The sequence below is a fragment of the Ambystoma mexicanum genome, chromosome 3q (assembly GCF_040938575.1).
Source record: "Ambystoma mexicanum isolate Mex_15411 chromosome 3q, UKY_AmexF1_1, whole genome shotgun sequence".
Lineage (NCBI taxonomy): Eukaryota > Metazoa > Chordata > Amphibia > Caudata > Ambystomatidae > Ambystoma > Ambystoma mexicanum.
Genome location: NC_090926.1, coordinates 1,148,842,413 through 1,148,914,501, shown reverse-complemented (window position 1 = coordinate 1,148,914,501; position 72,089 = coordinate 1,148,842,413).

The window sequence follows — 72,089 nt, the reverse complement described above, 5'->3', positions numbered from 1 at the left end:
GGGGCCCCCTGCAGGGTGAGGTCACGGGGGCATCCTATGTGGAGGGGGCTGCCTGCAGAGTGGGGTCACAGGGGCATCTCTTGTGGAGGAGGCTGCCTGCAGGGTGGGGTCACGGGCATATCCCAATTGGAGGGGGCTGCCTGCAGGGTGGGGTCACCGGTGATGTGGGTTTGGTTATCCCATTTGGAGGGGGCTGCATGCCGTGGATTGCAAGGTGTTGGGGCGCCATTTGGCTGATGGTGGGCCAGGCCTTGCGTGGGAGGGCACGCGTTTTCTATGGGGGGTGCACAGGGTTCGCAGGTTTTTTTTGCACGCTTACGCTGGGGTGCGAACAGGGGATGAGAACTGTTTTCGTGCTATTACGCTGGGGTGCGGATGTGGATCGCGTGGTGTTTTCACACGATTACGCTGGGGTGCAGACGAGGATCGCAAGGTGTTTTCGTGTGATTACGCTGGGGTGAGGCCGGGGATTGGAAGGTTTTTTCATCTGATTACGCTGGGGTGTGGATGGGGATCGCAGGGAGATTCCGTGCGATTACGCTGGGGTGCGGACGGGGATTGGAAGGTGTTTTCATGCGATTTTGCTGGGAGGGCTGTATGCAGGCCCAGGGATATTGCGAAGGCCTGCGCCGTGTTAGGCATTATACTTGCTATTTTACTGTGCGTGCGGCGTGATGGGGGCGTTACTCGTGCAGCTTGCTGTTACCTGCGCCACGGCTACTGATGCCTCTGAGAATCAATTAATACGCCTGCCGCGCAAACTTTTCTCTGTGCCGCAGCTGCCATATGCTCCTTCTCGGCGTGCAGGCCTTGCGCCTTTTATGCACCCTATTCTGTGAATTGGGCCCTGAATGTCATTAGAGTAGATGGATGATGCAAGGTTCACAAAAACTTGTGAAATCCTAATAAAATTTAAAGAATTACAGTGAGTCTAACTACATATTGGAGGAGCGGATGATGGTACAAAGAAGTGGAAAGATGTTCTTATAGTTAGAAAAAGTGCTAATCAGGCTGAAATTCCTACTTTTCATAGAAAGATTTAAGTTGGAAACTGGAGAAAATATGTTCCAACTAATTTTAGGTATTTTCTAATACACATCTTTGGGGATTGGCTTATTTTGGAGATCAGGGGTTCCCTTGCAATTATATAGAACTCTAGAAAAAGCTTCAAAACATGATATGGCTAATATGATGTTGAAAGTAATTAATATAGAAAGGGATCAACCAACAGCACACAGTGAGCAGGGCCTTAGTCAACCTGAAGGACGGCGTTTGGACAGTAGCCTAAGGTACCTTGATATATAGAAGAAATCCTGGAGCCAGAGGCAGCTGGCTACAGGCCTTGAGTGAGATGGGCATTGCTGCCTGGGATAATTTCAACAGGAACCCACAGTGTGGGTAGCTAGGATCTTGGCAGTGGCACCTTCAAGTATCAGAGTATAATAAATCACTCTGATGCGGTGGCCTTGGTCTCTCCTCTGGTTGCATACATTTTAGAGTTTGAACTCCTCAGCAGGCACGGGTCACAGGCGGCATCCGATTATAGTTTACAGTCTTAAATGCCAATTAGCCATAGTCTGCTGAACTGCATTAAAAAGCTCCAGGAGCTACTGCTGGCCACAAAGAGTGGGGTGTCCTGAGATTAGCTTTGCGTATTGGCCTGGTTACTTCCTGCAGACCTAACTCCTTGGTGCTCTATGAAGTGACTGCTATCCCAGACAGTGCCTTACTTACAAATCAACTATAGATATCAAATGTTGTTGCTGCCTTATCACCTTACCTGTGCACTGCTCTAAGGAAAATAAGGTGTTGTCGAGGACGGTATCAACTAGCATTCCTCCGGAAGAGAAAACTCGTCCTCATACCGGAGGAGTTCAGGGCCAACGTATATTCCCTGGTAACCTCACACTTCGATTGAGGGAACACTCGCCTCACCGGTACGCCAGTCACATGACTTGTCCACATACAGCCATTCAACAGGATCTAAGATATCTAATGACATCTCCCTCATCCTAAAACAATTGCACTGGCTAACCATCCAAGTGGCGATATGCTTCAAAACAGCCTACATCACAGGTAAGGCACCTACTGCCCAAAACTCAGCCTACTGTGCCACAAGACGTTGAGGATCAGGTACGACACCATTCTCTATGAGCCATGAGAATACATTGGCATGCAAAGAGAAAACCAGGAAACTAGCCTTTTCTTGCTACACAGCAGCAAATAAAACAGCATCCCAGAGACAATCAAGATTGTTCCAACACTCCTGCTGTTCAGAAATGTCGGTGACATCTAACTCTGGGGAATTTTTCACTCACCCCAAACCAGGCACAAATAATGTTTATTTATTCCCTACAGCCTCCATCCCCTTTGAGTAGAAGAAGCACACAGGGTTTCACAGAAGGTCTATTTATTAATAAAATAGAAATACATGAATCAATGCAAATATCAACAAACTATGCATGTATGAAATGCCAACTCCAATGGCAAATAATACCTTAGTCATCCCAATTTTCCATGCTACATTTACAGGAATAGAGACTTGTGTAACACACAAATCACAATGTGCACATTTGGTTTATCATGAGCGTGTATCCACTGTGTGTTGAACAGTGTATGAGGGCTTGGGATAAAATAGTATTTTTATAGGAAACCAAATTAAATCAGAACATCCCTGCCTATCTAATCCTCTCTACCTCACATTCATTGCAAGTAAACATTCCCCCTCCGCTCAATGGACATGTCAGAATTTCAAACACTGTTTTAGAAAACTATATCGTAAGACATGCTACTTAACATTCCCTTATGTGAATCACTCGCAAAATTAAAATATATGTAGGATGGATTTCCTTCAGTCATGTTTCTATTGCATTACCATGTAGCAGTGTATATTTGTCATTTTCAATGGACAACTTAAAAGTTGAGAAATGGGTAACAGTTAATAAATCTAGGTCTTGAATTTATCAGCACCCGTAACAGAAATCTGCTTGGTGATATAACCAGGAAATGATGCAAATTATCTTACTTTTCTAGGTATGCACACAGTGAGGTATCCTTTTGGCTTCCAGAATACTGCTTCTGTGTCAGATCATTGCACAGAAAGGAGGCAGGGGTTCTCCAAGTTTGCACACCATAGGACCTATTCTATCAAGTATATAATTCCAGAAGCACATACTCTTCTGGATTATTTCCGAACTTCTCAGGATGTAAAGTCAATTTATATTTCCCAACCCACCAGTACTTACAAATGGCAGGGGCCAGGGTTTAATCTATTTCCCCCTCAGAATTCTATTTCCCCTTGTGATTATACTTACATAGGAATTTATTTTGGTTGTCTCGCAGACAAGTGGGTTACCTTTTAAGGATTGGTTCAATTCTCCCCTACTAGGAACAGGTGGGAATCGATTAGCAAGATGGTGTAAGCTTACATCCACAGTTTGGTTTCCTTTGTTCTGTAGGTGGGGCTATCTGGTGCCTTAGCCACTGGAGAAGGTCTTGGACTTTAACTCCAGCTAGGCCCTACTTTATGTGTACTGTTGTAATCCAAATTGGGTCCAAAGGAAATACATCTATTCCATTCTCCTTTCTGTTGTTACCAATTCACCTTTCTCCCACTCTTCCCCTCTCTAAGCCAGCCAGTCAGGGAGTGAACAAGTTAGTGTCTTCTTTTGAATCAAAGTGTTTGGACTTTTAAGGATAAAATACCACTCTATTCAGAGGTGTGTATACTATTTCTAATCTAATTGGTCAATGTATGTGAGTGGGTAGTGTTCCACAAGTGACATCAAACTAAACCAACCCTTTCGTGCTCTTTGGGCATATTAATGAAGATTGCAGTCTGATGGCAGTAACCTCCAAACCCAGTTTCCCTCCCATTTGATGTGATGTCATCTTACAGATTTTGACATTAAACAAGTGTAACTTTCTAAATAATCATATTCCTCACATGCGATCATGTTACTAATCGGTTCAAGTTAAAGTTACTCTCGCTTAGACAAATAAAATAATACAATTTTCACATTGACACGACATGGGATGTGTGTGCTACTGGTTTTTGTCTTTTTTGCTCTGATACTTTTAAATAAAAATTTGCTTCCCAGGTCAGAATAACATGGCCACTGGCATGAACGCTAGGATTCGTTACTCATTTGCGAGCCAGTTGTGCGCTAACATATCCACATTTGCCTGATTTACATAATGAAATGAGCACAAAAATTATCATTTTACATTTAGCCGATAGTCTTTCACCTTGACAATATTGTGATATTCCAAACGTAAAATTCAAACAACATTTATTTCTACTTAATACACTTGACAGAACATCATGGTGTCACATACTGTTAGTTCCTTTGAGCTCAGCGCTGGGACATTTGTTACTCCTGATAATGGTAGTTGCCAGAGAGCAATGTCCTTTGAAGTACAGAACCCCACCTCTATCAATGGTTTCAGCATCTTCCTATCCCTTGTGTCAGACATCCAGTCTCCAAAGGTGGGACGTTTCCTTCTCCTGGCTGAAGGGGGATTTGAGAGGGGACCACTACAAACCTGTCCCAGAACAAATGCATTGTATTTTTAAGGAGTTCAGAGACAGATGGAAGTTGTAAATGGTGAGCATTTGTTTTTATTGCTTGGCCTGTCTGAGAACCAACTCCGGGCAACATCATCAGCTTTTATAGTTGGCTTTAATTGAGTTTCAAAGGGCAATTTTCACACTTTTCTCCTGGAAACACATCCCACATATCCTGTAGCTGTTGGGGGGTGTTTGCAATTTACCTCCTAGACTCGAAGTTGCGCTTAATTCAGAAATGCCGGCTATAAAAGTCCTTTCATTTTCCATGTTGCAATTGCCACTACAAACAGCATAACATAACATTTCTTTGCAAGGATCCTATCAAAGACCTATCTTTAACATCTCTATATGTTTCTATATTCAAATGTTGTCTTTTCATCTCAGATGAGACAGTTCTCCACTTCCCGAAATATTGCTGGATTCGTCCAAGTGATTGAAAGATTGTTTTTTTGTTCCTTGTCAGTTAATGTTGAACAGATTTTGTAGATGGGCTGCTAGCATCGCACGTTTCCTCACTCGTAGTATTTTTCAAATGCTGTGAGCAGGCTGCAGATCATGTTTCTTTTCAAATGTAAAGTTTTGCTTTCCATTTTTCTTTCGCTAGATTTCCTTATAGGAAGCAACTGAAGATCATGTTCTTCAGGGAATACAAAGGAGTGTCTTAGAACTTTGGATCTGCCAATGCTATGTATATACAACCTTAGTATATGATATCCAGCTAATATAACCTGCAGCCTCCCCTTGCACTGGCCTCTGTTAACCCCAAATAAGCCCCCATCTACCTGAATAAAGCCATAAATAAAAAGGAGCCCATTAGATCACTGAGATACAACAACAACCTGCTCCTTTTGATCCCCCGCTACTAAAATACTAGAGCGGGAGGTAGCAGTTTCCAAGTCTTGGCCCCTACACATTGGAACTCCCTCCCTTTTAACATTACAAATGAGGGCCCCTTCCACGGCTTCAAAAAACTACTAAAAACTTGGTTATTTAAACAATTTTAGTTTTCTAACTCTATGGCCAACATCAGTCTCTTTCTTCAGGGCCAGAAAGCCGCCTTCCCATTAGAGACCTGCTCCAGAAAAATGTAAATAAATATGTTAACTCATGTAAGAAAATATCTCTGTATTTTCTTCGTGTAATATTGTCTATCCACATGTAAGTAATCGAATTTTAATGCCAAAGCTGTCTGTAACCACGCCGTGATACGCCAGGATGTGGGCGTTTAACAAATGTAATAAATAAATAAATAAATAAAATGTTAAAAAGGTAATTGCTGCAAGATACTGCAGTTGTTACAAAGATGTAATAATGCAGCAGAACATAGGGTCAGAAAAGGCTGGGGCATCCAAGAGGCATCTTTTAAAATGTGTGGGGACAGGGCCCCCTTAATCTGTCCACTGGTTCTGCCGATGCTTCCTCTCCAACTCTCCAATCCAAGAGTGGAAAGGTTAGGCATCACATCTGCCCTTATCCAATAACCCTTCCTTCCTGGAGGAGTGTCCGGGCTTGTGGCCTCCTCCCCATCCAAACACTCTTCCTTTTAATACAGTAAAACTCTCTTCTCATAAGCCGGTACAAGCAACTCAAGCAGATTGTTCGACCTGTGCAAACCCAGTGCTGCACTAAAAGTTCATGTTAGTGTGCGCAAATGACCAGACAGCGGATCACAAAACACAGGGAATTGCAATATCTGTTTCTACAGAATATGCCACAGGTTTCAACATTAAATGACTCGACCATGGAAGAGTCAGTGTCAGTGTACAAGCAGTGTTCGTATGACTGAAGCCTGGTGAGTTCACGTGTGACACATGCAATGTACATGAAATCATATTTGGTGATTGTATTGCAGGACATACAAAGTTCATGTGGCAGTTCATCTATGCCAGCAGTCCGTGCGTCATGACACACGCAATATAAAGCATTTTTTTAAAAACAGAATTGCCATTCAGGTCACATGAAAATTGTAGTTTCATTTACATTTTGGATCATGAGTGGCCAAGAGCCTATCATTTCTTCATAAACGTCATCATTTTGTCAGGTCTCCAGTAACACAAAAATACAATATGTTCTGTGCCTTACTCTTTGGGAGTTTTCAGTCAACACTGTCTCCTATTTGTCCCCTTGGGACCTGCTTTCCCCAAGATTTCCCAGCCTGTCCCTGGCCTTTCCACGTCCTGACCCACAGGGGACCCAGACACAGTGCTCCATAGGGTGAGAGTGAGAAAGGGAACCAGGTGATGCCCGGGCCTCCTCACTTCTAAAGAAATCAAATCAACAAACAATGGGAGAATGTTCCCCCAGACATGGCACAAATCAAGAAGTATCACCCCTAACAATAATGGTTGTTTGTAACAGGTAGTACCCTACCTAACCATCCTGGGGGCTGTACCTATGCTTTTAAAAACTCATAATGGGTTAAGAACGGAAGTGATGTTGTACTTTAACAATTTTTCCGTTTCCTTTTTGGATGTTATTTAATTTTGGGTTATGGATTCTCTCCTGATGATCTGCAATAAAACTGTGGAGAAACATGTGTAGATAGAAGGAAATGTGAGAGATGAGAAGAATGGAAATATGGAAATAAGATATGAAAATGAAATAAATCACAGATGGAATGTTAAACTATCTAAATTATTGAACCCACTCTATTGTTTCATTGAAGACACATTTGAGGCTTGTCGCATAAAGGTATATACCAAAATAAGGAAAAATTATCACCTTATCTTGCCCTGCAGCAGGATACACAAGCATCTTGTCTGTTCATCCAGGCTCCTTCTCCATTTGAGTAGTCTTAATCTAGTCATCTTGGCATGGAAACGACTGTCTTGGCCTCAATCGCAAGGTTGCCAAACCTCCTTGGAATAGTCCCTGAGTAGTACATGCTGCAAGATGGCTGCGGCATTTTGCATCGGATGCGGACACCTCCTTTGAAATGAAAGTCTTCACTGTATTCATGTCATAGGGGATGAGGGAGCAGACATTGCAATTTTCATCAGATGCTCTTTCCCCAATTTTATTTTCATGTGTTGATACCACATATTATTCCCCAGATGAGCTGAAAGGTATTTATCCCCTGAACATCTTCCTCAAAATCTCTTTTATGTCATCTAACATACCTATAGAGATCAAAGAAATTATCATCATTCGTACTCATAGTAGGAAAAATCATGGGCCATTAGGAAAATAGAGACTGTGAAATGTAAGATACAAAAAACATAAAGAGAATAATCATGCAAATGTATATTACACATAGAAGTCTGGAGAACCATTTGTTGTGCCATCCCAACACTTGCTGAACTTGTGCTCTTTCTATAATCATATTATCTGCCTCAATAATAATTTTTAATACATATATTTCGTTCTTTTACATTTGTATCTGCACAATCTGTTCAGTTATAGCAATGAGGAGTCTTCTTATCACTGGATGGTTTTTGGGATCCTGTAAAAATGTAAGAATATTGACATCTCTTCTGACAAGGGTTAGATAGAAGTGTCAAAACGCACCACCACACTGTTCCCATCCACCAACTCCTCCTCACCTGAGTCTTCAGTGGAGTCTGTTGGAGGTTCTGCCTCCTGCTTCCTTCGAGATCTTCTTGTTTCCTTCCCTTTCTTATCCTTTTTTTGATGTAAATAAGGACGTGACTCCCCGGAGGCTGCCATGACAGGATGAGAACCAGGTCCAGGGTGCCTCCCAGGAGCCATCCCCCAATTCCAGGGAAAAAGCCATTAGGCAGAAAAAAACCCTGTATAGATGATGATGGTCTTTGGAGACAATGACTTGGTATAGGTGAAGTAGAAGTATTCAATTCTCCGTAGTTTGGAAGAAAACTACTGGTTCCAGCAAGATGCCGAACTGTTGCTGCAGTACTGCTGGCAGAATCCAAGTATGAAAGAGTGGCTGGAGGCAATGGAAGGCTGCAGTACTGTTCTCACAACTTGCTGGTAGATTACTTAGAAAAAGTGACCGGGGTCACACAGAAGGATGCTCTGCCGCCAGAGATGAGCAGATTAACTGGAAACAAGAGCGCTAAGGAAAAACTAGTAGCGCTGAAAACTAGCTGGAACTAGGAAGTTGTTCTCACTCAGATAAACACAGAATATCCGTCCTAAGCAGAAGTGCAAAGGAAGAACACAGAAGGAGCGGAAATAAAAGGTAAAGAAATTAATAAGACGTAGAAAAGAAATAGCATAAGACGAAAACAACAAAAGTAAAGACACAACAAAAAAAAATAGGGAAAGCGGATAGCGACTGAGAAGTGGAGTTCTGACCTCGCTGTGAATCTAACACATAAACGATCCGCAAAAAATAGCAACCCAAGAATCGATAACACAGTGAGTGTCAGTAATAAGAATAAGCGATAAGAGAAAAAGTAGGAAGGCTAACCAATCTTAGAACGTAGAGGTAACGAGCACTAGGAACTAGCCTTGGGGGAATACGATAGTATAACGATACAACGCATCAGAGTTCCGGTGCGTATGATGTAAATATGTTCTGGAAGCCATCTTGGAACAAGGCATAGACCGTTAAAATGGGCTACTGGCTTCCATGTTAGGTGTGTTTCCATCGATACCAAACCTTCCATGGCTGGTGCATTACAAGAAGCATAAACACAAAGATAGCAACCACAAGTCGATGTGTGTCACTGTTGACAGGTGTCATGTGTTTTATCAATTTTAAAAAGATATTCTCTGCGAAATTAATCTCAATATTGATCTCTCTTACAAATTCTGATAAAGAACTGATGTTTAGGCATAGTACTGATGCATTATTAATTTCTCCAATATATTTCTAAACGTTCATTTCTGCCTCTGGAATTCTTCCGCAAGTCTCTGCACTTCCTGCTCAAATATATAGGGAGTGTCCATTGAATTCCAGTCCAAAAGAAATATTTGATAATCACTTACTGCTTTATCATCCTTATTCTTGGTCATCGATCGAGTCTGCACATGCAGAAATTCTTCTTCTTGTCTTGCTGATAGGTCAGTAACCGTTGGAGGGAGGGCCTTGCCTAAATGAATCTTCACGTTGCCTAAATGTAGCCAAGCTAATGTTCTTGATAAATTAACTGTAGAAGGGGGGCTTCCTCAATGATAAAGGGGCCATTGAACCTATTTTCGTGCCACCTTCTGGTGAAATTCTTTATTAAGATTAGGACCCCAACATATCATTTTGATGGTGGCAATAGCTCACTTGGATTGTCCACTGGATTGTTCTCTTCTGTGTTCCTAGACCTCTCCCCCGATGCTTGACTTGATCTGAAATGAAAGAAATACTGGTAGTAATACATGTCAAATAATCGTGCATTTCATCAGCTAGAGTCTTCGCTACACTCTGGGCATAACTCCTGATCCTAAACACAGGTGTAAGGGACGTTCTCATACAACGCCCTGCTACTAAATTGTGCAGGGTGAGGTGGTGGTCAGAACCTGGCTGATTCCGAAGGGCATATAAGGCTAGGGACAGGCAATATAGCCATCCCTTTTTTAAAGTCAATGTAATCTTGGCAATCTTCTCTTTGAGGCGGCTGTTGAGTCTCTCACATATCCTGTTAGCTTGTGGGTGATACGCAGAAGAAAACCTGTACTTTAAATAGAAGCCCTATTTGTTTGAATAGTTCATTGACAAAATGTGGCCTATTATCAGATCTTAGTACTTCGCACACACCCCACCTTGAGAATACTTTGCACACTAATAACATTGATTTTCAAATGGCATCAGGGTGTGCACATGGATCAGCTTCAATCAACCGGGAGAAGGTACACACTACCAATAATAGATACCTGTAGCTATTACATGTCTGCAGCATATCAACATAGTTGATATGTAAATGCTGAATCGGACCATTCAGTCGAGGTATTACTCCTCTGATTGTTCTTAGTGTATTCCCAGCAGTAAACCTTTGACACACGATGCAATTCACTATGAACTGTGCAACGTGTTCCAATATTTGGGAACTAACCAATCTTCTGCATGGTGGCAGCAAGACTTTCTCTGGTTATATGCACAGGGTAATGCACCAGCTCAAGTGCGACCTTCAATAATGCTGCTGACATTACTGGCTTTCCATGCTTTCCTGTCACCATAAGGTTTTGGTGGAGGATAAAGAACACCCCCTTCGCTTCTGCAGCTCTTACTCCTCCTGTGGTGCTCTTCTCTGAATCTCTATTAATTAGGTAATCAACAGCATATTTAACCCTTCTCGTACTAACATGATTCTGCCTTCAACACGGTCAACCATACCATCCTGCTCAACCGTCTCTGTGACATCCTGGGTATCACAGATCAGGGCTGGCCTGGCTGACCTCTTTCCTCTCTGATCGACCCTCGCAGGTGCAAATTGGGTCCTTCTTATCATTTATCTCCCTTTCTACTTGTGGTGATCCCCAGGGGTCTAACCTCTCACCCTGGCTTTTCAACCAATACCTGGCAACTCTCGCCCACTGCATTGCCTTTTTCTACTCCAATTTCCAGTGTTATGCTGATAACAGTCAACTCATTTTACGCTTCCCTCTGCCATCACCTCTCCTTCTCTCATCTCTGACTGCATAACTGCCATTCAGGATTTGTGTGCTGCCAACGATCTGTGCCTGAATGCCAGCCAGACGCAGATCCTCCTCATTGTAAAACCTTCACCCTCCTTTCCCCTCACTCTCTGGCTAGCCTCCCTTGGCCCTCCTCCTAAACCCACCTAAGAGGCCAACAACCTCGGGTCATCTTTGATTCCACACTTTTTTTCTCTGCCCACATCTCTGATGTCTCTAAAAAGTCAAACTGTCTACTGCACCTCCTCAGAGGTACTCTGCCTTTCCTCTCCTTCCCCCAGATGCTCACTGTCTCCCAAACCCTTGTTCTCTGTAGGTTGGACTATTGTAACAGCCTCTTTCTAAATCTACCTGCCTCTACTCTCCGCCCTTTGCAAATAATCCAGAACAGGACTGTGAGACTTGTCCTTGGCCTCAAGCCCTGGGATTGTATCTCTCCAGCCCTGAAATCTCTCCACTGGCTTCCAGTCGGTGCAGGGATTAAATTCAAAACCCTCTTCCGTGTCCACAAGGAATTCTGGGGCCTGGGACCAAAATACCTTCAGCTATCCCTCTGTAAATACCACCCCTCTTGAACTCTTCATTCCTCTGCCTCTAACTCCCTCAGGGTCAGTCGTTTTTTAAAAAAACAATCTGGGGCTAGATCTCTGTCTTCAGCTGGTGCCGTCCTCTGGAACAGCCTCCCTGCCACTCTGAAACTTGAGAACCATCTCCGGTTCCCGGAAGCACCTCAAGACCTCCCTCTTTGCTTCTGCCTTCTCCCTTCCTTTCCCCTGCTGATCTGTTCTTTCCCGGCACCATGCACCTGGCCTACCCTCTGTCTTCCAGGTCCAGTTACCTGCTCACCCTGCCACCCACTCTGCCTCCAGGCCACCCCTTGCACTGTGGTCTCTATGTGTAACCATACAGTCCCCCCTTCGTTTTTCCTGCACTTATCAGACATACCCTGTCCGCTGCCTTATACTCAGTACTTGCCACTTGCTGGATGCATTACCATTGTTTGTTGCCTTTTACTGTTTTTCCTTTGACCCGCACTTTCCATTTCTCCCCCCTCCATGCACCAAAACCCTTGCCCTCTCCCATGCACTTACACTATCTGAGTGTTACTGGGTCTAGTAAGATTGTTGTTTTCTTCTCCCTTGTTCTCCTCCCTTGCCTTGATGCACTCTGAAACACTTGTGTACGAGCGCAATATAAATAAAATATCAATATCAATATCAATTCTAGTCAAATTTTCCTTAATATCCTCAGTGTCAAAACTTGAACTATCTGAAGAATATGCAACCCTTTTGGCTTCTACATCTGCAGCTTTGTTTCTGTGAGAAATAAAGTCTGTTTGTTTAGTATGAACTCCGCATTTTATGACCGCTATGGCCACTGGGAGTTGTAGTGCCTTGATGAGCCTGTCCAATAAGGACACATGTTGTACTGGAGAGATGTCTTCATGAAGATAGCCCCTCCTCTTCCAACATGACAGCACTGCGTGTACAGTTGATGGCACATAGGCTGAGTCACTGTACACTATCACTCCTTGTCCTTCATGTTTCTCGAGTGCGACAATAAGTACCACTAATTCTGCTGCTTGCACTGAAAAGTGAGACAGTAATCTTGTACTTGCCACTACCTCAAATTCACCATTTAGTCTGTGGGCCTCATTATAACATAGGCGCTCCCATAATGAAGGGTGCCGGTACGGGACCAGCACACTTCATTACGGGATGCCCTATTACGAGGTACCCTTGCGGGACCCGGTAAGGACGCCTGGTCAGACCAGACGTCCTTTGCGGGTCCCGGGAGGGGACCAGGGAGCTAATAACAGGCCCGTTATTAGCTCTTCCCATTCCCATTGAGCCCTATGGGGGCTCGAATGGGAATGGGGATGGATTCCTTCAAGGAGGAATTACCGGGTCCTCCAAAGTCGGAATGACCCAGTTATACCTCATTGAAGGAACCCGGTACTGGGACCCAGTATGGAGGCAGCCATGCCCTTGTTAAGAGCATGACTACATCAATACTCGTAATGAGGCCCGGTGTCTCAACACTGTGCAGCCTGAATGCCTTTCCCCACTAGTCTGGTCAATTTGCAAAGAGCCGTCAATAAAAAGAAACTCCCCCCCTGCCAAAGCATTCTCTTTCACACGGGGGTACGTCATCATAAAATTCAACATAATTTGCACAGTCAAGCACATGATCACCATCTTCTACGGGTTCAGCTAGAAACGTGACTGGGTTCACTATTTTACATTTTACAATTTTAATCGTTGGATTAGAAATCATTACTTCGTAAATTGAAGCTCTTTGGGACGCTAATGTGCCCTTGGGTTTTTCCAAAATGGCAAATAAAGCATATTCTACGTAAAGAGTCAAAGAACAGCCCATCACAATACTTGTAAACTTCTCGATTACAAATGGGGCAGCAGCCAAAGATTGTTCGCAAAGGGAAGTTCCCTCTCATAACTGGGTCTAAGATCCCACTGTAAAATGGTTTGTACCCCAATGTTGTCCTTTGCATAAGCACTGCTGTCATAATTGTCCTATTTGTGTGTGAAAATAAATAAAATTCCTCACCATAGTTGTGAATCCCTAAAACTAGAGGTGTACAAATTACTCTTTTCAACTCCTCAAATCTTTCCTCCATTTCTTCGGTCCATTCTATATTTTCCTTAACAACTTGTCCTTTCTTTAACGCTTGAAGAAGTGGCTTGGTATATTTAATCAAACACACAGACTCTGCAGTAATTGCACAAGCCCAAGAACTGTTGCATTTGTCTCACTGTGTTCGGTTTGGTGTTTTCATAATTTCCTCAGCCCTTTCAGGTGTTACTTTCCTCCCTTCATGTGAGATCAACTGACCTATGTACAACACCTCTTCTTGCCAATACTGTCATTTCTCGTGTCCATTTTATATCCCTTGTCTGCTAAAATAGACATTAGTTGGACGGAGTCTTGCCTGCACTCACCCTCTGTTGTACTAAAATTCAGCATGTCAACGACATACTGTATAACTGAACTCTTAAGATCGATATTGTCTAGATCCATCTGGAAGACCCTGTTGAAGATCGATGGAGATTCACAATACCCTTGAGGCAAATGAGTGTGTTTTAGTCTTTTTTGTCTAAACGTAAAGCAAGTCAAGTCTTATGAGTCCTTACCTCATAAATCCAGCAGGACACATCCCAACTGAGCGCAAGGTTATGTAACTAAGGTGCTAAATATGCGCCAGACAGGAGGGGTGGGGGCGCACCTACCAATTGAGCGGGATAGGCTGGGCCACATAGGATGGAAAGGATGGAGTAGATGGAAAAAGTGGATGGAATGGAAGGAAAGGATAGAGTGAGTGGAGTGGATAGCTCTCTATATACTTCTTTATATCCTATTTATGCTATGTACCTGTATCCCCATGTTATCTGTATCACATGTTTACCCTATCCACCCTGTCGCTTTATATACGTAAGCCGCTATGAACACCCACTGTCCTACTCTCGTGCTTGGTCGCAGGCGCTTTACTGATAACCACCATATCGCACTACTACGCTTACTCTCTCCTATACACCAGCATTCAACTAGAACACAGCTATACTATGACACATTCGGCCTAGCTGTTCTCATACTAACATGACCCCACAAACACCTCATCATCATAATAAAACACAGCTAGCGGAGCACATACCGGCTAGCTTAAGCGTCTCCTCAGGCCTAACGCAGCCAGAACTCAGTATGGGTGTCCACCCTCCAGACTGAACACATCCAACTGATTTCCTCAGCACCACACCTACCGCTAAGAAGCAGCTATCATACAACAACCACACCAGCTGCACAAATATCCGGTGCGCCCACGCACTAAACGACACTCTCTCTCTCTACTGACCTGAACTGCGGTTCCCGAGGGCGTTCAACCTGCCAGCGCTTTGAGGTCATACTAATGACACATAAGGTGCTATATAATTGCCAAGTAACATAACATAACATAACATGTAGCGGGACCGAGAAAAACACATTTTTCAAATCGATCACTGTGAAGTACTGAGCATCTACTGGTATAATGCACAATTTTGTCATGGGATTAGGAACTAAAGGAAACTCTGCCTTTACAATCTGTTTGAAAAATCCGTAATACATCTCCATGACCCCCTCCTTTAGATTTTTTTATCGGATACACCACGGTATTGCACAATAACTCTGATGACACCAGGATACCCTTATTAATCAGTGCTGAAATAATTTAAAATATACCTTCATCAGCTTCTTGGGACATGGGGTACTGTTTCACTAGGGGTAAAATTGCTCTGGGCTTAAGATTTATTTTAACCTCCCGTATTCCTTTTAACAAACCTACGTCGTAGGGGCCTGTGGTCCATAGGACACTTGGCACCTTTTTGAGGTCTTCCTGGGAAATGCTGGTCATTGCCGCATTATCGCCATTTGCCGTGGGACTTCTCTCTTCTCAATTCTCATCCAATATGTAATGCTCATGAATAACACTACTTTGTCATCGATACGTTCTTCACTGAACATATCATCATCTATTATGTCAGTCAATCTGTACTCCTCCTCAAGAGCTATCACTGTTCTCCATGATCTACTTTCATCATCTACCCCTTCAAGCATGGCTATCTCGGTTCGTATAATAGTTGCTTCCAACTCTATAGGAATAATCTGTCCATCTTCCTCATCCATAGGTATTCGTGGTCTAAATAAAAATTCATCAGGTATCATCACCATCTTCCCTACCAGACTGGTTTGCCATGTCAACAAAATGCTTACTCCATATAGAAAGACTTCCGGATCTACTGGGATGCCTCGCAGAGCCACTTGCCCTGTGAACGCCAGTACGAACTGTCCCATGTTTAAAAAGTGTATTCCTGGAGTGGTGCACACTATTCCTTGATCAGTAAATTATACTGTCATGTTAATTTTTGTCATCAAATCTCTCCCGAAAACGTTAACTGGTGTATGTTGTGAATATAACAAAGGAACAGACATGTCACACTCCCTATGGAGACTGGTAATTTATCAGTAAAAGGAACTAAATTCGTAGCTCCAGAGAACACTTGAGCATTCATGGCAATACCTGCCATTGGGTATTTTCCCTCCCGTATACACAAACGAGTTGCCCCAGTGTCATATCATCATATCGACCATTGGTTCCTCTTGGGGGGTCTGGTATCACAGATAGTATTGAACACATCAAGTGCCCCAGTGAGCTGTCCTACTGAGGGTACAAGCTCATCCATGTCCCTGTGACTGTATTTCCTCCTACCACCACAACACTTCCTGTTCTAGGCATCTGTACTTGTCCTGTGTTGGCATATTGCTGTGTCTGTCATAAGTGCTTGTTGCAACTGCCCTTGTGATGGATGCATTTGTAATTGTCCCTGCTGCTGTTCCTGCTGTACTGGCAATGCCTGTGGCTGATAGGATTTGTGATCTTGGGCAAAGCCCTCTCTTGATTGTGTGCTGTATGGCAGTGGATAAGCTGTCCCCCTCTTGAAAACTGACCATTTTGTACACTCCCTCAGCTCCTGCACATGTTTGCAATATGCACTGTTATTCCACAATTCCAACACACTGGGGTTGGCCCTCTGGCAAACCCTCCATGGTTATATCCTCCCTGAACATTCTGGTTCTCATTCTGATTGTTTTGAAATCCACCTTGGCTGCTCTGAAATCCACCTCCTCTTCCCCTAAAACCCATACCTCTGTCTCGTGGCACAAACCCATACCCACCTTCATCCATCAGGTGCAAATTATATGCATGTGATGTACCTATTGCTTCCTGGATTCCTATTGCTTCTCCGCTTGTCAATACTGCCCCTTCTATGGCAAATGTTGACAAGTGTTTCGGAACTAATTTGGCTTCCTCAATTTTTCTATTTTCATCCTTGTTTTTGTTCTTCTCTTGTAACAATCGGCAGTGATGTACTATGTTCAACTGTATCTCATCCCATGGCTTTGCTTCCATCCCCACTTGTTTTTTCATCTGTCTTTGTACTGGTTCTGGTAACCCCTCACGTAAGATATGATAAAATAATGCTACTGTATTTTCCCACGGCTCACGAGTTTCAAGCTGCCATTTCTCCTGAATATCCAGAATATTAGCAATAGGATCTTCAGCTTCCCTCCTTTTTTGTGTCATAATTGCACCTATATCTGATGTGCCAGGATACTGTACCCTGAGAGCCCTCCAAATATCTGCCCTACAATTATTAAATGTCACTCCTTAGTGCACTGTATTTTGTGCAATCACACTTGAGTACCCCGCTCTCCTCCATATGTCATCAGCCCCCTCACCAAGAATGGCTGCCAGGAGACCTGTTATGTCTCCTATGGCCAGCGTATTTCCGCCTGTCATTTTCTCTAATTTGTATATCCATTTCCCAGCCCCCGAAGTTAAACTAGGGAGCTTGCATTTTAAATTGATCTTGTCCATCTGTGGCCATGGAATATATTGCAGTATTGCTCTTCCCTTCTCTTGCAAGGGGAACTGTGTGAATACCATCCCATAATCAGATTCTATTATTAGTGTATCTATATCAGGGGAAATCATCTCTATCCATCTCCTTGCTGGTAATAACCTTAACCTGCTTACATATGGTGGAGACTCTCCCGTATCATTTTACAATCGTCTTCAGGGGAGCTCAGGATATGCTCTGGGATCTGGCGTTCTTTCTTTAGGATGTTCCAGGTCTGACCATCTTACTTTTGTATCCATCTGATGGCTTCGGAGGGGGGCGCATGCACCCTCTCCTTCTACCTCAAGACCTGACCCTCTTTCCTTGTCTGCCATGTCTAGACCACAATTAGTGTGACTATCATCCCCTTTGCCTCTATCTAGATTTAGTCTGCTCAATGACAATGCTCGGCATTCATCACTAAACATGTGTTCCTCCTTAATTCGTGGTTGATATACTGGGGATCGATTACCGCTCCCTTGAGTTCCATACTCACTATCCCATCTTAATTGTTGATATACCTTATTGATCCTTTCTCCAATGCCTTCCGCATCATATCTTTCTTCTTCCAGGGCTACTCTAGATGTTTCTGGTGTTATTTCCTTTATCGGGAAAATCTCTTCTACTCGATCTGTCAAAAGGGAAATTATATCATGCCTCCTATTGTGATGAATATATGTATATTGGCCTACGCCAAGCTGCTTATAAGCCACTTGCGAAGAAATCTGTGCTGCAAGGTCCTGACCTTAGAATCAATGTAAGCTGCCATTTTAGGTCAATCCACCATTTTAGGTTCTCTCTGCAAAGTCACTCTTCGAGCTAAAATGGTGGACAGTGTCATTCCGAAAATGTAACATGGCCGTCTTGACCTCTATGTATAAACTAATGTGTACCCTGCCTGCAGGCCACTTCTTAGGGTCATGAACTGAGACCTTGTCCTTCGTTGACCTGTGTGTAAAGGATTACTTGTGCCAATGAAGCTAATCCGCAAGCATATGTTAAGAACAATGTATCCAAATACTGAACTGAGAACACTTGTTTAAACTACATTGTATAGATGTTTGAGAAGGTCTCTATACGAAATCCTAAAGTACACTGTTACTATTGAGGCTTGTTGGTGAATACATTAAAAGTAAACCCTAAGTGCACAGATGTGTGAACTCTGCACAAACCCTAGATCCGTAATGTATTAACCAGTATTAACCCACAGTAGGGTTGGACATCATGTTTTCAAAGGTATATAAGGTGTGACTATTCTAATGTGCAGTCCCACTCACTGAGCACACGGAACCATGCTGGAGTTCGCTGTGTTGTACTGAGGGCCGATAGCTATCTGTTGCTTTCTCCTTTGAAACTGGTCAGTATAAATTAAAGATCTTTGTATGTTCCTTTGTAACCCGTGTTCGGTGTATTTCCTTTTGGGGTACTCAGCCTCGATATTTTCACTTTGTTTTCACAGTTGGCACCCGAAAAGGGACCCTCAAGATTGATGCCGGATTGTCGAAGGTTGACACACGCTATCCGCCGGGATCGAACGGTGTGACAAAATAAAGGGGCCCCTTCTGAAAGAGACACGACACCTCAGCAGCGCTGCACGACCCGATCCCTGGACGATTAGCTTGTCGTCCGAGACAGCATCTTGACGAGGGTCCACTTATCGAGGCGGGCATATTTGCCAAAATCACCAAACACGAGGTAAGATTAGTTAGGTAAGATTCTTTGTAATCCGATCGGACCTCCTTAGGATTGATCAGGTGAGTCGTGACCCGATTCTTAAGTATCCTGATAAATTTTTTGGTCGCATTGTATCTGCAAATACAATTATTGACCAGGTAACACCAATATTTTGATATGCCTGGGAAATTGTCTACCTGCTTCAGGGCGTTATTCCACAGTGATAGGCAATCTTTGGAATTTGGCTGTCTGGCACCACAGGAGGGGTAGCTGGCTTGTACTATGTACTGTAAGCATGGCATTGGAAGTTTAGTGTTTAATGATATTTGACACAGACAAACCAGACATGCCTCCGAACTTCAGTGGCCAATCAATGGTAGTTTTGAAATCCCTCATATTGAGTATATAGCGTCAATTTTGTTAAAGAAAAAGGCTACACCTGCAGCGTTTGATGTTTTGCAGAATTGGAAAAAAGAAGCGTTACAGCAGCTCAAGAGTAGAGAAAAACATGCGCGACGTCATAAGACGAACACTGAAAAAGCGTTGTTATATGACCAAGATACGCATTCTGAGTCGGCTAGGAATATGTATAGGGCTTTCTCACTTGGCATTCAGAAAATCTATCCTTCTAAAGACCTTCATGTTTCTGATGAGTTTATTGATACATTGTTAAATGAACGAAGGCCTGGTGCCTCTGCGCCACCTCCGTATGTTCCTCTTCCTGCCGCTTTGCTTTTTCCTGCTGTTATTCCCGCTCTTCCTGCTGTTGTTCCTGTTGTTCCTGCTCCTCCTAATGTTCCTCTTCCTCCAGTCATTGTTTCTCCACCTGTTCCTCTGCCTCTTCCTATTGCACCAGTGACAGTACCTCTATTGAATTTGCCTTCCCCCCTCTTCCAAGTGGTCTTGTACCACTTGTAGTCGATCAGGGTTCGGGGTCAAGGGTTGTTACTCGCAATACTGTACCTCCAGAGAAGAAACGAGATTTGATTGCATGGCCTAAGCATTGTATGGAGAGAGATGATCGAGCTAATGTTTTTGCCACACTTTCTAATATGGATAATTTTCCTGAGAAAAATGTTTTTATTGAGGGATTAGCGATACCCTTATGTGCAATGTGGGGCAAATTAAATAATGCAGATCTCCCACAAGGGTTGAGGGATCTAAACACTTTAGCGTTTTCAAGAGACACTGTGGAGAAAGTACATGAGCATGTCGAGAGGATATTTTAGTATAGGAAGGAGTTGGAAAGGTTACAGAATGACGATGATGATGAGGATAGTATCTATATACAGGAACAGTTCCTTTCTTGTCGTAAATCGATATCTGAGGAAGTACGAATTTGTATGAAAGATGCGATTGAATGTATTTCAGACATATCGATAACTCCAGTTGAAGTATATGACACATATAATCAGTATACGCCAGAAATGCAGAGGAAAGTGATACAGGTAATGATAGAGTACCTGCAGGATGAATGTGTAAAGAGAAAGATTAGTTGTCCCACAGAGTTATTGAGTATTTATAAAAGAGCTTTTTCATTTGACACTTCTTCGACTGCTTTAGCGCTCGACTTGGCTCTGTTGGTTAGTAAGCGTTCGGAGTTGCCTACTTCTCAGTTGCCTATGAGAGAGGTTCCTCCGACATTTGTCCCGAAGGTTGAGATTGCGGCTAATCCTGCAACTAATGCAGTTGCTGTGAACATTCCTGCACATTATGTTTGTTTGTTTGTTTGTTTATTTTATTTATATCGCGCACCTGACCCGGAGTTAATTGTTCACGTCCCGTTCTCAAGACAGGAAGTGAATACCATTAGACAATCTATTCCTGACATTAGGAAAAATCTGACAGGATTCTATAAAGAAATGGAGTCTGTCTTGCAGTCCTCAGTATTCACCTTGGGTGATATTGATCTGTTATTTCCTGTACTCCTGCCCGTAGATTTGGGGAAACAGGTTAGGACTATAGATGACGTACCAGGGTTGGGAGATACATGGGCTAACATAATTAGACTCGATGGAGAAAGGCCAGCTGGCGAGAGACCGCCCCAGGTAATACTAACCTTGCCTGATAGAATCATTGCAAAATTGAAAACCTTAATTCCTTAAAAGAGGATTATTTGGGACAAGCTTACAGCCTGTGTCCAAGGGAAGTCTGAAGGTGCTACCGAGTTCTTCAATCAATTCGAACAGGTATTCTCGGATTTCAGTGGACAAGACTTAGGTACAGAGTCTGGGAAAAGATTATTTCTGGACAAATTTGTGCGTGGATTGCTGCCTGACATCCAGTCACAAATTATGTCTTCTGAGAGCGCTTGGCAGGCGAAGTCCCAATCAGAAGTACTTCACGTGGCTCAGTACTACGAGAATCGTGTCAATAATGAAAAGGAAAGAGTAGAGAAGAGAAAAGGTGATTTGAAGACTAAAGTATAATTACAACAAATTGTTAGAGGCCCTAGAGGGGGTACTTCGCAGATTAGAGGTCAGTATGTTCCACAAGGGAATATGCCCTTGGGTCCTGTTAACATTAACAGTGTGCCTATTGTCGACAAGAGGGTCATTGGCGTGCACAATGCCCCGTCCTTCGACAAAGGTCGAATCACATAATATGGGTAGACGATCCAGAGGTCGCCTGGGTGCAGGGGGCCCTGGTAGAGGTCAGTTTGCACAGGATCCTCAGCAACCTTTTTCGCAGGATAATCAGGAACCAAGTGTGGATACTAGAAACATTTTTGATCATCCTTCTGCTGCTTACCTCTCTGAAGAACTTCCTTTTGACGATATTCTGTTTCGTTAGGATTGCCCGAAGCAGGGTTTGGAACCTACGCCTATTCCCTTAAATCAGAAAGGTCCCTACATTGAGATGATAGTGGTAAATAGGAAACATCTATTCTTGGTAGATACAGGGACACAGAAGTGTTCCATTGATCATTCTCGGGTTCCAAACATTCCACTGTCAGGGCAAACCAATTTTTGTGTAGGGTTTTCTGGCACACCGGTTGTTTGTCCAGTTTCTTCGCCGGTACCTATTTCTTTGGGTCCCTTCATGGACCACTGTCCATTCTTTTTGACTTCGAATTGTGGAGAGAATTTGCTGGAGTTGAATCTGTTGAAAAAATTAAATGCAGTAATTCATTGTTCTTCTGATGGATGGACCGATTTCACCACAGCAACTTTCTGTCTCTCAATTCTTAACCAGACCTTTGCCGCCAGAATTCTGTGATGTACCAGCGAGTTTATGGGCAATTGATGACAATGTCGGTTTTTTATAGAACAAGCCTGTTAAAATAGTCTTGAAACATGGAATAAAGCTGCTACACATTCCACAATATAAGATTTCAGTTGAGGGCGAGCATGCTTTGAAATGCATCATTTCCGATTTTGTGCACCGCGGGGTGATTGAGGAAATTGCAGGTAGTTTGTGCAATAGTCCAATTTTACCCGTGTACAAGAAAGGCGATAATGCAATTCCATTCCGTTTCATAATTGATTTGCGTGCTATTAATAAGGTTGTCGCTCAGCAATTTCCAATTGTGCCTGATGTGATGACAATATTAACTATGATTCCGGCTTCAGCTACTTACTTTAGTGTTGTGGATCAGAAGAATGCTTTCTTTAGTATTCCTATACACAAGGACAGTAGATACTTGTTCGCGTTCACCTTAGGGGGATGCTCGTTCACCTTTACCCATGCACCTCAAGGTTACACGGAAAGTCCTAGCATTTATAGTAGGGCTTTGAAAGAACAGCTTGAACCCTTGTATTGTCCTCTACTTGTATATTGCTTCAGTATGTTGATGACTTGCTTTTAGCTGCAGACTCTGAGAGTGCTTGAAAAGAGGGAACAGTGTTATTGCTTATTCATCTGGCTAAACATGGTCACAAAGCTTTGCTTAAAAAGTTGTCAGGAGGTCACCTATTTAGGCTATCTCCTGTCAAAGGAGGGAAGAATATTGACACCTGAACGTATAAAACACATTTCTGCATGTCTGTCCCAAATACACAGAAAAAAGTTAGAGCCTTGATAGGTATGGCTTCTTACTGTAGGTTGTGGATCCCAAACTTCTCACTATTGATTAAACCGATGTTGGCTCTGACGAAGAAGGGCATTTCCCCGCCTGGAACGCGGAACACCAGCAATCATTTGATCTGCTCAAGACTGCATTATGCTTGGCACCAGTTTTGGGCACACCAAACTATGAAAAGACCTTTGTGTTTTTTGTGCATGAATGTGATGGATGTGCTTTGGCTGTTTTAACGCAGGAACATGGAGGGTAGAATAGGCCATGCGGTTACTTTTCTTCTGCCCTTGATCCTGCAGCATGCGCTTTGCCAAGATGTTTGCGAGCTGTCGCTGCTGCTGCTGCGTCTGTAAAACAGAGTGAGGGAATGGTCCTAGGCCATGATCTAACCCTGATGGTGCCTCACTCTGTAGATGTTCTACTGAACAGAACCCAAACGCAACACCTCACTTCCTCACAGTTGACGAGATATGAATTGATCTTGTTTGCTCCTCTATATGACATGATATGATATGGCATTTGTAACGTGCCTATACACAAGTGTTTCAAGGCGCGAAGAGGCAGGGAGGGGGGAACAAAGGGAAGACAGACAACGATCCTACTAGGCCAGGTGTCATTCAGATCGCGCAAGGGTAGAGGGGAAGGGAAAAGTGCAAGGGGAAAGGGAGAGGGGAAAGTGCAGTACAGGGGTAGAAGAAAAACAAGATAAATAATACGGGCCAGCTGGTGGCAAGTGCAAGGTAAGTGCAGACAAGTGCTGGGAAGGGGGCTGTAGGGATACAGAGACAGTCCTGCAGTGCAGGGTTGCCAGGGAGGCAGTGCAAGAGGAGAGTGGCTGGGCCAGGGACAGAGATCGGTGAGAGTGGCCCAGTTGCAGAATCAGTGCAGTTTCAGTAAGGAATTTAGCAGGGGAGAAGGGGAGAGAAAGCAGAAGCAAAGAGGAAGGTTTTGAGGTGCTTCCGGAACCGGAGGAGGTTCTCCTCAAGTTTCAGGGAGGCAGGAAGGTTGTTCCAGAGGGAGGCCCATGCAGTGGAAAGAGATCTACCCCCAACTCGTTGTTTGGAGAAGCGGCTGACCCTGAGGGAGTTGGAGGCGGATGAGCGAAGAGCTCGAGAAGGAAGATATTTAGGAAGAGAGAGTTGAAGGTATTTTGGCCCTAGGCCCCAGAAGGCCTTGTGGACAATGCAGAGGGTTTTGAACTTAATCCTCGCAGCCACTCGGAGCCAGTGTAGAGATTTCTGCCCTGGAGAGATACGGTCCCTGGGCTTGAGGCCAAGGACAAGTCTCGCAGTCCTGTTCTGGATGAGTTGCAGAGGGCGGAGAGTAGAGGCAGGCAGATTTAGATAGAGGCTGTTACAGTAGTCCAGCTTGGAGAGAACCAGGGCTCTGGAGACATTGAGCTTCTGGGGGAAGGAGAGGAAAGGAAGAATACCTCTGAGGAGGTGCAGCTGGTAGTGTGACCTCTTAGAGACGTCAGATATGTGAGGAGAGAAGGAGAGTGTGGAGTCGAAGATGACCCCGAGGTTTTTTGCCTTGCAGGTAGGAGCAGGAAGAGGGCCAGGAGAGGCCGGCCAGAGAGCTGCAGGGAAGGAGGGAGTGGGTGTGCCGATGAGTAGAATCTCAGTCTTACTGGCATTAAGGCAGAGGTCATTGGCGGCACACCATTCCTAGATAGCAGACCGACAGTCCAAGATAAGGGAAGGAGAGGAGGAGGCCGAGGTTAGCCTGAAAATGAGCTGGGTATCATCCGCATAGCACTGAAAGTTGGGGCATAGAGTGGCGATGCGATGGGCAAGGAGTACCAGATACTTGTTGAACAGCCAGGGAGGTGTTGTGTTCTTAATCCGGCTGAACTCTTACCTTTCCCGCAAGGTACTGCTTGCAGTGACGAAGAGTCACATGACTGTCTGTATACTACCAAACAAGAGACAAAGGGTAGAATTGATCTGAAAGACACTCCTTTGAACAGCTGTTTTGTGACGGCTCCTGCTTCAAACTCCCGGATGGTACATCCACAGCTGCTTATGCAATAACCACATTGAGCACGGTGGTGGAAACCAAAAGAATCACACATAACTCCGTGCAGGCCGCAGAGATTTTAGCATTGACCCGAGCTTGTGAACTTTCCGAAGGGCTTACAGTAAACATATATACTGATAGTCAGTATGCCTTTGGGGTGGTTCACAACTTTGGGAGACTTTGGTCAGAAAGAGGGTTCTTAACTTCACACGAATTCATGATGATGATGGGCGTCATGGCCCATAGCCCTACACATATATGCGCCCAGAAGGTTACGAAAATGCTAGAAAATTTGGGCGAATGACAACATTTCAAAAATAGCTCAGCACTATGTTCAGGGTTGCATGATCTGCTTACAGCACAATGTGGGAAAGGGAACATCAACTCCAAGGGGAAGTTTCAGGCCACCTCCTGTCCCCTTTGAGGTCATCCACTTTGATTTTATTGAAATGGAACGTTGTAATAATTTGAAATATGTGTTAGTTGTCATCTGTGCTTTCAGTAAATGGGTCGAGGCTTTCCCTGTTAAGGACGCTACAGCCATGACTACTGCAAAAACTATGTTAAAGATATATTTTCATAGGTTCGGGCTACCAAGAGTCATCTGGTCGGACAATGGTCCACATTTTGTCGCTGCTGTAATCCTGCAGATATGCGCGGCATTACAGATCAACAAACAGTTCCATTCGTCCAGACACGCTCAGAGCGCCGGATTAGTAGAAAGACACAATGGTATCATTAAGAACAAGCTCGCTAAGATGTGTGCCGGCACCAAACTAAAAAGGCCGGACGCCTTACCGATCGTGTTACTAGCCATGCGTACAACCCCTCAAACTAAGACTGGGCTCTCTCCATTTGAGGTGGTAATGGGGAGACCTGCCAATATCGGGAACCTTCCAAAATGTCGATCTTTAAAGAATGTCGAAAATGTACTTCTTTCAGATTACTGTAGCCAGTTGACTAAATACCTGTATTTGATTTATCACCAGGTGCGAGAGGCTTTACCTGTGTGATACGAGGGCCCGGGCCACAGTATTCGGCACGGAGATCGGGTGCTCACCAAGGCATTTGAGCGTTGTTCTTGCCTTGCACCTCGTTGACGGGGCCCATTCCAGGTTCTGCTGGTCACACAGACGCCGGTGCGTGTCGCAGGCAGAAAAAACTGGATCCACGCGACGCATCTCAAGAAACTTCCTCACCCAGTGCCACACGATACAGAAGAAACGGAACCCCTTGCTAACGCTGCAACCAATGATCCCGAAGCAGTAAATAGCATCGAGAGTGTATCAGAGAATCTCTCTGAGCCTGTGAGGCTTGGGGAACCTGCCATTTTGTCTCCACACTCTCCAAAAGTTTTGTTTCCGGAAACTGTCGTTTCGGATTCTGCATCTTCACTTGCTCTTGATACGCTGCTTCCAACAGGAAGTGACGACGCATTGTTCTCGGATCAATCAGTACCGGGAACAACAAGGTACAATTTACATCCAAGGAAATAGACTTACGGCATGGTTCGGCTGTGCATTCCAAGAAGAAAGGAAATTGATCAAGGGCTTGCTGTTTGCCCAAATAATTGTTTGAAAAAGGCGATTCTGTTTGCTAGGGATGTGGAAGGACTAAGAAGTCGCGCGGCCGGGAGGTCGTCAGCTAATAACATTGGGGTTTTTTGTTTGAAGACTGCAATGCCTGCAACCGCTACCGCACGTACTGGACTGATAAATGATCATGTGACCGGCCGGGAAAATGGACAAATCACAGGCGATAGGTACAATAGGACATAAGGTACATGCCCCAGATAAAAACTCCAAGGAATATGAGTTAAAAGAAATTTTAGCAACTGATCTAATGGCAATAGACATTTCTGACAGTGATTCAGGGTGCATGGACGATGATACATGGAGTTGTTTGCATGAGGATCCGAAGTAGTTTAGCACTTGGCATAGGCCAAAAGTAGGGTTTGTCAAACAGGAAATTATATCGTGTCTCCTATTGTGATGAATATATGAATATTGGCCTACGCCAAGCTGCTTATAAGCCACTTGCGAAGAAATCCGTGTTGCAAGGTCCCGACCTTAGAATCAATGTAAACTGCCATTTTAGGTCAATCCGCCATTTTAGGTTCTCTCTGCAAAGTCACCCTGCAAGCTAAAATGGTGGACAGTGTAATTCCGAAAATGTAACATGGCCGTCTTGACCTCTATGTATAAACTAATGTGTAACTTGCCTGCAAGCCACTTGTTAGGGTCATGAACTGAGACCTTGTCCTTTGTTGACCTGTGTGTAAAGGATTACTTGTGCCAATAAAGCTAATCCGTGAGCCTATGTTAAGAACAATGTATCCAAATACTGAACTGAGAACACTTGTTTAAACTACATTGTATAGATGTTTGAGAAGGTCTCTATAAGAAATCCTTAAGTACACTGTTACTATTGAGGCTTGTTGGTGAATACATTAAAAGTATATATATATTCAGGATACTACGGAGGTGATTAATTGTCTTGAGGATATGCATTTTGACCCTAACACTCAACTACTAGCTAGTCTTGATATCATAGCTTTGTACACATGCATTCCACAGAATGAGACCCTTGAAGTCCTCGAAGATATTCTGTTAACCAAAAGAACTACAGGCACGACACTGAATAGTTTTATATTATGGTGTGCGGAGATGGCACTTACTGAAAACTATTTTTATTTCAACGGGAAAATGTACCATCAAGTCCATGGGACTGCCATGGGTTCTCCGGTGGCCCCAACAGCAGCTAATCTTTATGTGGAACACTTCGAGCTGGAACATTTATATCCCCTCTCTAATCCTTTTTTCTCCAAGATTGCCCTATGGAGGAGGTTTGTAGATGACATCCTCATAGTGTGGGAAGGCACTGAAGAATCATTTGTAGAATTCTTCCAATGGATTAATCAGAGGAACCAGTGTTTGAAGTTCACCTACACATGCAGCAAAAAGAAGATAGACTTTTTGGACATTGCCATTGAAGTGGATGAAATCAGCACCACTTTAAAAGTCAGTCCATTTCATAAACCGACTGACTGCAATGTCCTGTTGAAATTTGACAGCTGCCACCCCAGGCACACATGGGAGAATTTGCCTTTTGGTCAGTTTCTACGCCTCAAACGCAACAGCACCCTCAATCACACGTTCTTATCAGAAGCAGTACAATTGAAATCCAAATTGGAGGCCAGGAGCTACCCTCCCAGAATAGTCAAAAGAGCTTTCAAAAGAGCTAAAAATAACAATAGGGAAGCTCTCCTGGATTACCATTTGAAAGACCCAGGTACAAATAAAATTGTTTTTGTCAGTACTTTTTGTCCAGGATCCAATCAAGTTATTAAAATAATATGGAAGAACTGGCTTATTCTCTTCGGAGGAGAATGTCTGTTGGATCTTCCAATGTTTGCACATAAAAGGACTTTGAATTTGAAAGAGCTGCTTACAAAGAATGACATCACACAAACAAGGCCATGTGACGAGTGTTGCTGAATCCTGGGGTCTACCAGCCCTGACGGGACATTCTCCCTGTGGCCAGTGCGCTAATTGTAAATATACGAAACGCACAAAGGAAGTTGATATAGGCCTGAAGCGGCCATGGACACAAAATCAATTTACTAACTGCAATTCCTCTGACGTAATATATGCTATATGGTGTCCGTGTCACAGGCTCTATGTGGGCATGACAGAAAGGAAAATTAAAAGCAGGATTAGTGAACATAGGAGTTGTATCAAAAGGAAGAATGTAGCAGCTCCGTAGGTGAATCACTTTATCACCATGGAACATAGTCCTGAGGACATACAGTGGACTATCTTATGGCAACTTGATAGAACAAAAGCAAGTGACAACATAACTAACAAACTTCTGCTTAAAGAGAAATGGTTAATATTTTTAACCAGATCAGCAACAATTGGTCTCAATGAACAGTAAGTCCAAAATCATGAATCATTTCACGCCCCCCCCCCCTTTTTTTAATGCGAGCCGTATACAACTGGAGGCCCCGTTGTGTTCAGGGATATAATGTTTTTTTCAGAGGTATAATGCAATTTGCATTCAGGAAGACTAGTAATATGGGCATCAGCAATAGTTGGCGGTGACCACATGCACGTGACAGAACATACTTGGCCTACTTTTTGGGAAGGCACTGCATGCCACAATTAGTTGTCGACGATATAACTCACTGTGCCGACGCGGTTGCAGCTCCCTCTTTTTCAGTCAATGGAGCTGCCGCTCGGTGCAGTAGTCCGCTACGTTCTAGGCGTCACGTGGCCTGTGTTGGGTCACGTGATGCGTCACAGGTGTAAGCAGCCACACCCCCCTGTCCCTATTTGTACTTCCGGGTGTTCCGTGGAGATCACACGGTATTCATCGTAGCAACGAGTGCAAGGGAAGTAGACGTTTGTGCTCGTCGGCACACAGCTGAACGCGGGTAAGCAATGGTGACACTCGTTTTGAGTGGTTTCTATGTGGTGATTGTTTTAACATAAAGCCACGCGGATACCAGGCGATACTAGCAACCTGTTATTCTGTTTTCCATTGTTTCGATATAGGATATAGTAATTGGGGTGTGACAGCTAGGCGCGTTAAGACTCTTCAACAGAAGCGCGGGCAGCATTGGCGCTGTTCATTTCATATCACGCAAGTTCCTGTTCCTTGAGGGTAGGTGGCTCTGAGTTCGCCATCCACTTTTCCTTTTTTGTTATATTATCACAAAAGGGAGGCGGCTGGTCGCCTAAGCCGGTTCACTTTACCAGGGTGTTTTGAATATGGAAGCTGATCTATGGTTACTGTATGTTTTGTAGTGCATGTGGAACTGCACAGATCTTTACATAGTACAGATTAAGTCATCAACAATTGCATGGTGTTAATTGAACAGGCACTGGTTTGGTTTTTGAGTCACCAGGTGTGGCGGTTAACGTAAGGGTGCAACACGGATAGTGGTGAAGTACCCCCGTGTTGTGCTAGACAAATAGTGAAAGATTGTGTTGTGCTCACATCAGTCCTTGAGATTTTCTTCTCTTGATCCACAGAATGTGTTTAAACGTCTAACACGATGTTCCCCTTCTCACCGCAATTGAACAGTATTTGTGTTGGCAAAACTGATATTGGTGAGTTTCACATTGGTTAATCACAGCCTTGTGAACAAATTTGAGGTATACCATTAACCTTGACCACTTTTCTCTTTCTCTCCTTTTTCGTTTCTCTGGTTCTTTACCTTCTTCCCCTCCCTGATTTAGGGGTTTGCATATACTGAATGTTTTCATCTCTGAAGCAACCCGGATTTCGAGACACACTTCAACTTCCGTGAAAGTTTTTTTTTCAACGTGTCTTTGATAATTTTGTACTATTGTGTATAGTGGGAGTAGTTTTGGATCCCCTGAAGAAGTTCTTATAATTGGTCATATGTTTTTTGAACGGGCATATAAGCACCCGAAAGTATAAGGGTGCGTGGTATATTTGTCAATTCAGTTGCCTACTGTCACCCTAGTAGCAGGTTTTAAGTACAGGGTAGACAATCAATAGGTATGTGATTCATTACACACCTCCAAGAAACAAAGATTAGTGGTTGTTTGGAGTAGCTACTTACCAAAACGTTACTATACACTAGGGATATATTTTGTTGGGGTCTGTTTAGATTTGTATAGGCAGGAGTTTTTTTGAGTGTATAAGTGACACTTAGGCAGGTTGTTGTTGGCTTTTATCAGTTTTTTATTTCAAAACTGGTTTGAGTATGTATTATGTTTTTGTACTTGGTGGTTTAGTAAAAGTGCACTATGTTTTACACTTTTTTACAATGTTTTTTTTATTCCATTTTATTGCATATTGTATTTGAATAACATAGTATTTTTTACATTCATTCTTCAAAAAAACCTCGGACTCGGTCCTTATTTGGTCCATGGACCGGGAGAGGGCGGATAGGTTGAGCAGTATAAGGAGAGATGACGACTGGTTCCTTCTTTGTTTCATATTGTCCACAAGGCTTCCATAGGAGTGCGGAACAGACGTCTTTAAATCACTCTGCTAGTCTGTTGTTGTTGTTAGTTACATTAAAAGTAAACCCTAAGTGCACAGTTGTGTGAACTCGGCACAAACCCTAGATCTGTAATGTATTAACCTGTATTAACCCACAGTAGGGTTGGGCATCATGTTTTCAAAGGTATATAAGGTGCGACTATTCTAATGTACAGTCCCACTCACTGAGCACACCGAACCATGCTGGAGTTCGCTGTGTTGTACTGTGGGCCGATAGCTATCTGTTGCTTTGTCCTTTGAAACTGTTCAGTATAAATTAAAGATCTTTGTATGTTCCTTTGTAACCCGTGTTCGGTGTATTTCCTTTTGGGGTATTCAGACTCAATATTTTCACTTTTTTTCACAGATCCCACCGTATTTCGGCGCTCAGCTTCATTTGCTCCTTGAGAATGAGACCGGCTTCCAGACCTTGCTGCCTTCTATTCTGTTCTATTTCTTGATGTACATCCCTTCACCTTCTAACATCCCTCCTAGCTTTTTCTTCTTCCTGCCTTTGTTCTGCCCTCCTCACTTCTTCTCTTCATTCTTCTTCTCCTCTATAACAATTTGTACTTCACTCTTTGTACTTCTTCATCCTCTCTTTCTTTCCTTCCTATCCTTTACTTCTATCACTCTTTGTCTATTATACTTTCTTTGTTCCTCTGCCTGTTTTTCGTCCTTCTTTTGTCCCCCATGCGTATCAGTTCCCGTCAATCCCTGCTTTTCCTTCCTTGCTCATCCTCCCTCAATCTCTTTTCTCGTTCCCTGTCCTTCTTTTCTTGCACGTCCTTATCTTCTCTCTGCCTAACATCCTTGATGCTTTTCCCAGCTAACTTGAGCAGTATCTGTCCTCCATTCGTTCTGGACGATTGTTACCTCGTCAGCCCTGTCCTTTTCTCCCTTGCATCGTTGAATTTCTCAATCTATGCCTGTTGATTAATTCGACCGGTCACCTCTTTCTTCCTTGTCTCGTATGAATTTACAAGCGTCTTCTTTTCATTTACTATCTTCTGGACTGTCGTCATTACTGTAATTGGGGAGTTCATATTTCGGGTTACTATACCCTGCTGCTGCTTTCAACTTCTTTAAAGGATAGACTCCTATCTCTTCTAGAGTTACACTTATACTTTCAGGCTAGGTAAGAGGAGCTGAGGACTCAATGCCCTCTTCCTTATGCTGATTAAGCATCTACTCCTCCGGTGGCGGGTCCTCTTTTTGCTCTTGGTACATATTCCAAAGTTCTAAAATTGCCAGTCTTTTCTCTAATTTCTTTCCTGTGTACGCGGCCTGCACAGATGTGGTCATGTGTTGCAATACTGCTTTTGAAAATGATCCGCCTTGTGGCCATGGCGTGAACATTTTATACGCTGTACCCTTTACCCATTCTGCACTACACTGTTTGAGCTTGGACACATTTTTTGGCAGTGTTTTGCAAAGATGCATGCAAGGACTGTCCTCCATAATGACAAGTCTCAATTGACAGTCACTACTTACCAGATCATTAAATAAGCTTTTTATTTTTAACTCAAATCGTCACTTTTAATGTGTTAAAACAACAAATATGAGCCAGCACCATCAATCGCAGCTCAATCCTCTTTTCTTTGAGTAACTTATCTATCTTTTAATTGGCGCCAATCATCTACTAAACCTTTACTTCCAATTTCTCGTAGTTCTATAATTCTCAATATTTTTACAGAACAAATAATATTTAAAATAACCACACACTACATATCAATAATCCCAGTGACCACCTTCCCTTCATCATTAATCATTTATAATAAGGGGTATACTTCTCTCACCTCTAATTGTTTAACCCTATACAGGGTTTCAGACATCACCTTTGTTGGTCCTGACCTTGCGTTTTCTCTTATTATCACTACTCCCGTTGGAGTTTGAAATGTCTTCTTCCAATTCCCTTGAACTAGGATTTCTAGGCATTATCTTTGTCTACACAACATTTCCCGTTACTTAAAATATCACAATCCCGTCCCTTTATATTGCCATTTCCCTCAATCTACTTACATTTGTTAATCGACTCAAGGCCTTCAGTATCGACTCCTCCTCCAATCCGACCACTTCGCCTTCCATCTGCAGAACACCCGTGGAAACCGAGCAGGGATTTCTTCAAAGAGGGACCTGCCCCCCATCTCGATTCTTATTGCAAATGTATTTCCATCAGTCGCTCTCCACAGGAAACTCTGCGATCTTCCAGCTAATGGCAGAGGATGCCCGATCGTCTGAAATACCGGGGCATTACTGGTTTGGATCTTGAAACCATCTGCAATGCTACCACATGAGCTTATGGCCCTTAGGAACATGTATATTAAATGGATGGTATTAAATCAGAATAACTCTGAGTCCAAATAACGGAACCAACGCAGGAAGATGGCAAAGTACTGTTTTATTAACACTTATCTAAAACAGGGAGGTTAAAACGAATATCAACGGATGTTCGCTTAGTCTCTCAATAATCTCCACAAGAAACATATTTCTTATAGCAAAAATGCGTCAGAGTGATGTCATACTACGTGGCAATAGTAAAAAACCTATTAAGGGTCGTCATTGGTTAAGAGAGACATCTAAGTATACTTTTCTATAGGAGCTGAAATTGTTATTGGTGGTTGGTTATCCGGTGGACAACTTATGTCTACCTCTAAAAACATGTAATTTCAGAAACATTTAGATACACAGTTTCTCATTGGTCTTCAAACTATAAGGTCCTTGATTATATGGACTAATACAATTGGTTGGCACGCTTGTGCCATGTCTGGAACATTTGGTTCATTTAGCAGCATGTAAGCCCAGACCCAGGTGCAAGGAGATAGGGCATGAAACTACCACACCACTCTATTAGCCCAGCATCTCGCATCACCCATGCCATCTGCCTTAAAATTGTCTTTGTACATGGCCTTGCAGAATATCATTGTCTTTGAGAACGCACAAGTGTGAGGGCACTCACTATTGTGTCCGGGACTTCAAGTTCAAGCTCTATTTCCATCCTTAGCTCACATGACAGGAGACCACAATCTGGTCCATTTCACAGGTTTTAAATGCTCTAAATGAATAGAACTTGGCATCATTGGTGTTCTTTCTTTGCACCTTAACAAGGGAAGATTCATCCTCTACATGCTCGCTCCTTTCCAGAATAGATAGCTGCCCTTGGTTGCTTCAGTCTTGACTCTAGGCCAGACAACCTTGCCATGCAGCTCCACGGGTCGATTATTCTTGCTGCAACATTGCAACATAGTTTTCTGTGCCAGCTTCATGGGCTCCAGCTTACTAAATCCATGATACCAATGTCCAGTTTCTGTACAATGGCAGCTTCGCCTGCATTCTATTCTCTACTCATAACCAGCTTCTATGATGACTTAATCTACCTTGCATTTCAGCATCTGTACATTTATTGAACTGTTGTTTTTCTGCAGCACTAAGTGTGCATGTAATCTTCCTCTTTTATATTTGAAAGTTCTGTACATGAAGATCCAAATAACCCTACCAGAAGCTCCGCCCCCATGTTGCGTATATGTTGGGAATGGAACATTGCAACATGCGCAGTACCAGTGAGGGTGCCTATACCGCGGAGAATCTTTGAGACAAGGTGTCCATTGAGAAATCCCTATATTCACTCATGAAGAAATGATGTTCTTCTGGAAAAAGTCCCGGAAGAAGTGTGAAAATAAATGGGAAAGAAGACTGGTGATGTCATGCGAAGCAGAATTGACGCACTCAGAAAAGACACAATTGAAGAAAGAACAGAGACATCTTATAGAATCTGATGATGAAGTAATGAAGTATCGAAGAAAGGCAACATTTCGAGATCAAAATGAAGATTGCCCATGCGAAAAAGCATCAAAGATATAACACAAGTCGTTTACAAATGTACAGATGTGCTAACGCAAGTAGACGAAGTGATCATAAGGCTGGCTACCTAGTGAATAAATTGCAGCAGTGCGCCAATGTATTTACAATTGTATTTGTATTTTGTTTATTTGTAAAGCGTGCTGGGCCCAAAGACATCTGGGCGCATGATCTTAGGAGGGCAAAATTACAATTACAGTTTCAAGTCACAACAACAGTGAGATGCTACCAGTTTGCAGGCAATATGCCAGTAGGACTCCAGAATGACGAGGGTAAGAACAACAAAAATATGCCGCAGGCATGTACAGGCAATGATAAGCCGGCATCTGGCTTTACAAAGGGTTAACAAAAAGGGAGACAAGCAATGTATGAGTAATAAATTAAGAGGGCAATGTGTACAGAGGATCAGCAAACATACAGGCATGAAAACACATAATCAGTAGCAGAATACAAGGTAAGTAGCAGCATGGCAATATCAAGTAGAGTAGGGCACCAGCTAGCTCATATGTTTTGTGCAAAGAGCCAAGACTTAGTTTTACTCTTGAATGATTGGAAGGATGGCTCAGCTCTGATAGCATTGGGCAGGGAATTCCAGACTTTAGAAGCCAAGACAGGGAAGCACACCCCTCCGGCTTTTTGTAATTTAAATCTAGGAAGGGATAGGCTATGGGCTTGGGCAGCTCTCAAAGGCCGGGTGAGGTATGGGGTATGAGTCGGTTGGCTAGGTAAATGGGTGCCTGGTTGGTCAGACACTTGTGAGTCAGGGTAAGTGTTTTCAGAGAAATTCTGTGCTTCACAGGAAGCCAATGTAAAAGACTTCTGTGATTGGAGATGTGCTGATTTCCTGATATGTTTAATGCCACTCTAATGGCATTATTTTGGATGACTTGCAGTTTTTGTGAGGTTAGACTGGCTGGTCCCTAGATAAAGGGCACTGCAGTAGTCTATTTTAGACATAACGAGTGTTCTAGCCAAGACGATGCAATTAGGAGTGGTTAAGAAAGGTCTAGAGGCAGTAATAAGTTTGCATCTATATGCGGATGCTGAACTGACAGCATTAGTTTGTCGGCACAGAGAAAGGGTGGAGTCAAGGTATATTCCTAACATTTTAGTGGAAACCTTAATGACGTTGCCATCAATGATGAATGACTTGAAGGCCTGGTCAAGTTTATTAAGACGTTGATGGGAACCCAAAATGAGGAGATGTATAGTATCTGGATGTTCCACAATGCACTTTAGCAAACTTAAACCCCATGAATAAGAAACGGTTCTGAGTGTGGCGCAGTTCGGAAAATAGCTTATGGCAAAGGAGAATTCAAGAAAGGCTGGCTTGCGTAGCACCAAGAGTCGAGGCCATCTTGAGCCTGGTTGTCTGTCAAAGAATTTACATGAACATTAGAAAGAAGCAAACTTCTGTTTGAGGTGAAATGGAAAAACACTGAAGGTGCCAAGAGTTCATCATTTAATAGTATTTTATGCACCGAAAAGCTTGAAAACGTGGTCTCCAGTCACATGGTCAGATCAAAATAGACTGTGGGTCGAGCTACACCGAAACCAGGCAATAAGACCTTGCCATACTACGTTTTATTCTCAGGCACAGTGAGCCTCTGCAAGGCCAAGTTGAAAGCCTTATTGAATGACAGACTGCAGGGGTGATGATAGATGTTGGGCTAATTGAGTGGGGAGGCATCACCAGGCCAACCCTCCCGGCGCCTGGGGTAACCAGCTTGCGTGCTGCTAGCAAGTGGAATGTTCCAGAGTGGTACGGGAGTGACAGCCAGTTGTGGAGGGCCGCGTGTTACAAAGCCCTGTAGTTTGTGTAGCCAATGAGGTGTTGTGTATTGGGATGACACAGTAGGTGACTTGCACTTGGGATGGGCTTAGTTGTCCACCTGGTCTTGGAGACCCAATCACAACCCCGTCAGTATGGAGCATATACCTAGATGTTCCCTGTAAGCCTATCACTTTCCTTAGTAGGTTTTCTTAGTTTGCCACGTAGGATAAAGTCAGTAGTGATGAGTTTTTGCTATAAATGTGTGTGTTTTTAGGATAATCCATTGAGATTGCTTGTTCAACGTCAGATGATGTCCGTTGTACTCCCTTTTTTAGATAATTGTTAATAAAACAGAACTGTGGTTTTGCCAACTTCCTGAGTCGGTTTGATTATTGATGTATGAGTAAGTTCTGCATCAATCTCCAGGTATTGCTAGCTCGTCTTAAAGGACCCCAGGTCCGGGGGTTCAGTTCACTTTATTCTTTAATTCATTATTGTTTTTTTTAGATCTATACATCAGCTTCAGTCAGTATCTTGGGACGTTGTGCATACTTTTTATGACGTCACTAGCTCCTTTTCTTTGCTATTTCTCATATTCCTTCGGGGTGTCACTCCCATAGGTTATCATCACCTCGGGGGTACATTTGATAAGGTTCTCTCAATGGGAATCTTCTTCCAAACTTCTTTGTATCGGGAGGATAGCTCAGTGGCAACCTGCTCACCTTGGAAGCAAGACAACACGGAGCAACACAGGTTCGATCCCTGGGGCCGCGCTTAGAAACCTCTGGCTATTAAGCACGTTATAAATAACCTATTATATCATATCATAACCTATCATAAACACTTGCTGGGGTATTGGCACAAAGGCTGCTGTCAAACATAGCACAGTCTAATGTCTCCAATATAGGGGAGGAAGGAAGCCAGTCATTTCTTCGAAATGCATTCATGTTGAAAAAATGTCGCCCCAAAAAAATATTTCGAATGTATTATTTTTTTATTTAATATGTTGTAATATTTTTTGGGGGGTTTTGAAAGTAAAAAAAAGTGTTTAAAAAAAACAGGGGGTTTGGTGGGGGAACCCCCCCCCCCGTTTAAAAAAAAAAGACACTCTAAATATTTTTTTTGGCTACATTTTTTCGACATAATGGCATTAGAAAAAATGCCATTCGAAAAAGTCACTATAAACCGAGGAGGAAGGGGGCGTGGTCTCATGCAGAGGTATGCAGCTGCGTGCTCCTCTATAACATCACTTCTCAATACGCGTCAGAGTCCCCCCACTTTTTTTTAGGACTTCAGCCATCATGCCCCATTGCATTCTCCTAACAGCAAGCGCCTGTCCAGTGGGGTATTGGAAAAGATCACAACCACCTTCCAAGCAGGAATGATTAAGAAAGGTATGGGTGATGCATCAAAAAGTATTGTTTCAATATTTTACTCAACGAGCTGTCAAAGGACACGGACACAGAGTGGTTCCCCTTCTGTATTGTATATGTAGAGTAAGGAGACTTGTATTCGCTTAAAGACTAGTGAATCGCTGTGAACCAGGGGTAGAGATATAGAGGAACGAACCTGACCAGGGGAAGGGGAACAATTAGGCCATCAAGACACTCATTTTAAATGAACTCGAAATTTGGCCGCATGGCGCTGTTACATGTAGGCAGCACCCTGCTGTCAAATTTTGCTCATTTGCACAGCAAAGTGCAAATGTACAGGGTAAAAGACAGAGAACATGCTTGAAGGCTGCCTTTTTCCCTGCACATTTGCACTCCACCGTGCAACTGAGTAAACGCTGCCCGTTTACAAATACAATTAAACACTGCCTGCCATACACGCATGGTAGACAGCGTTTAATTGTAATTGTACACGCTGCCTGCCATGCGAGCATGGCAGGCAGCGTGTACAATGTATCTGTATGGAGTCTGCCTGCTTTATGCTGGCATAAAAAACCGGCAGGATCCATAGGGATCCCCAGAATATGCGCCGGCATGAAATTGCATGCTAGCGCAAATGCTGGGGCATTTTTAAGGCGAAGAGGAAGTGAGGCGGTGGAAAAACAAATTACATTCCGCCCCTCCTCTCTGCCATACAAATGGACGAAAATGGGGTGTGACGTTAATGGAAGACATATATGCTTACACAAAGCTTTTAAGCCTTCCATTACCATTTTGCCCCTGATAAAAATGAGCTCTAAACAGGTAACTTGAGGCTCTGTATTAGCTAGTGCTTATTTTGTTGGTCCTAAGAGCATGACGAAAGTGCAATGGGATAGCGGAGAAGATCCAGTGGGACAGCGGAGTGGTGGGTTGAGTTTATTGAGGTTGGTAAAATGTTTTCTCTTATGTGTATTGTTGTACTGTGAATAACATTGTTTTTTTTTATTTTGTATGTTTTTTTTTTTTAAACTTTATTTTTGGTTGCATATCACGGTACACTCACTGTAAATCTCATATAAATGGTACAAATATATTATGCATTTCAAAATCGCACAGTCTTTTTCGGGCTGATGTTATATGTCAGGCGTGTACTATTGTGTGCACAGCAGGTATAATGCAGATAAAAGGAGGCAGAATCCCATTTGGAGAACAGCAAAGTATTACATTTCGTTCACACTATCATTATCAGAGTTTTCTGTGTCAGGATAGGTTTCAGTTAAGTACGTCCTAAATGGTGCCCAAATGTCCTTCGGTTTACATGGGGAGGGTATCATTTCCACATAGCCTTCTTCGCATTCATTCACAAATACCAATGCTGAGAGGAACTGATCAACCGTCGGAGCCTGTGGGCTCTTCCATTTCTGGAGGAAGCATTTCTTTGCGACTGCGCATGCGACATTGAACAGTGGAAAAACCTTTAGAATTCATCAAGGTAATCATCACAAAAGTAAAAACAACCATATACCCATCATTTTAAAAGTGAACAATTGCATGAAAAAGATCTTATCGTCTCGCAAGATAATGACAACACCTTTAAAATCAATTAATCAGATAATGCACATCCATAAGAACACCAACAACATCAAACAGCAGTTATATTCAGAGGGAAAAGAAACACTTAAAGAATTGGTCTATAACAAGGCACTCTCCTCAAAATCTATTGAGGCACCCAACTTCAAAGAATTAACAAATCCTCACACCGTGATCCCTACTGACTGCAAGTTTGCGCTTAAACGCCTTTACCACAAACTCTCTGCGTCAGGTCTACCAACATATTTTGGGGAATCATTTTTTAAAGAACGCCGTTCTTTGCACACCAAGTGCCGAGCACTGCAGTAATAAACAATAACATTGTATATTAAGGCCCCGATTCATGGAAAAGTATGCATTTATCCCACAAGGGCTGCACACAGAGAATGACACTGCATGAACCTGCGCACAGAATACAAAATGGATTGTTTGTGCAAAGTAACCGTATACGCAAGTGGCAGCCAGAATGCCCCCGACACTCCCCCAGGCAAAGCAAAAACAGACAGAACAGTCACCCTTGCATGCTCCCTCGGTTGCGAATAGATGCACCCTTCAAACAGTGCGTGGGATCCCCTGCAAGCAGGCCTGCATCTTTGGTCCCCGTGCGGGGTCCCCCGTAACTCTTACCAGCAGCCAAACAATATGCACTTCGTAACTCAGGTAAAACTCAGAAAATCTGCGTGTGAGCCCCCGTAAACAGTTCCTGCGCCCTGATACACTGTGTATGCATACCCCTAAGTCAGATCGGAACCACGGCCGCATGCACACAGCCCTAAATCATACACCTGATCTTAGCTGTGTGTTGATTCCTATGCATAAGTATCTGTACGCCTGCCTTCGGTTGGCGGATTGTATGAGGGGTTTGCATGGGCATTTCGCCACTGAGAGGTTGCGCGCTTGAATCCATGAATACGTATAATTTCACGCAATAGTGGGCGTGAGATGGACTACCTGCGGGCAGTACCTCGTAATGCCCACATTTTCCCTTGTTTGTCCTCATTTTCTGTGTTCCACCCCCTAACCTGCCCTCTGCGTAAGCCACGCCCACGCCCTGCTTGGTGTCTCGCGCAAGGCCCTCAGCCTCTCACAGTGACGTGCCGAGCCTGCGCGATTTCCAGGCAAAGTACGAAAAAGTGTCACACGTTTGATTCCATGACATGACAAACGGGATTTGACACGCTGTTTGGCACACAAAGCCACAATTTTCCGTGCAGATAATTCCATGAATCGGTCTCATAGTTTATATGAGAAATTTTGTTACAGCTGTTGATTAGCCCAATCAGGCGTGTTGCAGATTTAAATTTAGGTTTTTAAGAAGGGTTGCTTCTTATTGTTTTTATATTTAATATGTGCATAATTGAATGCTGACACTATGGGGTCGATTCATGGAACAAACGTGCGCCAAAAATCCCAGCGCAAGCAGGCGCAAGGTGGCGCAAGTGTGAGAAATCAAGCGCACGCGCACACGTGCGATACAAGGAAGGCGCTGCGCTAGTTTCCCGCTGGTCGTGTGCCAAATCCATGCATGTCGCACACGGGCACACACGTCATCAAACGGCGTGCGCTACGCGCACAGCAAAAGCGCACATAGCGCGGCGCATACAACAAAAGTGGGCGTAACAGTGGGCGTAACACACTGAATGGGGAACAACGTGTGAAAAAGAAGGCGTAACTGGGGAAGTACTGCAGGGAACTACACGGAACGCCCACACGCAAGCGAACAACCCATATTCATGGATTCAAATACGGGAAACCCGCGCACGGCAAAAGACGCGCACAGGCGTCAACGTGTCCACCACACGAAGGCAGGCGGAAGCGTCCACGCGCACAGTATAAAAGTGCGCGCAAACAACAAACACGTATATACAGCTACGATGAATGCCCCATTTGTTGCAGCACTGATCGTGGGACACCGCAGGAGGAGGAGAATAGCCAGGGCACGCATTTTCTCACCACAGACAAGCCTTTTTGGGATGCCTGACGACCAGGACTACGGCAGGTATAGGTTTCCACCCCATATCATCCTAGACCTGGTCAGGGAATGGGAAGATGACCTTACATCCCCCACCCTTTGCTCGCAAGCATTGAGCCCCTTGGAGAAGGTGCTCAATGTCCTGCATTTTCTGGCCACTGGGTCATTTCAGCGGACCACTGCCATAGTGGGGTGGGTCTCACAGGCCACGCAGTCACGCTGCCTACACGAGGTCTTGGCAATCATGACAGCACACCCCTCAGTCCGCAGGCACATATACATGCCCAGAACACCCGCAGAAAGGCAGGCCGTTGTCCTGGATTTTTACAGGGTGGCACACTTCCCCAAAGTGCTCGGTGCCATAGATTGCATCCATGTGGCCCTACGTCCACCTAGGGCCACTGAGCACATCTACCGAAACCGCAAGCACTGGCATTCCATCAACATACAGGTGGTATGCGATGCAAAGGGAATCATCACCTCTGTCTATGCAAACTACCCTGGCTCCACCCATGACAGTTTCATATACAGAATGTCCGCCCTGAGCCGGGCCCTGGAAGCTGGGCAGCATGGCAACACATGGCTCCTAGGTGAGCACAAATGCCCGTGCATGTCACACACACACAAATACACAAACCCCAATAATCACAACCATTTTCACCTCCCCTGGGGACAGTTCCTACCCTCTGAGCAACCACATGATGACGCCAATCCGGAACCCCACCACACCACCCCAGGTAAGATACAACGCGGCCCATATTGCAACCAGGGCCATAGTGGAGCGCACATTCGGAGTGCTCAAGTTACACTTCCGCTCCCTTGACTGCTCTGGCGGGCAGCTACTCTATGCAGCCCCAGTAGTGTGCAGGATCATTGTGGCAGCATGTGTCCTGCACAATGTTGTTGCCCCCACATCCCCAACCACAGGCACAGGCGCTGCCCATGGGAGGGGATAGGGCACGTGGCGAGGAAGGCCGGACCCAGCTTGTGGCCACATTTCTCACCTAAACTCCCACCCCTGTGGAGTGCACACAGGCCTGGCACATACCAGGTGACAATCGATGATGACAAAGAGACAGTCAACTGTCACAACCTTACCACCCTGAGATTGTTGCCATGGAAGTGCCACATTGTGTGCATCCCTAGCTACTTAAACACAAGCTATCCTGTGTGACCAAAAGGCACACATATGATATATGATATGATATGATATGGCATTTGTAAAGCGCCTATACACACGTGTTTCAAGGCGCGACGAGGCAGGGAGGGGGGAACAAGGGAAGACGGACAATGATCCTACTAGGCCAGATGTCATTTAGATCGTGCAAGTGCAGGAGTAGGGGGAAGGGAAAAGTGCAAGGGGAGGGGGGGAGTGCAGTACAGGGTAAGTAGAATAAAAAATAAATAAATAGGCCAGCTGGTGGCAAGTGCAAAGGTAAGTGCAGACGAGGGCTCGGAAGGGGGGGCTGTAGGGATACAGAGACAGTCCTGCAGTGCAGGGGTTGCCAGGGAGGCAGTGCAAGTGGAGAGTGGCTGGGCCAGGGACTGTGGTCGGTGAGAGTGGCCCAGTTGCAGATTCAGTGCAGTTTCAGTGAAGAAATTAGCAAGGGAGAGGGAGAGAGAAAGCAGAAGCCAAGAGGAAGGTGTTGAGGTGCTTCCGGAACCGGAGATGGTTCTCCTCAAGTTTCAGGGAGGCAGGAAGGCTGTTCCAGAGGGAGGCCCCTGCCGCGGAGAGAGATCTACCCCCAGCTCGTTGCTTCGAGAAGCGGCTGACCCTGACATGCAAGGTGTGAATCACACACACCTGCAAAACAGGCCATGACCATCACTGTTATGTCACTCAAACCCTCCCAAACCACAACATGACATGGCAAGCAATAGCCATACACCAACACAGTACCAATAAGGCACACATTGCCATGTGAAAATGTAAATTGGCATCAGACAATGATGCCTGACATGGAATTAGATGAAATGACTGACCATCAACCTCCTACCCAAAATAAGTCATTCCCAAATGCATCACAAAAGTAGTAGCCGCAACGTAACAATGAATGCCTGTCTACATGCACATTGTGCACTGCAAAATCAACAATGCAGCTTCTGTGTGCTGTGTCCAACTCCTGCAACACACTGCTCAGCGCACAGCACAGTGAACAGCCATTGTGTGTGATGCACACCCTGAGCATCACATCTAAGCAACAAACCACATCAAAAAGCAAATTAGGCATGTACAGGATCCATAATTGGTCACAGAACATGTGCTGCAGGGACACTTTGGGCAGCAGAAGGCAAACAGAGTGTACACGTGTATATCGAAGGGTGGTTGTACATGTAGTGCATCATAGTGCAAGTGTGCGGGTCAGTAAGGACATGCACTCAACATATGCATGTGCAATCAAGTGACCATCAGTGTCCTCTACACATCACATGTGAACATTCACCATGTGTACACCCCAGCATGTAAAACCACAACTATCCCCTCACACCTGAAAGGTAAACACAACACATGAACATGCATTGATCAGCAGAACACATCATGTACATAGGATACCACCATTACAATGTCAGAGTTCCCATCACACTGCAGGGCAAGGCAACTATCAACAACAACCCACCCCTCCCTCACAAATGACCATGATCCACTGAACAACTGCACCTGGGTCATGGAGCCTTCAAACCTCAATTTCACCTGGCCACAGGATCACCCTTCCCCTTCGTCACCATCTCCCACCTTGTGTGTAAAAAGTTGCCTGCACCCTCAGAGTCCACACTCATTTGCAAAGACACAAAATCCAAGGCAGAAAAACGAACCAGAACAGCCTCCAGTAGATGACTTGAAGTAGCAGTACCTCACAAAGGCCAAGTACTACCACAATGATGTAACAACCAAGGTAGCACAGTAAAGAAATGTCACAACAGGATGTGAACCATGTGTGGTAAATAACATAGATTGATGCACCACGAACGGATGTGTAATGCCACAGCTCCCGTGTACAGGCGCAGGAGTGGCACGAACCAACCACCCCCACCGTGGCCTGGGTGCCTGCAAGGTCAAACTCACACAGGCCTCTGAGGACCTGGTGGGGAAGGAGGGTCAGGGATATGCAGTCAGGACAGGCGTTGGCATACTGGATAACTGGAATGAGGGGCAGGAGAGGGGAGTAGGAATGACACGTGAAAGTAGGGAATGCACTAAAATGTACTACCTGCATGAACACATACACAATCCAAACAAACTTGTACATCATTGTCAGGGCCTTCCGGAGTCCAGGCACAGGAGTGGCACGAACCAACCACCCCCTCTAGGGTTTTGGCGCCTGCAAGCTTGGGGCTTACACAGGCATCCGCAACCCCAGCGGGGAAAGAGGGTTAGGGAACGTTGGTTGGATAGGTACGGGAAGCAGGAACACCGGGTAGAGGGTACAGGGTTTAGAATTGGATAGGACTCGGGGTGATTATTGAAAAAAAACATACCAAATTGATTTACACATTCATCCATGCATCAGTGCACCCCTCAGCAAGCCTATGTAGAGCAGTTTGAAAGAAAAACAAGACGCTCAACTTTGGTGTTGAGTGCTGGCCTCCTGCCTGCGCACTCTCAGGTCCGGTTACAGGAGCACTTCAATGCTGCAAAGAGAGCCACAGTTAATAATCAGTGCGTGCCCATAACACACAAACACACCACCAAATATGCCCCATAGCAACAAACTACTCTACAAACAGACAATCTGGTGTGGATGCTTCATACCCATACGTAACATTCCCCCTGTGATGTTTCATACACAGTCAATGCAGTAAGTCAGGCGCCGGTGGGTGCGTGGCAAATGGAACACCAATGTCTCACGATTCATGCAATGTTCCCTGGGTAAGCAGATAGATGCATATAGCAAGGTATGACTTCAGAAAAAGTCGTGTCCCACCATGACCGAAAAAAAATAGGCAGTGCATGTTTCAAAATGTACATGGAAATGAAATGCACTGCACCCGAGTCTGTCCCTTGCTGTATGTCGCTGTGAGCTGCTCCTTTCCATGTCTCGGAAGGCTACATGGGTGATACAAGTGCCTCAATGGCCCATGGTGGACCGGAGGATATGTGCACTGCCCCTGCAGGTGCCCCAAATAACCTTACAATCAACTAGCCATCAGTCCACCAACACCTCTGAGCTGTATTGTGCGCTTCAACACCAATATTCGTCCAAGCTCACCGTCAGTGCTGCTACTAAGCCTGCATGTGCAACTGGCCTGGTGGAAGCTTTGCTGTGTTGTGGCCCCCCGATGCTGCTCACCTTGCATGGAGTCCCTTGAAACACGCCAGCAGTTCTAGGATGTATGTCTGCAATCCGTGTGCCTCTGCTTGCGCACACATGTGCATGTGGGCACCAACAAACGTGTCCAGAATCCAGACGTCCAATGGGCCATGTCTGCTGGCAAAGGTGGCCTGGAGGCTCATCCCCCTGCAGAAAGGGCATGATTAATGCTTTAGAGCCATCTGTGTGTGTCTCTTCAGGCATCTCATTACTGGACCATGTCAGAGACGTACATCAGAAATCACACCATCAGTCCGTTTTTCACATCCAAAGTGTGGAACACACTATCTACGGCATGAATTGCAACAAGCAAGTGTACAGTAAAGATAAGAAACATACTACACAATGCATAGCAATGTATGTACACATTAATCATGAAAAACCCCATCTAGCAAAAGCAGAACAGAGGTCAATAACACCACAATCATGCCCACTAGGGGTGTTAACACAAGTTATACAGCACCAGACATGCCACAGATATGACAGTCCAAAGCCCTTGTGTAATAGGCTGTTACACCGAACCATTCTTGTGAGCCCATGGATAAGGGAAGCAGGAGTGGCATATGTGAGTCAAGGACCCAGAGCAGCAAACACATACACAAGACAAGCCTGAAGGGCCCAGTGGAACAGACAGTGGATGCTTTCAAAAGCCACAAAGCACCGCACCGTCACATGAAAGCACAACAATAGACAAGCAATTTTAAACTATATTAACTAATTACACTAACTATGAAAAACCTACAGTACCTAATTAAACTAACTACCAAACAGAAACTTAACTAACTACACTAAAAGAAAAATCAAAAATGGCCACATACGACCCGGGGGGGAGGCACGCAGGAGGGGGGAGGTATAGGGTGCTGCTCAACACTGACATGCGATGATGCTGAGCCAAAAAAAACCTCCATGGGCTCAACGCCTGCACAGCCTGACCTGTGGGAGATAGATGGTCGTCCGAGTCTGGCTCATCCTGGAAAGGAGGATGTGGCACAGTAGCCTGGCCACGCCTAGCCACAGCTTGCCCCTCGACGGCAGCAAGTCTGCCGGACGGGTGAGCCTGGTTCTGTGTGGCGATGACACGTAGGTCTGCATGCAGAACCTCCCGTGATACACGCGCTTCCTCTTGCAAGGTAGCACGTGTAACACAGAGTTCCTCCTGCAAGGCCTGGCTGGACAACCGCTGCACCTCCCGGCAAGCCTGTAGCTCAGCCGAGATGGTACGCTCAAGCTGTGCAAAACTCTCCTCTGCCCGCTGCCTCTGGGACATCATAAGGGCACTCAGAGTGGATTTGAGGGAAGCATACTCCTCCCTCAGGGCATCCATGTGCGCCTCTGCGTGAGCAGCAATTGCTTGACGCAGAGACGACATTTCAGCCTGGCGTGCCCTGTCTGAGGCTGCCATGCCCAGCCTGAGCGAGCGGGCCGTGGACCGTGCCGCCTGCTGCTGGAGAAGCACCTGCCTAGCAGGGGGGAGCACAGATCGGGCCACACGCTCCATGCTCTCAGGTGATGTTCTCCATTGCTGCCCCCCTGCCGTTCTGAATTGGCAGTCATGTTCTGCTCCCACTCAGTATACTGCGGTTGCACGCGGCGACCGCGTTGCTGGGCTTCACCCCTGCGGGACCCAAGGACTGGGTGTCCCCGCTGTGTTGGCACCGCCCGCGGCTGCACGACGTCATGCCCCCGTCGACGTGATGTCCCAGGCACATCAGTGACTGGTGTGGAGGGTGACCCTGCGTCCCGATCCACCACGGGCAGAGGTACCAAGACTGACTGACCCCTCAGTGCAGGTGTCGCGGACAGAGGAGTGTCCACATCAGAATCACTCACCCGTGACACATGGACTTGATGCTCATCCAACTCGACATGGACGTCAGAGTCGTCATCAGAGCTGGACTCATAGGCAGCCAGAGACAAGATGGACTGTAGCACTTGGGGGTTTTCGTGGCCTAGCACCCCACGACCCCCACTTGTGCCGGGTTGATGTAGTGGTAACAACCCTGTGTCTGGCATGACAACACCATCCTCCGGCTCCATCGCGTCATCATCTGAAAAATATAGAGAACAAAGGTCACTACACATGTCAGAAGCACACAACACACACCGACAACAAACACATCAGGCAGACATGTGACACACAAAATAGAACCTGGCATGCATGCTGGGTCAACTTTGAATTGCTTCTGTGATCAGACCTGTTGAAAGGTGCCAGTTTGCATAGAAGTGGGTCTATGCAGTGCAGCAAATGTGTATGTCACTCACTACCTACATGTACAAGGACTTCATGGTGTGTGTCAGGAAATGTGAAGGCAATGCAAGGTCAAATTCAGGCATCACGTGCAATGTGCATTCAATGGGTAGCATATCTACAAGCAAAGCACCCCTCCACCCAAGTGCAAAAGCAGGGATGCCTAGCATGGTATCAAAAGGCTGACCATAGACCTGTGCATTGACAGGCAGTGTTGACTGGCATCAACAGCTTAATGTGATTCAAGTGACAACACTGCAAATGATGATGGGACAGTAAGCAGGACACATGATGAAAACTCTGGAGGCCGCCCACGTGTGAAGAAGACACTACAACAGTCGGACAGAGTCATTGGCCATTAAACAGGCTGAGGCCTGTGACCCACACAGATTGTCAGACCGTAAACATGTGTGCAACGCAGTACTGAGCCACAGTTGACATGGGAAGGCTGATGAGATGCCATGCAATCTATGTCACCCAGGACTTGTATTACAGTGATCATCCAGTTAAGGACGTATAGGTGCATGCGTGCAATGCACATGGAGCATGAATGGGCACTCATGTCCCTGCGGGGCATCTGACCTATGCACAGTACAAGTGAGATACCCTGCATCAAGTACTAAGGCTGTACCACACAGCATATGTCTGGCAGATTGTCAGCTGGAAATTAGCATGTACACAGGACGCATGAACAGGAAAGTACCCAATGGCAAGATTGAAGCAGACCAGTGCAATGGTGGAACTGGGGTGCAGAGTGGTGGAGGAGGGGCAAGGGAGCATGCCTACATGGAGTACCCGCATGCAGGTAGAGGACACATGCACTTCAGTCATGCTATGACATTGTGCCTGGGCTGAGAGGAAGGTCACCCCACGCCACATGCAGAAGGGTCAGTGAGCTGGAACATGGACCGGAGGGGTATACTGGTAACCAGCATGTGAGTAGGGTGCAATGGTGGTGATGCAGAAGTCCCCGTCTGCTCCACATGTCCACCATCCAGTAGAGCAGACATGCATCACGGAAGCATTGCATTACTTGCACATCAGAACCATGTACACATCACACGTAGTGGCAATCATGCACAACACATCCCACAAGTAAAACGCACACGTCCTCAACAAACACGCATCAACACTCACTGGACTGTGCATCAAAGTCCAGCATCTCTCCCACTCCTTCGACCGATTCAGGTGGTATGAACTCCGCAACGAGTGACTCATGCGGAGTGAGCTCTTCCTCCTCTGGTGCAGGCCCACCGCCAGTCACCAGAGTCAAGTTGTAATTTGAGGCACGCTTAGCCTTAGCGCTGCGTTTGAGGTCATCCCAACGCTTTTTGCACTCTTGCGCCGTGCGCACCTCATGGCCGAATGAACTGACATGTTCCGCAACTTGCTTCCAGTGGGTGTCACGGTGGGCAGCCGTAGTCTGACTATTGGCACCCACTAGCATGTCGCGGCTGTGGCCCCGCACCTAGTCCATGAGGAAGTCCAGTTCCTGCTTGCAGAAAGGCTACTTCCTCGATGTGCAGGAGGTCGTGGCTGTGTGGGGGGTCCCAGCCTGTGCTGCAGGTGCAACCTTCCTCCTCTTGGACTGTGGCGCAGACCCTGGCTGGCTAATGCCACCCTAACCAGTATGGCCAGTGGGTTCGGTGGATTGAGCCAAGGGAGTGGCAGGTGGAGGGACGACCAAAGGCCTGACTTGTGTCAGTGGCAGCTGGGTGCCCTCTAATGGACCCTGCGCAGCAACATCCGCTGTGGCAGGGTCATTGACCGCAACGGTCCTGGTTGGCAGACTCACAACCGGGGTGTTGTTGGGTGCATCTGTCCCTGCACTTGCCAACACCCGGGTGTTCGGGGCAGCAGATGACATAACTGCCCCAGGGACACGTGTCTGTTGGAAATCTTCCAAGGGCTCCTCAAGTGCCAACGCAGCCTGCGCTGGCAGACCCTGAGCCTGGGTGGCGGTGTCCACAGGTCTACCTGCAGCTACCACTACCCTTGGGCCCGTGGCAGTTGATGGAACGGACTGCCGGGTCATACGGGCGCCAGTGCCAGATGCAGAATCTGCATCTCCCGGAACCACAGGGGGTGGTGGCATGACTGCACCGACACATGGCACAACATTGTGCTCAAGTGGCGCACCCCTGCCTCTTACCCTCTGTGGCTGCCCTGGACACCCTGGAGTCCCCCTACTCCCTGGTCACCACGGCCACATCCCCGACCATGCCCGCCATGAGGAGTACGCCCAGCTGAGGCACCCTTCACCTTTGCTGGCCTCCCAACCATGGCACAGATGTAGTAGTGCCGGCACAGATGGAGTAGTGCCAATGGGAGGTGTACACCACAATTGACCTGGGCAATTGGGGTGAAGGGGGTGGGAAGCAAGATGTTAAGAGCCCCCCTGCACCTGCAAGGCTTTATGTGATCCGGTGATGTAGTGACAGGTCACGCAACGCTCAGGCACCCCAAAACTGCAGTAAAACTGTGCACGCAACCCTGCAGCCTACGTGCGTGGAATCAACCTCCCGCAGTACGAGGTGGCACCCAGTAACACAAATAACGCGTACGTGTGGGACACGCAGGCTATTATGACCTTGAAAATGGGTGCGATACACAGGGGCACCCGCAGTGGGAAAAATAGCGTGTGCGACTCACCGTCTGACTAGCGCGATGCAGAAAAACACGCGTAGCCAATACCCCCGCCAAAAGAAGAGATACGTCCTTGATAGCTGTGAAGTTGTAATGGGGCGCGAAACAACAGGAAGCAGCAACACACGTCGGTCTCCACGAAAGGCACGTACAGCGAACTGCTGCCCCCGCTCACCTTTAACCCGTGCTGAGGGAAACGCCTGCGCGCGTCACATCACTTACGCGCATGGGCCCTTTCCTCGGATTACACGCATTCACACGTGGACGTGCAGTTTTTTCACGCGCGATGAACCACTATGCTAACGTCACGAGGGAAACACCCGCGCACGCCCGCGCTCGCCACGTCACAGAGGCGCTTACGCTTGAAGGGCCTTTGGTCTAATGAAAGCGCGTACGAGTGCTGACGCGCTTATGCGCTAGGGGCCTTTCCTCGAATCACACGCTGACATGCACATTTTTCACGTGCCAAATCACTCCGTATCAAGCTGGCCATGCGAAAACACACGGAAGACCACGCTCCTGCCCAAAAGGCCGAATCACTGCCCCCCAGAGCCCTCGAGCACGCTCCCACCTGCCATCGGCTGCTGCCTGACTGCCTGCTGCCCACATGCCCTGCTATTTGCTGCCTGCACATCAGCCAGGGGTGCAGTTGCTGTGACCACCCCTGCTGGAACTGAAGACTCCTGACTGGGATACCATCGCTCCACAGCCCAGCCCCAGGACCCAGTTGCCCACCCACACCTGCCTCTGGGGTTGCCATGTCGGGCACTTCACCATCTGGCACCACTGGCAACCAGAGAAGCAGAGGGCCACCAGCTTCACTGCCACCGAAGTTGGTGTCCTGGTGGAGCAAGTCCTGGGGCAGTATGATGCCCTCTTCGGAACAAGATGCGCCAACAAGGAAGGACGGACTCGGATCTGGACGGACATCGTGACTGCCAAAAACTAGGCTTTTTGTCTAGAGGGCTTCCCCATGTATGATCCCTGACATATGCTCCCGCACTGAATGATACATTGTATAATACTGTTATGTAAGTGTACCAACCAAAGCTAATGTTATATACTTTTTGGGCCGCTTATTGTAACCCTCAAGCAAGCCTTCTTAAGTATCCTTGACAGCGCCTCTATGCCCGTGAGCTGCAGCGCGCTCTACAAATGCAAAATAAAAAATAAAAAAATAAAAAGCGCAGAGGGGGTGGCAGTCCGCGACTTCCAACATGTCAAGAATCGCTGGGAGGACTTCAGGTCCAGGACCCTCAACAAGGCCCGGCGCCTCTTGAAGGCAGCGGATGCTAAGGGACGCCAGGGCCACCTGACGGAACATCAGATGAGGGTCCTGGAACGCATATGCCCAGCGCTCCACGCCAGGTCCTTGAGAGGCAGACCCGTCTGGAGTTGAGCGGTAAGTGTACATGCATACTGATTGGAAGCTGTGCGTGTGGTGGTGTGCCAGTAGTGTGCAGGTTGTACATGTGGTTTTCTAGGGCCATGTATGGATGTGTATTTACAGGGCTGTGAGGCTGACACATGCAAGTCCTTTCATGTGTGAGACACATGGATGGTGTAGGTGTGGGCAAGCATGCAAGCCAAATGCAGATGTGTGAGCACACATGTTTGGATTACTGTGTATGTCAGTTGGCATGGTTGTGGTGTCACACATGGATGTTGGTTCCAGCTGCATGTATCTGCACCGTGTACATGTGCATGTTTGTGTATTTGACAAGGGTGCAACAGTGATGCAACATGGATGCATGTGACACTGATATGTGGAAGACTGATTGGCAGATGTGACATGGATGCCGATCTCAACACTGTGACAGTTGGCGGAGGTGTACACATGCATGTAAGTGTGGTGGCGTGTGTGCATGTGTAGTGCACTCCCTGTGTTTCATGTGATGTCTGGCTCACCTTTGGCTGCTCATGCTGTTGTATGTGTATGGATGGTGCTGGCTGTTGCGATATGACTGTGGAATAGCTGATTGTGATGCCATGTCTGAAGTTTGACAATGCCACTCATGTACAACTGTAATGTGTGTATGAGTCCATTGTACAGTGCCCTGATGTCTGTGTTTTATTTCTCCCTGTCTGCAGCGTCAACTGATGAAGAGGCCGAAGAAGGTGCTGGGGAGCACAGCGGCAGGGATCGCACCGCCAGCCGGAGACGCAAGGCCCGGCTCCCCTCCCAGGTTGTCATCTCGTCGGGGAGTGAGGAGTCCAGTGCCGCGTCCCAGGCCGCAGCTGCCGAGGGGAGGTCCAAGAGGCGGAGGTCGGAGTTGGACTCCTCAGCAGCAGAAGGGGCAGCTGAGACCCCACAGGGCCCAACGGAGGAAGATGGCATGGAGTCATCCAGGTTGGTGGGGGGTTTGGTGTAGGAGGAGGCATGTGCAAGGGACAGAGACGGGGTCTGGAGGCGGGGATTACACTGGTGCTAGTGGTGCAGTGCAGGACCAGGGACAGGAGGCAGCACAGGCCGCTGCGGAGGTGCCTGTGTGCAATCCTGTCCCTGATCCTGTCACTGCATCATCTTGCACCAGCAGGGATGCCTACGTCCAGACCCATTCTCAGAGAAGGGATTGGCTTACACCAACTGGCCTTCCTCTCCCTGCGGATGTGGCTATCTGGCACCGGGTTGAGCCTGTCCTGGGTGGGGTGGCGTTGCGTCAACATGCCATGCGAGGTGACCTGCAGTCTTTTCATGAGGAGACTGCACGTCTTCTCGCATGGCTCGTTGACCGCGGTGGCCCACTGGGACAGCTCACCAGGGCCGGATTCCTCCGTTTCCTGGACCTTGTTCCGACCCCCTCCTCAACTGAACCCCCCATACCCCAGTCGTCCTCCATGTCATCTTCGCACCCATGTATCACCTGGGTGCCCTGTGGAGCTGCCTCTGACCCTGCGGCCAGGCTGGTGGACAACAGATCCCTGCCACAGTCGGGAGTCGGACGTCCAGCAGGGGTGGCCACCTCAACAACTGCACCCCAGCTGGAGGAGGATGTGCAGGCAGCAGGAGCCAGGGCACAGGCAGCGGCACAGCAGCAGCAGCAACAAGGTGGGAGCCATGAGGGCTAGGGGCCTTCATCATCGGAGGGGCAGGCATCGGCCGGAGGGCAGGAGGACCCTGGACGGGAAGTGTCTTCCGTGTGGCAGCGGTTGGGCCATGCGATAGATGCGGAGCGGCAGCGGGCGGAAGAGGCACGGCTCACGATGGTCAGGGCGGAGAACTCCATGCGTAGGGCCCTGAGGCGGGCCGTGTGCCTCGAGGCCATTCGCAGGGACCTGGAGTTCCAGATGTCATCGTCCCTGCGACCCCTTGGGGCCATGGAAGAGGACTGCCTCCGGGAGATCGAGCAGGAGTTCAATGATGCCCTGGCCCGGAACATCAACATGTGAGCCGTTGGACTTGCCCGCTGCCCTTGTAAATAGTTATTTGGTTAGTATTAGGTTTCCTTTGGTTTTTTCTTTATTTTGGTCCTTTTGGACAATGGACCACATTTTTGTATATAGTTTTTTTATTAGGTAGGAGTTTTTGATAGGTTTCATTTCTTCAGTTGGGATCATGGACCCTGAATTGCTCATCTGTATATAGTTAACTGTTGGATTCTACTTTTTGTTTGGATTTCCCCATGGAGCAATGATTTTCACTTTTGTTTTTCCCTTGGATTTCATTTTTGGAACTGTGACTTTGGACTCCTTTCCTTTGGATTATGATTTGTTGTTTTTAATTATTTTACAGACATGCAGCTTTTCTTTTTTAGTTTCCATTGTCGTTTATTTGATTTTTATTCCATTCATGTTGCTTTTAATAAAAATAAATTCTTCAAACTTCGATGTGTGGTATTATCTCATTGGTTTCATGCATGTCATGATATGGGTTTTGAGATTCCCTTGCACCCATTGTGTGTGTGTGAGGGACATATCTTCATTTACATACTTGCCATTGGGGTTGTGTCATGTAATTGGCATTTCTAAGTGGGTGGATGCAATACTTGGGTGGGTCTTTGGCATGTGGAGGCTGGCCATAAGGGCCAGGGATCTAGATTGTGATGACGTGTTGGCTCGGTGAAATGTGTCTGGGCCTGCTGGCAGGTGCCCCGCACTGCTGGGGGGTGGGGGTTCAGGGGACATGTGTCGGGGCCTGTTGGCAGGTGCCCCGCACTGCTGGGGGGTGGTGGTGCAAGGGGACATCAGTGGGACATGAGTGGGGGCCTGCTGGCAGGTGCCCCTCAGTGCTGGGGGGTGGGGGTTCAAGGGGACATGAGTGGGGGCCTGCTGGCAGGTGCCCTGCACTGCTGGGGGTGGGGGTGCAGGGGGACATGAGTGGGGGCCTGCTGGCAGGAGCCCCAGACTGCTGGGGGGTGGGGGTGCTGGGGGACATGAGTGGGGGCCTGCAGGCAAGTGCCCTGCACAGCTGGGGGGTGGGGGCGCAAGGGGGTAATGCGTTGGTGATCACTAGTGCAAGGTGACATGTGGCTTGGCTGGGGGGGCATGCCCATGGTGGATGGGCTGCCTGCGGGACATGCCCAGGGGTGCAGGGTAGTCCCCTGTGGTGTGGTCTGCCTGCAGGGGCCGTGGAGGGTGTAGAGGGAACTCCTGGGAGGACCCACACTGTCAATTCATGTGTAGGAATCCCCTGCACCCCCCAAATACACATACCCCACTCGCACAGGGCCTATCGCGTGTGGAACTTCCCACGCACCCCAGTAATACACGTACCCTGCTGAAATCGCGTGTTAAACTTCCCCGCACCCCAGAAATACACGTACCCTGCTGAAATCGCGTGTGGAACTTCCTGCGCACCCCAGAAATTCACGTACCCTGCTGAAATCACATGTTAAACTTCCCCGCACCCCAGAAATACACGTACCCTGCTACAATCACATGTTAGACTTCCCCGCACCCCAGGAATACACGTACCCTGCTGAAATCGCGGGTGAAACTTCCCACGAACCCCAGTAATACACGTTCCCTGCTTGCCGTGTGCTGTGTGGTGGCCCTGTATATTTGTCCAGGGTTAGAGCAGCCCTTTGCGCTGGATTGGGGATTTTGATGGCTTTTCCTTGCACAAGGGGCGTTCTTGGGGGCGTTACTGGCTCTGCTGCAGGGTCGCTGCGCCGCTCTGCGCCGCGGCTGCTTTTGGTGGCTAAAATCCATGAATACGATGTGCGCCGAAATGGATTTTGGCGCATGCGGCTGGCGCAGACTATCGCACGCGCACACTGTGCGCCAGCCGCGTGCGCCACTTGTGCGCTTAATTCTACGAATTACCCCCTTAATGGCTGATATGCCTGAAATATTTGATGTTTTTCCACTGAATGCTATGTAATTTTTTCTAATAAAAACCAGTACAAATAAAATACAAATCTGCTTTACAGGTAGGTGACAGGATTCTGGTGGCCATTTTCTAAGCTACGCTGATCGGTAAAAGTGGCGGTACACTTTTACTACCACTTGTAGTGATACGCAGGATTTTGTTAGATTTGTCATGTGGAGTTGGAGAGCAGAGACGCTTAACATTACCTGCTGTTCAAGGTCCACCTGTTAAATACTCGTGGTTTTCCACAGTCATGCATTTTCATGCTGGTGGAAAAGCAATGCATTCCTTTGAAATCCGCATGTCTTTACCACCTGGAATGCCTCACAGAAGCGTTAATTGCTGGGGGCATTTACGCTTCTATAAAAAGATAGTGGAAAATTAAGGAGCAAAATAGATGTTGCCTTTGCTTTACTTTTTCATTATGTGGTGGAAAAGAGGAAAATTGCATTCTTTGCACAAAAGTGAAAAGTGAGCTGTTCCTCTACATGCAATGAACACTTCAACGAACATGACCCCTCTGTGGGTGGGTGGGTGACCGGGGCTCTGTTGTGTGTGTGGGGCAGAGCAGTAGGAGGCGGGCCGGGGTGCGAGTCAGTCCAGGAACCAAGAAGTAGCGAGGAAGGGAGCGCGACACGCGCAGCGGCACGCCGAGGGGGGCCACTTTCCTCCAACTCCCATCCCAGGAAGTCTAGTGCCAAAGGCAGAGGATAGTGAGTGCACTTAATGCCATGGGTGTGGCGCAGCCTTACCCCGTGATCCGCAGTGGCAGAAGCTCGTGTCTGCTTCTCTGGAGCAGAGGCAATGGCGGCAAGGGTAGGAGAGTGCCCACTGAGACTGGTGGGGTCCTGCTGAGGGACCCCGGAGTGCATGCCGGCAGCTGCACCACACTGCTGGCAGGGAGAACTAGTACCAAGCTTCCATTATAAATTCAGAGGCGGCCATTAAATGAAACCAAAAGAGCAAGGGTGGGGGAGTGGAGGGGATGCGAGGGGAAGGGGGTGCCTCCCTTTGAAAGCCCAGACGCTGAGCCCCAATTCCATATGGTTCCCGAGGCACAGACCACACGCACTCACACTGAATGCTATGTGGGAGCATCCCCTCTACATGGACTTTTCTACAGAAAACAAGGCTCTGTATAGGAGGTTATACATAATTGTTCCAGGGGCAGATTTGGTCAATATCCAAAGAGAAAGGGATTGGCCAATAAGCATAAAGAATAGAGAAGTAACACGCATTTGCAAAGCCAACAGCTTTTGTTTTTGTGTAAGCATGGAATCCATATTTTTCAGGCATTACCACAATGATAATTCATGGCCATAATTTGGCAATAACCGGCAAATAGTGCTAATGATTGTTTTGAATAAATTTAAGGCACAGAATAGATGCTAAAACATACATACTGCTTACAAATCAAGTGGCTGAAGGCACACTTGGTGAAGACAGTTTTATTACATCAGGAGCCGATTTATTTGTGTTTGTATTCATTGGCGTTGATAAAGCACTTTCGCCAAAGCGCTGAACATTTAAATTAGAAAAATAAATGGTACACTAATCTAATCCAGAGTGTAAGGCTGAATAAAGAGAGAGCGAAGAGGGGTGAGATGGGATGCAGGAAGTTCGAAGAGAAGAGCTGAGCAATAGTCAAGACGAGAGAGCTGCGAGGAAGTGATGAGAAGTTCAGTGGCTTGGAAGGAAAGAAAAGGGCGGATGCAGGAATATTAAAGAGATGGAAGTGACCGATAAGAGCTGTGGAAGCAATGTGGTGAGAGAAAGAGAGAGAGGAATCACAAGTAACACCAAGATTATGTGCAGCTGAAGAGAGTGGGGGGACTGTAGGAGGACAAGGGACATAGAGAGAAGGGGAAGAGCGTCGGAACAATTACAGTGCGATTTTAGAGGGGGTAAGGTGTAAAATGCGGGATGACAATCCAAGTTTGGACCGCGGACAGACAAGCAGATACAGTAGCTTGTTAAGAGTCCTAACAAGAGGTCTTGTCTTGGCATAGAAGTGAGAAGAGTGTTCAAAAGAACAACCAGAGCTTGGAGGGAAGAGTATCAATAGAGAAGAGCAGTGGACCAAGTACAGATCCTCGGGGCACACCATAAAGAAGGGGGTAGGAGGCAGCCCAGGAGATCCAATAGGAAGGGTCACAAAGATAAAACTGAAACCATCTGTCAACATTGCGAGAGAATCTGCTGCAATTAAGAATCTGCTGCACTTGGGAATATGCTGCAATTAAGAATTGCTGCAATTAGGAATCTGCTGCAATTGGGAATCTGCTGCAATTAGGAATCTGCTGCAATTAAGAATCTGCTGCAATTAGGAATCTGGTGCAGTTAAGTCATTCACTTTCCAGAGGCTGCTCAGAAAGCAGAATCAGACCCAAAGAGGTCCCATGAGGGTATGTTTTGGGGCGGGCAGAGGCAGGTAATGTGTGGCAATGGCAATAAGGACTGGCATAGCCGGTAAAACGTTATTACATTGCCAGGCTTTTATTCGTAGATTTTTTGAACTCATGGAAAAGAGTGGGGGTTGGATTGGTAAGGGGATATAAGTGGTAGGGGGTGGGGAATAGGAACTATATAATATAATTATAATATATAATAGGGAAGGGGGTTTGGAGGAACCACCCACACATATTTAAAAAAAAATCAATGATATTTTTCGGTCGTAGTGTTTCGGCAAAAAACTATGCGAAAATAGCCTGGCGATCTAATAACATAGAACCGCATGGCCATGGGCAGTCAATGGGTGGGTACAAAACCAAATGCCAACCACAGGCTTTGCGTCCCTCCTCACATCTGATCTCTCTCCTGCCTACCACTCCCATGACAATAGTGCTGGCTCATAGGCAGTGTTTCCAGCACCAGCTACTACCACTACTAAGATGCTGGGTGGAAGGTGTCCCGCCTGTGAGAGGAGTTAGGGAGGGAAACTAACGTACATTTGATTGTGTAATATTTCATGGGTATAATCGGGAGCCTAACGCTGGGCGGGGAGAGTTGGCCTTTTAGAGCCGAGACTCTTGCCCTGAAGTTAGTTCATGGGTTTCTCTGAAGCTTGAGGCGTATGTAAAGCAGGGGCGTTGCTAGGGGGGATTAGGGGGGCTATAGCCCCTGATCTTTTGGTTGTAGCCCCGGATAGAATCTCAGGAGCTACAGCCAAAAGGCTAGCTAGCCCCCAGTCCCAACAGTTCCGACATCAGCATAGCCGCGGGTCTTTTCCAGACCTAGCAACTCCCCTGATGTAAAGCAAGAGCGGGGCCATAGCACACTGCACAGACGTCACTGAGGCCGGCAGCAGCTGGGAGCAGGCAGCCGGCTGTGCCTGGTGGCTGGCTTCATGCTGCACTCTTGAACTTCCAGGAAGAGCTACTCCGGATAACAGTTTACATGTAATATATAGCACGCCCATCCCTCTCCCAAGAAGCAGAGTTCCAGGCCTGCCTGATCAGGCAATAATAATTCAACATTTGTACAGCGGGAATCCTTCACTGTAATAACAGTGTCACAATCACCCAATTGTGTAATAGGACTCAATTAATCAATTTCAGGAGGATCAAAGCAAGATTCAGCGTTGTCGGTTTCGAATCTGGGACTCCAGGTCAAACACAAATAGCTGGCGGAGCGCTCAACCCACTGAGCTATCTTTCAGTCCTTCGTCAAGCTCTACGTGAATATATAGAGTTTATACTGAAAGTTGAGTACGCGTTGCTCATCTCACAGGACGGTAAAAGATGGCTATCGTTCACGAGCAGAGCTCGTGTGCTGATCGGGCTACACAGCTCTCACAATCTACGACAACAAAACCATGACGCAGGTTAGCCAATTCAGCCTCTCACAGGCCGTAGGGCTCGCATGGTTTGAACACATCTGCGCCATCCATTTCAGGTTCACATACCTTACAAGGTCAGGCCTCAGAAAGCAGAGCTATCGCTAAGGTGAAACTATTTTTACAGGCTCAGATATCAGAGAACCGCAATGTCCCACAGATTACCTGAAAACACTATGGGGGCTCCTACGTGTATGGCTGTGTGGGAAAAAGTGTCAGTAACCGAATTGCCGCCACTTCTCCCGCTCCGCCATACTACGAGTTTGGCCCTGGAGGGGGTGATTTACCACCAGCAATCGCTGGAGTTAAATCCTCACACTTTCATCTGAAAAATCAGCAAAATCGTCAGAACTACCACAGCGGTAATACTGCCAGCGGTAATTCTGAGAAAATCACTAATGGAGTCCTATGGCGACTAACACCACCACCACCACTTGTAATCCTGCGGTAAATCCGCTGGACCACTTGGCAGTAACGGTTATTCCTTTTGACGGTATTCTGGCAGATTTACCACCAGAATAGCACCCAATTTGTAATGAGGCTGTATTTAAGGCCCACAAATGTTGCTAAGGAAACAAAATGTCCAGGGTGCCTCGCTCTACTCACCAGACATTACAACCCAGCTAGACCCTCATTTCCTCAAAAGCAAAGAAATGTCAGGCCATCAGTAAGAGTAAAAAAAGTGACTGGTAGTTCCCCATCATCACAGGGATGGGTGTCTTGGAACAGAGTCACCTATGGATTACGCGAAAAACAAAACTCCAAAATAATTCACCAAGTGCCTAAACAGGCCTCCCCTTATTAGACATGGATAAAAGGGCTTCCTTGAATTGACCAATCTAAAAAGAAGACCACCCAAGGGCGCATTGAATTCTCATAAAGCCGTAGGCCGCGACGGCTACACAGCCCACTTTTATAAGACGTTTTCTGATGCATTCTTAACACCGTTCATAATTTTAACTAACTCTTTCATGCAGTCTGGAGAAATGAACACTACTTTGACGCAGGTGACAATTGTAATCATCACGAATTTTCCTAAGGACCCTGAAAATTGTACCTCTCTTACAGCTCAATAGCCTAACTTAATTTAGAGTACAAATTATTCAGTTTGATTTCGGCAAAGAGACTTCAAGTTTTTATGCCATCACTGGTACCAAGCAGTTTTCATATAATTTGACAACACAAGGAGGGCGGCGCACCTTATTGATAAGACGCGTGGGTCTTAGGAGGAACCCCTCCATCCTGTTGTCTTGTGAGGCAGAAAAAGGCATTTGAATGGAAGGTCTAGGCCTTCCGGGATAAAACAGTAAGGGCTTTGGGAATAGGCGAGGTCTTTAGACGTTGGGCCTCGCCAATGTATGCTCGTCCTACATCAAAGGCAAGGGGAAATGGAGATCTTTTTGAGGAAATGGTAATCCAGAGGACCACTAGACAGGCTTGTCCACTTTCCCTACTGCCATTCGCCATAACAATGGAGACTTGTGCAGAGAGGGCCACAACCGCATGGAACATACAGCAATTTGGTAATAAGAAACATACGTGAGCAATTTGTATAGCGGTTGTGCCACTCACAATGTCACCTCCAGAGCCATGATGCCTCCTACGGGCTCGGTGCGCTATACAAATGTCAAAATAAATAAATAAATAAATAAATGAGTCGGGTACTTTCTAGAAAACTGCAGAAATATGGAAAGGTATCCGTTTTCAAGATCGCCAATACAAAAACGGAGCTCCTACCACTGTGATATCCGCTTTTAAATGAAATTATATTTTATTTATACCGCGCTCGTACACACGTGTCTAGGTGGGCTGCACGGCATTTTAGATACCTGCTAATAAATCTGACTGGAATACATGCATCCCTCTCATGACTCGTGCGTAGAGTGGGTTAATACTATCCAAATGAGGGTGCTGCCCCACTTGCTGTATCTCCCCCCAAGCCATTCCCACGAGGGTCCCTAAACAGGATTTGCTGAAATGACAAACATTAGTTGTTGGTCTTTGGGCGGCGAGGGAAGCAAGTGGAATTGCTATATCGACATTGCTGGCCCCATTAAACCATGGGGGCTTAAGGTTTCCCAATCATTTCAAGCATTATCAGCCTGAATATCTAGGAATTCTGGGAGCATGGTGTAAGTGGGAGTCGGAGAACCAGGTGTGGGCAGCGGGCACAACGGTAGAGGGAAGACCTCTGGCAGTGGATGTGGTTACCAAAGCCAGGTATACAGGTGTGGTTATATGTTAACCCAGAGACTTGGTCAACGCTAGAAGTTTGGTACGAGTTGACAATACAGGCAGGATAACTTACCTTTCCTGTGCCATTTATCCCAACACATGGCACTATAGACATTGGAACTGCAAGAGAAGAGAAGTCCTTTCATAGTTGGAGGAATAATAGGGGGTGGTGTAAAAGTGATATGCTCAGGATGGGGTATCACAGGGGCGTGGCGCAGAGCTGGAGCATGTGCCTGGCTCCATGAGAATTTCCAGCTTGAATCTGCCAACAATTCCCTGAATCTCCCTCATCCGTTTGCTGAGCACCTCTAAATCCCGGGATGGTGCAGGGTTACCCCAAACCCCATGGCAGGCAAAGTTCCACTGCTGGGGAGTGATCTCTGAGCGAGTTACTGGCCTCTGAGGTTGTGCGACCTGGAAACCAAGATGGCGCCCTCCAGGTACACAGACCATGGCTCTGACAACCAGAAGGCTCGGCTTTGCTGCTGGAGGTCACCTTTGAATCCTGTTGGTATTGCAGGCAGCCAAACGGTCTCCGGTGGGTCTCGCTCCTTGCCTCCCACTCTTGTTGTGCCTGAACGCTGGCTCCATGCTGCGGGGCCTCCTTTCATCTCGTCTCCATGGCACGCTGTGCTGTGGGGAGGTCCTGCCCTGGATCCCGCGGAGAGGGGGCTCCTTTCAGATACTGCTCCCCTTTTGCTAAACACCACAGAGAGATCCTGTAGAGGGGAGCAAATAGAATTGATGGTTCACGCTGATGAATCTGCAATGGCCCCCCGGCCCCCTAAACTGGAAATATCATCTGCAACGCTTTTGCAATACCCGCTTAAAGTAAAAAAGATAGTTCAAAATAATGATTGGGCACAAACATATGATGCTATCCTAGGTTCTAAGCTGTATTCCCAGATCTTTTCTCACCAAACAAATCTTGGCACTGTGGAACCATATCTGAAGCGCTTTCTGAATGGGAAGATGTGAAATACCTCCCTGAACGCTTCCGCATTTGCTGAGTTTTTGCTCTGCCGACAGAATACAACGGATTTAGTATTTTAGTAGGTTTGTTCCTAACCCTAACTGTGTTTTTTTAAAAAAATGTTTATCAACTGCGGTGGCCCATAATTCATAGTAAGTCTGTTGCACTAAATACGGCTGTACTTCGATTTTCATCTGTGGTTTGTAAGCCATTTTAGATATATGTCTTGTACATGATATGTTAATTTGCTGATCAATGCATTTGAGTTTAGATTAAGATTTAAAGGAACTAATCCAGATTGTATTTGAAAGGTTTTTCATATTTGCTTATTTGTAATTTCTTATCTTTAATGTGCTACTGATTTTATGTTTGATATTTCTGTTAATTATCAGGTTTTATCTTCTCTTTTGTAAAGGTTTATAAAAATCAACAATAAAAAAATAATTCAGGGAAGGATCTGTCTCACTGTATCAGGACCTGGCTGCTGCCACGCTGGTGAAAAGGAAGGACTTGCGCCCCTTGATGGCATGGTTGTGGGAGAGGAAGATGGCCTACCGCTGGGGATTTCCCACACCACTGTATGGAAGGTTGGGTTGATGAAGGGCGCAGAATGCTTGCTTAATCCAGACGCAGTGGGTCGAGGATAGTGAATGTGGCTCAGTGGCTGGGATTAGCCCCGCGAGCAAGGCTTGCCCATCCTGGGCCAAAGCAGGGATGAGGAGGAGGACCAAAGGACCATCCCACAAGAAAAAAAGGGGTACCCTCGAATGTGGTTGAGATGGGGATTCTTATGGTGCCCCCCATGGTCTCAGCACCGTGCTGGGTGGGCTCTTTTGTTGGTGGACTTTTGAGGATGGAATGGAATCCCAAGAACTGAAGCAGGCGGAGGTTGAGTGACGATTTTGCGACCTCTTTCCGAGGGTTTGTCAGGCTTCGTCTCATGGTGTACTAGTGGATTTAGTTGGGGTTTTCCCTTGGTGACACACTCATTTCTCTAGGGCAATGTTGAAGTTTGAAAACTCTATGGTTTCTTTCTGGTGACATTGGGCCTCGTTGCTGGTCATCGATGGTTGTCCCAGGGAGTTTGGGGGCGGGGGGGAGTGATGGGAATGGTTTATGGATTTAATATTGGTGTATTGCCACAAGTTTCTCAAGTTGCAAAAGCCTATGTTTAAAGTTGCACAGTCTTATGTTCATCGCAAAACTAGGATTTCAGCATAGGTACACTATGGTATGCTACACGTGACTTATGGCTAATGGCAATGTGAAATAATTACATTATTTATTTTCAATAGACTGCTTGGGAATTGGTATATAAACCCCAAATTGGGAATGGGTTTTATGCAGGGGAGGAATTGGGCCAGAACAAGACAGAGCTGCGCTCCTGCAAAAAATCGGTTTTCCGGAGTTCCGTTCCATGTATACCCAAAGCCCAAAAAGTTGAGAAAGTTATCTGCTTCACAAATATCCGTCATGTTGTACATTGGAAGTATACTGTGCATTTGAAATCTGCAGTGAATTTTAACTGTCAATTCCAGCGCAATATGCAACATTCACCAACAACCTCATAAAGTTCCTTTGCTCACAAGGACAGCCCAAACGCAAACAATAAAGCAGCCCAACGATGTGTCTATGTCTCATGCTTTGCACAGATTGTACTGTCCTAGTGACTATTCTGTCAGATGAAATGAGCACCATACCAAGTATTCATTGCATGTTCAGAAGGAATGCCCCTTTGGATTACTATTACAAACATGTTTCATAAACTGGTGACCATTCTTATGTTCCCAAAATGCTTTCTGTTTTTATGCAAAGCAGCCAGCATCCTATATTCAGGGCACCCACATTATTCAGCACATAGCTACGGCCAACAGTCCTCCACACACCAGTGGAAATAGGCCCCTCACATACTGCCTCTCGCCTGCACGTGAAGAGTAGGGGCGTGAGTTCCCCCAGTACATTTTGTCCATTTTCAGCACTGGTTTTATATCCCAAATCCCAAGCAGTCTATTGAAATAAAACAATACCTATCCATCACCTGTTAATAGCACAGTGAGATGTTACTGTGCAGGCTAATCCGAAGCAGTCAAAAAGCAGAGTTTAGCAGTGATCTGTGTATGAATGCAGGCATGTCAACCCTCCCAATTTAGGAAGGAGACTCATGATTTAGTAATATTTTGTTGCTGTTTTTACTTTCGCACCACTAAAGTAATTCGTACCCCAATGCAATCCAAATGGGAGAATTCGATTCTCCTGCTTTCTGTAGCATGATTTCCCTCTCAGGTGCTACAAAATGTTGCCATGAATGTGAATGGTAGGCACAGCAGTCTTTGCAGGTAATGGGCGGCGTGTCTGTGGCTATAGTCATGGACATGTCCCTTAGCAGGTGCGAATGGTGGTTGATTGAAGGGGGGGCTGCTTAAAGCTGCACGCTACGTGGGACATTTATGGTGGTCATTTCCTTTAATGTGTTTCATCAGTCTTGTTAGTGGAGTGCACGAAAGGAAGGATCCAGGTATGGAGTTTTAATTGGGCGAGGGCAGAGGACGTGACGGTGAGTAGGGGGAACAGCAAAGCTGGCAGGGCAGAGGGAACATCGTTCTGCTACTTTTTTTTAATACCTCGACTACAGTGCACTGTTTAGGGCAATGGGCCATAAGTGCACTCCACGACAACCCATGGCTGTCGCTGCCACTGCGCACAGACCAGCATCAATATCTGCTCCAGTCTAGAGTCTTCAACGCTGGTTCCAAGTTCCAGGCATCCAGACCACACAGCACCTGGTACCTGTGGGGTATGGTAAGTGGCTTGTTTGAGGGAGTCAGGACAGGGCGAGGGGAGGGTGCATGCTGGTATGGAGGTTTTTGTTGTGGGTGGTGTGAGGCAGAAACCTAGTAAGGACCTTGGAGCTTGCTAGTGTGAAGGCAGGGTACCAGGTATGGGGCCTCTGCTCTGCTGGGTGGAAGGCAGGTTGCTGGGTATGGCGCTTGCACACTTTGTGGTTGGGAGACAGAGTGCTAGGTATGGGGCTTGCGCATTGGCTGGTGGGAGGCATGGTGGCATGTATGGGGCCTGGTCTCCGCTGATGGTGAGGCAGGGTGCCAGGTATTGCACCTCGAATCTGGTGCTGGGGCAGGATTGATAGTATAAAATGCTAGGTCCAAATCTAACACCCACCTGTTGTAAAGTGCTCCACTGCCCTTGATCTAGGTTTGCGCTATATGCAATAAAATAAAATAAATGCAGGGTATGGGGCCTGGACTCTAGTGGTGGGGAGGCAGGATGTCAGGTATAGGGCTCGGTTTCTGGTGGTGTGCAGCAGGATTGATTTTATAAAAGACCAAGCTCAATTCTGAAACTCTCCTGTTGTTAAGCGCTCTGCTGCTCTTGAACTAGGGCTGCGCTACATGCAAGTAAATAAATGCCAGATATGGGGCCTGGGCTCTGGTGGAGGGGAGGAAGGATCACGCTTGAGTGGTGGGTATGGTGCTCACAATCAGGCGGTGGGTACGGGCCTGGGTCTGGTCGTGGGGCTTGTGCTTTTGGGGTGCGGACGAAGGCAGGATTCTAGACCTACCTTGTCTTAAAAATGAATTAAAATACTTAGTGTGCTTGTTTTATTCTGTAGCCAACAATACATTGCAGACAAAATGGAGGTCCTTGGCAGAGGTGTATGATGTTTCTGTATGATTTGTAGCCGTGTAGAATGAAGGTGGAATTTGGCTGCTTGGCATAGCCATGTGATCATGCATAGCTTTTCACAACATTATGATTGATCTAAATAACCACTTACTGAACATTTCATCCACCTTAAGAAGAGATTTGCGTTGTGATGAAATATAGCACTAGAAATGTCTTGCCTTATGGGGTATCACTGCAGTCCTGCAGTGTTCACTTTTTTCCGTCTAGTCCTACAGGATATTTGCTACTTGTTTTTATTGTTTTTAGTAGAATATTGTGTACCATGGTTCATTATGAAATACCAAACTAATACATGCCGGTTCTAGGCCCGCCTGCTTCATTCAGCCTTGTCCTCCCTCAAATGGGTGCTTAGATATTATATAGGGATGCAAATGAATCTTTGTTGACCAGGAGCAAAAAGCAGCTGCTTGGTATTCGGCAGGAGCTACCTTTCGGCAACCAGTATCCAGGCCATAGTGCCAGCAAATGTAACTTGTGTGTAAGATGCAAATGACCTTGCTTTTGGTAATTGATATTATCCAATATGCTTTAAATGTCCCTTAAGTGGGAAGCTGTTTATTTCAAGCTAGCTAGGCTCCCCTTAACTATAACCAGAAGCTAAAGATCTCCCAGCTCCTAGCAATTTTGCACCCTGGGTATCTAGTAAAATTGTAGCAAATGATGCTTGTTTGCACATTGTATGCTTACAAAGCATAACCTATGACCAATTTCACAAAAGCACAGTTGGGGTTAGGGTGCTGAGGCAAGGGTAAATGAGTGAATGGTGCCAATGGGCCTGCATTTTGTACTGAACTGAAAATCCTATATTTTATATTGAGGCTGGCCTCAGTGTCCCGAGTTACCAATGTTGTATGGATTTGGTGTATACAAAATACTAATTTGTCTGTGTACAGCAGACCTCCTGGATTCAGATCCTTTTATCCCAACTGCAGTGCAGCACCCACTTTCAGGTTTTATAGGCTATGAGACTCCCGGTGTACTTTAAAGTAACTGGGTTTTGGTGCTTTCCACTAATTCTGATCTTTTATATTCAGGCACTTCCAAACCCAATGGTGTGCACTGCACGTCCTCCTGGCTCAATATTAACACTATTGTCATTTCTACTGACATATGAATTCATGGCATTCTGCTTACAGTTGATGCCCTGGCGTCAGATGCATAAGAATTTTTTATGTGTTTCCAACAGAATTGCTTGCTTTATAAATGCACGATTTTGACCTCCCCTGTGCCACATTGGACTACTTTGCCCACTTCAATTTGGGAAAAGTATACACAATGATCTTTTATAGGCGGCCACCCTACTTTTGTCTGTGACCACCGCTGCCCCCCCGCCGCCCTAAATTTGATTTCTGAAGACACCACTGCCCTCAAGCACCCACAATTTGCCTCTGTATGCCATCATTGCATGTTGAAGGCCCCTGAAGGCACATTCCTCTTGCACAAAGCCCGACATTTCACGCCAGTTTCAAGAGCTGTGGCAAGGAACCTTTATTTAGTGTGGCGAGATACTAGTTTCGCCGAGAACACAAAAATCTGCATGAAACCCACAAATCAGATGGTCGGAAAATGCTTGTGGTGGAAAGGGAAACCTCGAAGGCAGGCGCTGCGCTCTTGGGGACTATGGCTTAGGCCTGTGTCATACAGGCTGCGGCACTGGTTCCATTTCTTTCATAGACCAGGGATCAAAGAAAAGATGTGTTGCGCGGGAGCTGCTCGTGGTGTAGGACATCATCCAGTAAGTAGGAGCTACTACTGGGAACGAGGAGCTAGTATATAGTGTGCTACATATATAACTTCCACGTCAGATGACAACTATAAGTATTTGTCCATTAAATAAAACTTGTTGGGCCTCAGTACGAGTCTGGCGATGCATATGGAGTTACCATGATTTGGGCGGCACCCGTTCTGCTGCCTCTTTCATCACCCCAGCAATTCTGAGATTGGAGGTAAAGTGGTCGATTTACCTCTCGCTATATCCACTTGACCTCCAAAATCCTGGACGATTTACCACAGGCAGAATCACTACCCAGGGTCAATTTGCATGATTGCCCATGGAGACTACCTCTGTCATCACACCGCTTGTAATCCGGTGGTAAATTTGCAAAACCGAGTGGTAGTATTAATATCCAAGCTTGGTGGTAATTCGTCTTGAATTACTGCCTCACTCAGAAGGAGCCCATTATAATTTAAATGCCTTCTAGACGTGTCCCAATGTAGAAATCACCCCCGCTTAGTAAGGTGTCCAGCGCCAGCAGCCTGAGTTTAGGTAAGGCAGAGTGAAGCAAGAGCCTCTGTAAGGGCTTAGCGCTGTTATAGGCCCTATACGCCCCCGTAAGCGAGGATGATTTTCGCACCCCGGGGTTCAACAGGGGTGCGCATTTTTATTTTTTGTAACAGAAGTTGGGCTCTGTCCGTATTGTGCGAGCACGTTCTCCCAGAAAAAAACAAGATGGCTGCTGCCATAGTAAATAGATAAAGGATTGAGTCCCTTTTCTATTTACTATGGCAGCAGCCATAGGTGGGAAGGAGCACTGGGACTGGAGCACCTAGCTCCAGTCCAGCAGGCAAGTGGGGATGAGGGAGATGTGGGGGAAGGGAGAGGGATGTCTTTGGGGATCAGAGGAGGATGGGGATGCGGGGTGTCAATAGGGCAATAGAGGAAGCGCCCTGTATGCAGCGGTGTAGACAGAGTAGGGCCTGAGGGGCAAGGCCCACCCGAATTCTGTAAATGCCCACTCAGCAGTGCTGTGTGGGCTTTTACAGATGTTAATGTCACTGGGGTGGGCCCAACTACATTAGCTTCTGGCCAAGTGTTAGACAATCCTGGCTACATCTCTGCCTGGGTGCCTCGAAGACACGGGGGGTACACTGCACTGTGTGTTCTCACCGGCATTTCCAGCCACATGATTGACTGAGTTCCCTTCCCCGGACGCAATGTTCCTTTATACACTTTTTCAAATACACACAGTCAATATTACATAGCTATGTTTGCTAGGCATCAGTTGTCTTCTTGGTGTCAAGCCAGCCAGGCTCTTCTAAGCTACAAGCAGGACTAAACAGCTCCCATCATTTGCTGCATTACCCATACACATGATATCCTAACAGGCGATTCTGACAGCCACCCTGGAGCTTCACTCCTCACTCCAATGCTGTGTGGCAACAAGTCACAGAGTGACAGGTCACCAGCATGAGATATATTGGGGTGAGCTGGGTCAGTTTGGGAACATTTGGCTTGCAGATGGCTGGTCCCACTCTATTATGACGCTCATGGGCTGAACAACGATGAAAGTGTAGCACCTCACATATTTTTCTGTTATAGTTCATTGGAAGCTTTCCACTATTTTCTGTTGTTTATCACAAGGCGCCATAAGTGGGAGGTGACGTGCCCAGATGTGGGTGCCTAGGAAACCAAACAATACCCCAATTGATGAAGCCTAACAAGGCTGAAACAGTCCAGGAGTTGCTTGTGATCCTGATCAGATGGGAGGTGGCCTAGAAATCTGGACTGCTGGGATTGGTGGCATAAACGAATCTCAATTGCATAGGCTATTAGGTCCTCTTTTCTAACAGCACAGCGAGATAAGGAACAATAGAATGGAAGTTTGCCCAGAGAATACCAGTGGTTATGATTAATCACAAATCTTTGATCCATCACTTGTTGGTGTTTACAATTCGGGTGATGGCCGAGCCAGCAGCCGTAGCTGAGAAGGCATTTCAGGGTTGATTCAGGCTCCTAAACCTCACCACATAGGTTACAATCATCACAACTGGGGAATGTGGGAAACAAGTATTTAACAGGATTATTGTCTGTTGTTATTATTATTGATTATTTTTACTCTGCGCCAGTTGCCCACCGTAGTGGTCTCTAAGCACGTAAACCGTGTCCTCCGAGTTAGGAGCATTCAGTTGCTCCAAGGGACCCCAGGTCCTTAGTCTGCTGGAAGGCACTGACCATTGCCAATATTGTCCAATTCAAGCCTGAATTTACTGCAGATAGTCAATGGCATTACGCAAAATCCTCTCATGTGATGGTGACCAGAAAACCACACTCCTCTTCTCCTGATGTTTCCTTTAACAAAATTGGTGTTCAAGTTCTATTTGTTCCAGTGAAGTTTACCAACGCCACACCTCCCAGGATTTTTTTTTTTTTAATCAAATGGAAACCCCCACCTGTAAATGCAGCATTGTGGCTACATTGAGGCATCTGTCCCCCTGCCTCATATCAGGGGTGGAAATGACATGAATGAGATACGTGGCAAATTCGTTCAACATTTCATAAAATTATTTTGGAGAGTTTGAAAAATGGGACTTCTAAAGATCAACCATTGCTGTTGCTTAGGGATTAGTTCCATGTGGAGGCTGACCTTAGGCCGCTATGGTTTTGGAACCGGACCGATCAGAATTTATCGTGGAGTCCTCAGAACCAAGAGGATGGCGTTGCTGGGGATTGGAACCATGTTTCTTGAGAAGACCCCTGGTTATACATGAAAGTGGAAGGTATCTGAATGCTTCCAATTCCCTTCAAATGTGCAGCATGGGGGTATAGGACATGAGAACAGGTCAAGCAGATCTGGCAAAATGATACATGCCTGCCAGATTTTCTTATTTTAGGGGGTATTTGATAAAGGGCAAACCTAGCAGATCATTAAAGGAGCATCCTTGAACATGAGGTCCTGTGCAAAGAAAAGTAGGGTGCGTGAGTGTTGCGGTTGAAAACAGGATAGCAGTGTTTTTGGTTGCAGGTGAGTTGGTGGTAACAAAGCACATATTTACAGTTGTAGGCTTGGAAAAATGAAGCGATTTGGCAAAAAATCACACCATTTTTTGTAGGCAAGATCCAAAGCCGGGATTAGAACATAGTTCTCCAAGTTGAAAGACGAGTAAATTGTCTCTAGGTCACGTTGCCTTATTGTAAGTAGGTGTCATGGTATGAGGGCAAGGCAGCCAGAGAATAAGTGTCAG